The sequence below is a fragment of the Oncorhynchus tshawytscha genome, unplaced genomic scaffold (assembly GCF_018296145.1).
Source record: "Oncorhynchus tshawytscha isolate Ot180627B unplaced genomic scaffold, Otsh_v2.0 Un_contig_6405_pilon_pilon, whole genome shotgun sequence".
In the NCBI taxonomy this organism is placed as follows: domain Eukaryota; kingdom Metazoa; phylum Chordata; class Actinopteri; order Salmoniformes; family Salmonidae; genus Oncorhynchus; species Oncorhynchus tshawytscha.
The window spans coordinates 1-72,089 of NW_024609638.1; the positions used below are offsets into that span (position 1 = coordinate 1).

At 42.1% G+C, this 72,089-nt stretch overlaps 4 protein-coding genes and 2 long non-coding RNA genes across 6 annotated transcripts in view; all 6 read right to left on the bottom strand.

Annotated features, from left to right (window-relative positions):
* Positions 1-11,781: 11,781 nt before the first annotated feature.
* LOC121845354 lies at positions 11,782-17,909 on the bottom strand. The gene is made up of 3 exons (XR_006082522.1): positions 17,809-17,909; positions 12,123-12,200; positions 11,782-11,910 (listed from the first exon to the last, which is right to left on the bottom strand). It is a non-coding gene; the product is annotated as an uncharacterized LOC121845354 (long non-coding RNA).
* A 9,502-nt stretch (positions 17,910-27,411) lies between these two features.
* LOC121838639 (sialic acid-binding Ig-like lectin 12) lies at positions 27,412-29,347 on the bottom strand. Its single transcript, XM_042316548.1, has 5 exons — positions 29,167-29,347; positions 28,795-29,007; positions 28,221-28,562; positions 27,879-28,109; positions 27,412-27,549 (listed from the first exon to the last, which is right to left on the bottom strand). The coding sequence occupies exons 3-5, from the start codon at positions 28,540-28,542 to the stop codon at positions 27,419-27,421; spliced, it is 684 nt and encodes a 227-aa protein (XP_042172482.1). The 5' UTR covers positions 28,543-28,562; positions 28,795-29,007; positions 29,167-29,347; the 3' UTR covers positions 27,412-27,418.
* A 54-nt stretch (positions 29,348-29,401) lies between these two features.
* Positions 29,402-33,318, bottom strand: LOC121845355. Its single transcript, XR_006082523.1, has 3 exons — positions 33,259-33,318; positions 29,669-29,746; positions 29,402-29,501 (listed from the first exon to the last, which is right to left on the bottom strand). It is a non-coding gene; the product is annotated as an uncharacterized LOC121845355 (long non-coding RNA).
* A 4,759-nt stretch (positions 33,319-38,077) lies between these two features.
* LOC112242511 (sialoadhesin) lies at positions 38,078-60,520 on the bottom strand. Its single transcript, XM_042316547.1, has 11 exons — positions 60,490-60,520; positions 44,446-44,523; positions 44,036-44,353; positions 43,709-43,918; positions 43,194-43,526; positions 42,845-43,099; positions 42,164-42,427; positions 41,842-41,932; positions 41,614-41,668; positions 41,283-41,518; positions 38,078-38,230 (listed from the first exon to the last, which is right to left on the bottom strand). The coding sequence occupies exons 2-11, from the start codon at positions 44,498-44,500 to the stop codon at positions 38,149-38,151; spliced, it is 1,899 nt and encodes a 632-aa protein (XP_042172481.1). The 5' UTR covers positions 44,501-44,523; positions 60,490-60,520; the 3' UTR covers positions 38,078-38,148.
* On the bottom strand, positions 56,797-58,121 carry LOC121845353 (circumsporozoite protein-like). The gene is made up of 2 exons (XM_042316549.1): positions 57,693-58,121; positions 56,797-57,491 (listed from the first exon to the last, which is right to left on the bottom strand). Coding segments are annotated over exons 1-2 (477 nt in total). The 5' UTR covers positions 57,694-58,121; the 3' UTR covers positions 56,797-57,015.
* A 6,953-nt stretch (positions 60,521-67,473) lies between the features above and the next one.
* Positions 67,474-72,089, bottom strand: part of LOC112263383 (B-cell receptor CD22) — a 6,519-nt gene continuing 1,903 nt past the window's right edge. The window contains exons 5-11 of the mRNA XM_042316550.1: positions 71,725-71,991; positions 70,656-70,925; positions 70,276-70,539; positions 68,178-68,441; positions 67,913-68,003; positions 67,771-67,834; positions 67,474-67,668 (exon numbers count right to left, since the gene is read on the bottom strand). Coding sequence (XP_042172484.1) covers positions 67,480-67,668; positions 67,771-67,834; positions 67,913-68,003; positions 68,178-68,441; positions 70,276-70,539; positions 70,656-70,925; positions 71,725-71,991 — 1,409 coding nt within the window. The 3' untranslated portion in view covers positions 67,474-67,479. The remainder of the gene's footprint in view (positions 67,669-67,770; positions 67,835-67,912; positions 68,004-68,177; positions 68,442-70,275; positions 70,540-70,655; positions 70,926-71,724; positions 71,992-72,089) is intronic.

A 72,089-nucleotide genomic window follows, 5' to 3' on the forward strand; every position in this document is an offset into this window, starting at 1 on the left:
ACCCTAAACACAACCCACCATCACTGTGTCTCATGTTAATACTACTCCTAAACACAACCCACCATCACTGTGTCTCATGTTCATACTACTCCTAAACACAACCCACCATCACTGTGTCTCATGTTAATACTACTCCTAAACACAACCCACCATCACTGTCTCATGTTCACTGTGTCTCATGTTCATACTACTCCTAAACACAACCCACCATCACTGTCTCATGTTAATACTACTCCTAAACACAACCCACCATCACTGTGTCTCATGTTCATACTACTCCTAAACACAACCCACCATCACTGTCTCATGTTAATACTACTCCTAAACACAACCCACCATCACTGTGTCTCATGTTAATACTACTCCTAAACACAACCCACCATCACTGTCACTGTTAATACTACTCCTAAACACAACCCACCAACACTGTCTCATGTTAATACTACTCCTAAACACAACCCACCATCACTGTGTCTCTTGTTAATACTACTCCTAAACACAACCCACCATCACTGTCTCATGTTAATACTACTGTCTCTAAACACAACCCACCATCACTGTGTCTCATGTTAATACTACTCCTAAACACAACCCACCATCACTGTGTCTCATGTTAATACTATTTTCACTCCTAAACAACAAAAGTCTAAACACAGCCCACCATCACTGTCTCATGTTATTACTCTCAGAGGCCTAAACACAACCAACCATCACTGTCTCATGTTCATAACCACTCAACAAACCCACCATCACTGTCTCATGTTAATACTCACGTCTCATGTTACTACTCCTAAAACACAACCCACCATCACTGTTTTCTGCAAACACAACCCACCATCACTTAAAATACTACTCCTAAAACACAACCCACTGTCTCATCACTGTCACCATGTTCATAATATCTAAAACACAAAGCATACTGTCTCAGTATTCACATGTCTCAAACTCCTTATTTTCATCTCAAACAAAAAGTCTTTCAACATTATGTCTCTCAGAGGTTAAAATAGCATGAACAAACATTATGAAACCACATCATTAAACTCACCGAAGACGCTGCTGTCCGTGCTGTCACAAAATACAGTGTGTTTCTGCACTTAAAATGCATGTAAAATATTAACCCAAAACATGAAACAATCCAAATACTGTACGCATAGATTCACATGCAAAGCATAATTCATACTCACATTTTCTACATTATGTCTGTCGAGGTTAACAGGCAAACAAACTGTATGTAGGTCTACATTACACATGTCTGGGCTAACAGACAAACAAACTGTATGTAGGTCTACATTACACATGTCTAGGCTAACAGACAAACAAACTGTATGTAGGTCTACATTATGTATGTCTAGGTTAACAGAGAAACAAAACAGCAGTATAAAACATTGTTATGCCCGGCAGAAGCTGAAATTGTCATGCCTGGCAGAAGTTTGATGACTAGAAACAAGTAATAATGAAAAGATAGACATCATCAAGCGTACTTACAGCGTGGGGAGAGAGAGGGAGGTGAGCTTACTGTCCAAACAGAGAATGAAACAGAATGGTGTGAGTTCTGTGGTTGACAGCAACTAGATGTACTGAGGGGCTGAAAGGTGATGCAGAGCTGGCTTCCTGTCTTCATGATGCCTCTTCCTGGCAACCAACACGCCAGTGAAGGGCTTTAAGAAATGTGTGAACATCTTCAAGAGGAGAGAGAGGGACTTTACAAGAAATGTCTGTCTGATATGTCATAGGCTACTTGTATTTCTTCATTGGTGGCTACAATATGGAGAGTGGATAGATGGGTCCCTCCTGAGAGGTTTGAGAAACACTAGTTCTGGTGGGGGGTGGTGTTCATTCCCCAAACATGTTGCTAAAACTGTATTTGGGTTTTAGAACACCACTTTCTGAAAAATTACATTACATTAATAATGACACTACATCTGATTTGATTAAACTGTATTTTATTATGAATTAATACAACTGATTGACATAATAAAACACTAAGTCATTTGTACACTCAGCTCCCCCACATGCTGAGAGGATACAGACAGATTGTCTTTTTACATTGATGCTATCAATCAATCATTCTGTGCTCCTCATATTGTCACTTTAGTCAACTTGAATTGAATTAGTCCACTGAACATCATGTACAGTATAAAATCACTGAACTGAAGATACGGGCCTTGATCCAATATCCACAGTAGCACACTACTTGTTTCAGTTAAGGTGGTCTGGTGTGGATGTTAGAACACCGCATGGACACTGAGGGCGTTCCAGGCTGACTATATTGCAGTCAAGCTGTGCCTTGCAACCAATGGTTGTGTGCCACATCATGGATTGCGCAGTCAGGAAACGCAGGTTAACTGATATCTTTAACACAAACACCTATCCAGGCATTGTGAGATCTGGCAGGCGACTGTAATATAGTCTGCCTGGAACAGGCCCTATATTCATCTGCAATTCAATTCAAAATCAGCTCAGGCTGAGGGGGCGGGGAAAGGAAATCAGAGGAGCACTCCTCTTCACTTTGATTGACACTTCACACACTCATACTGTATGTCCAGTGTTCTGTCTGTGCTGTGTGTCAGAGGACTACAAAAGTGGTGGCACCCCCAACACCCCCATTCTGTCCAAGCTTCCTGTTCCCTTTTAAGGTAGGTACACGGTCCCTATTCCTCCACCTCAATCTTCATGTTCATTATTCTGTTCTTCCTCTTCCTCCTCTTCTTCTTCCCTCTGTTATATCCGGACGGTGCGTGGTGTTCAGGGTGGTCAGTGGGTCAGGGTGGTCAGGGTAGTCTGGGTGGTCAGGGTGGTCTGGGTGGTCAGGGTAGTCAGGGCAGTCTGGGTGTTCAGGGTGGTCAGGGTAGTCTGGGTGGTCAGGGTAGTCTGGGTGGTCTGGGTGGTCAGGGTGGTCAGGGTAGTCTGGGTGGTCAGGGTGGTCAGGGTAGTCTGGGTGGTCAGGGTAGTCTGCCATGGTTTCCTGTCTCTTCCTCTATGGTCAGGCTTGTGTTTGATGCAACATTTGTCACCATACAGGCAGCCAGTGGTCCTCCAGAAGAAACACTCATCACCATTGATGGGAGCCATCCTCCTGGGCCTGGGAGAGAGACACACAAACAGTATGAAAACACAAGCACCTGCACGCAAGTGCTCCCATCCCCACCTTCTGTCAGTTATCTGTCATTTTGTACAATTCATGGCCCATAGATTAGTAACAATTTAGAATACAACATTATAAATGCTTATATTTGTTTATAATATATAGTTGATGTTTTGACAGATAGTCGGATGTCCTTACCCTGTGGTGGCGTACTGGGAGGCTGAGGAGGTGCTGTCAAAATCCATACAACATCATCCACCGTCAAAATACATACAACATCATCCACTGTCAAAATACATACAACAGACATCCACAGTCAAAATACATACAACAGACATCCACTGTCAAAATACATACAACAGCAACCACTGTCAAAATACATACAACAGACCCCACAGTCAAAATACATACAACAGACCCCACAGTCAAAATACATACAACAGCAACCACTGTCAAAATACATACAACAGCAACCACTGTCAAAATACATACAACAGCAACCACTGTCAAAATACATACAACAGCAACCACTGTCAAAATACATACAACAGCAACCACTGTCAAAATACATACAACAGACCCCACAGTCAAAATACATACAACAGACCCCACAGTCAAAATACATACAACAGCAACCACTGTCAAAATACATACAACAGCAACCACTGTCAAAATACATACAACATCATCCACTGTCAAAATACATACAACAGACCCCACTGTCAAAATACATACAACATCATCCACTGTCAAAATACATACATCATCAGTGTTTGACTAAGACCATGAGGCTCTGGTAGAAAATAGTGCACTATGTAGGAATAGGGTGCTATTTTGGACAGTCTATAGAACCTATAGCTGTATGTATATACATTCACATTAAAGTATGTATAATTTAGATGTGGAATAACCAAACAACAGACTGGGTGTGATTTCAGTGAACGAAGCTGGTCTGTAATGATGAGATGACCTGGAGATTCATGTTAGCTAACAGGAGCTAATGTCTACACTTTAGCTCAGTGGGCTAGCATGGTCTAGAATCACAGTAACAACCCAGGTATGATAGCCAGAGTTAAACATACACACCCAGTAGAGTCCTGAGGGGAGGAGAGGTCCACCACTGGAGTCCTGAGGGGAGGAGAGGTACACCACTGGAGTCCTGAGGAGAAGAGGTCCACCACTGGAGTCCCGAAGGGAGGAGAGGTCCATCACTGGAGTCCTGAGGGGAGGAGAGGTCCAACACTGGAGTCCTGAGGGGAGAAGAGGTCCAACACTGGAGTCATGAGGGGAGGAGAGGTCCAACACTGGAGTCCAGAGGGGAGGAGAGGTCCACCACTGGAGTCCCGAGGGAAGGAGAGGTCCACCACTGGAGTCCCGAGGGAAGGAGAGATCCAACACTGGAGTCATGAGGGGAGGAGAGGTCCAACACTGGAGTCCTGAGTGGAGAAGAGGTCCAACACTGGAGTCATGAGGGGAGGAGAGGTCCAACACTGGAGTCCCGAGGGGAGGAGAGATCCACCACTAGAGTGCTGAGGGGAGGAGAGATCCATCACTGGAGTCCTGAGGAGAGGAGAGGTCCACCACTGGAGTCCTGAGGGGAGGAGAGGTCCACCACTGCAGTCCAAAGGGAAGGAGAGGTCCACTACTGGAGTCCCGAGGGAAGGAGAGGTCCAACACTGGAGTCATGAGGGGAGGAGAGGTCCACTACTGGAGTCCCGAGGGAAGGAGAGTTCCAACACTGGAGTCCCGAGGGGAGGAGGGGTCCACCACTGGAGTCATGAGGGGATGAGAGGTCCTCCACTGGAGTCCCGAGGGGAGGAGAGGTCCACCACTGAAGTCCTGAGGGGAGGAGAGGTCCACCACTGGAGTCATGAGGGGAGGAGAGGTCCACCACTGGAGTCCTGAGGGGAGGAAAGGTCCACCACTGGAGTCCTGAGGGGAGGAGAGGTCCACCACTGGAGTCATGAGGGGAGGAGAGGTACAACACTGGAGTCCTGAGGGGAGGAGAGGTCCACCACTGGAGTCCTGAGGGGAGGAGAGGTCCACCACTGGAGTCATGAGGGGAGGAGAGGTCCACCACTGGAGTCCTGCGGGGAGGAGAGGTCCACCACTGGAGTCCTGATGGGGAGGAGTGGTCCATCACTGGAGTCATGAGGGGAGGAGAGGTCCACCACTGGAGTCATGAGGGGAGGAGAGGTCCACTACTGGAGTCCTTAGAGGAAGGAGAGGTCCACCACTGGAGTCATGAGGGGAGCCGAGAGCTGTCTGCACAGTGGTAAACTTCTCCAGCAACAAACTGGGGGAGGGGAGAGAGAGAGGGGGGAGAGAGAGGGGGGGAGAGAGAGAGGTGGGGGGAGAGGGAGAGAGAGAGGGAGAGAGGGGGAGAGAGGAAGAGAGAGGGAGAGAGGGAGAGAGAGGTGATGAACAGTGCTTGGTGTTGATCTATGACAGTGTCTCCTGACAGTAATGTAGTATCCCTGACCTGCCTATAGCCTAGCTATGTGGTTCAATGGTTCCATCATGTGTCCAATAGGTAGAAATACAAGAAACGAGCAGATTGGATTTAGTTATGAATCAATGCATGTTAGTCAAACAATCAATTTATTTGTTGTCTATTTATTGTCTACATTTGAGCTTATTTACAACATGATGCTTATACTGTATTCAATGTATCTCAAATAAATGTACTAATGAATCATTAATAATTTGAAAATAAAACAAGCAATATCATAACACTGAACAATATGGTATTACATAATATAAAATATAAAATGACCAGTAATGACTGACAGCAATACAAAGTAAAACATATTTTAACACATCAGGAACTCCAGAGATACAAATATTTAAAAGCTCTTGTCAATATTATTCCTTTTTGTGTCATTAAGACAAACCAATACTTAATATGTTATTAAAAAAATTGGCAAAATTAGAAAAGGCAAAAATTCAGATAGGAAACAGATAGTACACAAGAAAAGACAGGAAGGAAAAGTGTCCAATACAATCATTCACCACCATCTTAGTCTATTAAATGACCGGGGATCTCACACTAGATACTCTGGCTTCTTGTCCTCCGTTGACTCTGCTGCTGCTACACAAGAACAGTAGGCCAGTTCACTCTGGCTTCTTGAAGGAAACCTGTCCTCTGTTGTGTCCAACTCTGGCTTCTTGTCCTCTGTTGAGAGACTAGTATCATTCACCACCATCTTATTCTGTGGTCTATTAACTGCTGCTGCTACTGTTACTCTACTCTGGCTTCTTGTCCTCCGTTGACTCTGCTGCTGCTACTGTTACTCTACTCTGGCTTCTGTCCTCTGTTGCTGCTGCTACTGTTACTCTACTCTGGCTTCTTGTCCTCTGTTGACTCTGCTGCTACTGCTACTCTGGCTTCTTGTCCTCTGTTGACTCTGCTGCTACTGTTACTCTACTCTGGCTTCTTGTCCTCTGTTGACTCTGCTGCTGCTACTGTTACTCTACTCTGGCTTCTTGTCCTCTGTTGACTCTGCTGCTACTGTTACTCTACTCTGGCTTCTTGTCCTCTGTTGACTCTGCTGCTGCTACTGTTACTCTACTCTGGCTTCTTGTCCTCCGTTGACTCTGCTGCTGCTACTGTTACTCTACTCTGGCTTCTTGTCCTCTGTTGACTCTGCTGCTGCTACTGTTACTCTACTCTGGCTTCTTGTCCTCTGTTGACTCTGCTGCTGCTACTGTTACTCTACTCTGGCTTCTTGTCCTCTGTTGACTCTGCTGCTGCTACTGTTACTCTACTCTGGCTTCTTGTCCTCTGTTGACTCTGCTGCTGCTACTGTTACTCTACTCTGGCTTCTTGTCCTCTGTTGACTCTGCTGCTGCTACTGTTACTCTACTCTGGCTTCTTGTCCTCTGTTGACTCCTCTGCTACTGACTCTGGCTTCTTGTCCTCTGCTGCTGCTACTGTTACTCTGACTGCTGGCTTCTTGTCCTCTGTTGACTCTGCTGCTGCTACTGTCTACTCTGGCTTCTTGTCCTCTGTTGACTCTGCTGCTACTGTTACTCTCTCTGGCTTCTTGTCCTCTGTTGACTCTCTGCTGCTACTGTTACTCTACTCTGGCTTCTTGTCCTCTGTTGACCTGCTGCTACTGTTACTCTACTCTGGCTTCTTGTCCTCTGTTGACTCTGCTGCTGCTACTGTTACTCTACTCTGGCTTCTTGTCCTCTGTTGACTCTGCTGCTGCTACTGTTACTCTACTGTTGCTGGCTTCTTGTCTTGTCCTCTGTTGACTGCTGCTACTGTTACTCTACTCTGGCTTCTTGTCCTCTGTTGACTCTGCTGCTGCTACTGTTACTCTACTCTGGCTTCTTGTCCTCTGTTGACTCTGCTGCTGCTACTGTTACTCTACTCTGGCTTCTTGTCCTCTGTTGACTCTGCTGCTGCTACTGTTACTCTACTCTGGCTTCTTCTGACTCTGCTACTGTTACTCTACTCTGGCTTCTTGTCCTCTGTTGACTCTGCTGCTGCTACTGTTACTCTACTCTGGCTTCTTGTCCTCTGTTGACTGCTGCTGCTACTGTTACTCTGGCTTCTTGTCCTCTGACTCTGCTACTGCTCTGGCTTCTTGTCCTCTGTTGACTCTGCTGCTGCTACTGTTACTCTACTCTGGCTTCTTGTCCTCTGTTGACTCTGCTGCTGCTACTGTTACTCTACTCTGGCTTGTCCTCTGTTGTCCTCTGCTACTGTTACTCTACTGGCTGTCCTCTGCTGCTACTGTTACTCTACTCTGGCTTGTCCTTGTCCTCTGTTGACTCTGGCTTCTTGTCCTCTGTTGCTGCTGCTACTGTTACTCTACTCTGGCTTCTTGTCCTCTGTTGACTCTGCTGCTACTGTTACTCTACTCTGGCTTGTCCTCTGTTCTGCTCTGCTACTGTTACTCTACTCTGGCTTCTTGTCCTCTGACTCTGCTGCTACTGTTACTCTACTCTGGCTTCTTGTCCTCTGTTGACTCTGCTGCTGCTACTGTTACTCTACTCTGGCTTCTTGTCCTCTGTTGACTCTGCTGCTGCTACTGTTACTCTACTCTGGCTTCTTGTCCTCTGCTGCTGCTACTGTTACTCTACTGCTGCTACTGTTACTCTACTCTGGCTTCTTGTCCTCTGTTGACTCTGCTGCTGCTACTGTTACTCTACTCTGGCTTCTTGTCTTGTCCTCTGTTGACTCTGCTGCTGTAACTAGATGTTTCTCACTATGCTGCTGATTTCTGATATCTATGTTTTCTTTGTACTCTGCTGCTGCTACTGTTAGTGTCCTCACTAGCTGTGTTTGAACCTCACCCTGTTGACATCGTTTCTCAATATGCTCATGTTACAATGTTTGGCTGCTGCAATGTTTGGGGGATGTGATTGATTGTGAGGATCAACCATGTTGCTGCTCTGTTGTCAGTCAATAGCCGGCTACAAGCTAGCTAAGTAGAAATAGCATCGAGAGTAACCTATCATACTGCCTACTTGTTTCTTCCCAATAACAGCTTTGAGCTGAGTCAGTGCGCTCCGTGAAACATCATGGAGAATTCTCCCTCATCCATACAAGGAGGAATTAGCCTCAACCATGTTGCTATACAGTGAGTGAGAAGCAATGTTTTCTGATCATGAGCAGGAGAGTAGCTCCTCCCACCACCCCAGCCTCCACCTGTTAGGTTCTGTGTTCCTGCTGGGGGATTGGTATAGTTTACTGCTACCCTGAAGGAGCAGAGCCTATATCGCCAAGACTCACACTATTCATTTGCTAATAAAGAGTTACAATTATTTCTATGTGAAATGTAATCAAATCTGGAAATGGCAAAATCTTATAGAAAAATAGCAGAAGCACAATCTATACCATTGATCATCTAGATACATACTGTATTGATCATCTATATACATACTGTATTGAGAATCTATTCACGTACTGTATTGATCATTTATCATCTATATACATACTGTATTAATCATCTAGACACATACTGTATTGATCATCTAGACACATACTGTATTTATCATTAGGAGAACAATCTAAATTCCAGCACTTACTCAGAAGTTAAAGCTCAGTGTCTCAAACCTTCTAGACTATAAAGCATTATGATAGTAAGAGAATAGCATTGTGAGGCCTAGCTTTGGTTTGATGCTGTTGCTCTTCAGTCCAGGTACTGTTTTGGTTCTCTTCAGTCCATGTTCTATGGTGGTTCTCTTTGGTCCAGGTTCTGTGGTGGTTCTCTTCAGTCCCGGTTCTTTTGTGGTTCTCATAATCGGAGGGCTCAGCATCTATCTGAGGGTCTGTGTCACTGTCCAGGTCCTGTGGTGGTTTGCTCCAGTTCTCATAATCGGAGGGCTCAGCATCTATCTGAGGGGCTGTGTCACTGGGAGAGTCTCTCACATTCTGAAAGAAGACACACTGAATGAGCACTTTACGAACCCCTCCCTCCAAAATTGTTACGTAAATTAATTTGCTTACTGTCAATGGTATTAGGATTGAAATAACTTTGGGTTGTTGACATTATTACCTGTGTGTCTGCAGTGGTATCACTTCCTCCTGTGGATCTCCTGTAATGAGGGACAGAGTGAGTTCTGCTCTCTACTGACCTCTAGTGGAAGTTGATATGTTACTAATACAGTATATGTAAATGAAGAGTCACCTCTTCAGAGTGCAGTAGATGGTGAGTAGCAGAGCTCCAGCAGTCAGGACAGCCCCCACCCCCAACACAGGAACCCAGGGAAACACTGCTGCAGGATCATGGGTTAATTAATGCATGATGTCAGAATGAAATCTGTAAAATGACAGAGCACCAAAAATAGACAGAATGTGTCATACTTACATATAACATTAATATGGACAGGGATAGTCTCTCTCCCTATAATGCTCAGAGCCTCACAGTAGTATCCCTCTCTGTCTTCAGAGCTGATGTTATGGATGGTGTATCTCTGTCCAAGATGTCTCATCGACCTGTTGTGTTTTGTCTTGTACCAGGTGTATTTGTCCACAGGTGGGTTGGCATCACTGCTGCAGGTCAGAGTCACTGAACTGCCCTCCACTATTTCACCAGAGGGACTGACTGACACTGAGGTGTTCTTTGGGCCGTCTGGATAACAGACAAAGTGAAAGTTAGTCTTCTCATTATGAAATGGTGTCAGTATTTAGAACTGTAAAATCAACCACCATTAATCTCAATGGAATACCATTAATCTAAATGGAATAGCTCTACCTCATGTCTGTTTCACTAAACATCAACAACCATTAATCTAAATGGAATAGTAGCTCTATCTCATGTCTGTTTCACTAAACATCAACCACCATTAATCTAAATGGAATAGTAGCTCTACCTCATGTCTGTTTCACTAAACATCAACCACCATTAATCTAAATGGAATAGTAGCTCTATCTCATGTCTGTTTCACTAAACATCAACCACCATTAATCTAAATGGAATAGTAGCTCTACCTCATGTCTGTTTCACTAAACATCAACAACCATTAATCTAAATGGAAATATCTCATGTCTGCTCTATCTCATGTCTGTTTCACTAAACATCAACAACCATTCATCTAAATGGAATAGTAGCTCTATCTCATGTCTGTTTCACTAAACATCAACAACCATTCATCTAAATGGAATAGTAGCTCTACCTCATGTCTGTTTCACTAAACATCAACCACCATTAATCTAAATGGAATAGTAGCTCTACCTCATGTCTGTTTCACTAAACATCAACAACCATTAATCTAAATGGAATAGTAGCTCTATCTCATGTCTGTTTCACTAAACATCAACCACCATTAATCTAAATGGAATAGTAGCTCTACCTCATGTCTGTTTCACTAAACATCAACCACCATTAATCTAAATGGAATAGTAGCTCTATCTCATGTCTGTTTCACTAAACATCAACAACCATTAATCTAAATGGAATAGTAGCTCTATCTCATGTCTGTTTCACTAAACATCAACCACCATTAATCTAAATGGAATAGTAGCTCTATCTCATGTCTGTTTCACTAAACATCAACACTGACCAGTGATGTATTGGATGATTTTGACAGACTTTAAAAGTGTATTAGTCACACTCACACACTGCAGGAGAATTGATGCCTTTTACAGCACAGTAGAAGCTGTCTTCAGTTTTAAAGTAGAATGTGTATGAGGGGGAGGAGAACTCTTGTACAATCTTACTGTTCCTGTACCAGATGTAGGTGGGGTTACCAGTCAGAGTACAGGTGGTGCTACAGGTCAGTGTCGTTGACCACCATGTAGTGGTCACCTTCACCTGCAGGTCTGGAGTAGATCACAACATTAAAACCCTCAATGACCTGTTGTCTAGTTCAAATGAGGCAGGAGTGGACGTTCTCAAATCATCAATTCAGACATTCCTATTAAATGCATACTTTCATATTTATATTATTTAAATGCAAATCAAGACAATTTTCCAGAACAAATTAAACAGATTAGCATTATATATATAATATCACTGTACCTGTAACAGACAAAGTGACTCCAGGGCTCCCAAAATATTTCCCTCCAGTCTGATTTGTTATAAATCTGAACTTGTACGTAGTTGAGTCACTCTCTCTCAGGTGTGTGATTGTCAGGGTGTGTCCATTCGTCTTATTGCTAAGGTACGCCAAACGACCTTTGTAGTCTGGGTCATCTCTCAGATTGACATAATCCCCTTCAGCATTTTTTTTTGTGAACCAGAAGGTTGTTGTGACTATATAACCACTGGGATATGTGTAAGAGCAGGTCAGCTCCACTGTTGACCCCTTCAAGGTACAGATACTCTGAGTGGTGTATGTAACACTCCAGCCATACTGACCCAGTACCACTGAAACACAGTTAGACATCACAAGGACGTTACATTAAGTTCAAGGTCTTGTGACTCACACTAACACTTTGTTCCATAGTTGCTGAGTTGAGACATAGATATTCTTTGGTTGAGTGTGAATGGAAACCACAGATAAGCTTCACTCAGTGAGGTGAGAAAGACAACTGTAGTTTGACAAACCGGGCAAATAAAAGATAAGAATGAGACCGTACCTGCTACAGACCAGAGAAAGACCACCAACACACTTCCTGCTGTTCTCAAGGCCATTGTTGCATCTCCCACCCTGCAGTCTTAGAAACATAAACAACAACTCACTCTATAGCTGGTGAATAACTCCACCTGATACATTGAAGTAGAAACTGTAAATGGGGTACAGGGCCTCATTACTGAAAATGAACCAGGCTCATATTGTGTTGTGTTGTATTGTGCTATATGGTTGTCTATGTGAATACTGTCTGTCTGTAAGTCTATTGCACTATGTATGTAATGTGTGTGATGTGTTGCATGTCTGTCTACATCTGTCTATTTAAACTGGCATTTTGTATGATGCAAAAATAATTTCCTAATATATAAAATAGTCATCATCATTAATCATCATTGTTATCATCATCAACAACAACTGACCACCAGGTTCGATGATAGCTTTTACCCCCAAGATGTGAGGCTAAACAGAAAGTGACTCACGAACACGCACACACTCACACAACAACCCCCCACAAACACACACACACACATACTGCCACACAGGCCTTCGCTTTGGCTCCCCTTCTGTCCTGCTGCTGGCAAACGCCCTTCACTCATCAACACCGGACTTGTTCGTCTTCATTACACAGACCTGGTTCCAATCCCCACTCTATCACTGTATTTATACTCCCTCTGTCATTTGTCTTTGTCGATCATTGTAAATGTTGCTTGTTGTCCTACTATTTCCTGAGTACTTTATTATATTAATACATTTCAGTAGTTCTAAACCTGCAACTGCCTCCTGACTCTGTACACTTGTCTCACACACACACACGCACACACACAGTCTCTTGAGGAGGGAATGGGTTTTGTCGTGCCCTCTTCACGACTGTGCTTGGTGTGCTTGGACCATGTTAGTTTGTTGGTGACACCAAGGAACTTGAAGCTCTCAGCCTGCTCCACCACAGCCCCGTCGATGAGAATGGGGGCGTGCTCGTTCCACCTTTTCCTGCAGTCCACAATCATCTCCTTATTCTTGATCACGTTTAGGGAGAAGTTGTTGTCCTTGCACCACATGGCCAGGTCTCTGACTTCCTCCCTATATGCTGTCTCGTTGTTGGTAATCAGGCCGACTGTTGTGGCCCACTGTTGTGTCATCAGCAAACTTAATGATGGTGTTAGAGTCGTGCCTGGCCGTGCAGTCATGAGTGAACATGGAGTACAGGAGGGGACTGAGCACGCAACCCTGAGGGGCCCCTGTGTTGAGGATCAGCGTGGCGGATTGGTTGTTACCTAGCCTTACCACCTGGGGGCGGCCCATCAGGAAGTCCAGGATCCAGTTGCAGAGGGAGGTGTTTAGTCCCAGGGTTCTTAACCTTTTATAACTAGGGGGCAGTATTTTCATTTTTGGATAAAAAACGTTCCCGTTTTAAACGGGATATTTTGTCATGACAAGATGCTCGACTATGCATATAATTGATAGCTTTGGATAGAAAACACTCTGATGTTTCCAAAACTGCAAAGATATTGTCTGTGAGTGCAACAGAACTGATGTTACAGGGAAACCCAGATAAAAATCCAACCAGGAAGTGCCCTATTTTTTGAAAGCCATGCATGCCAATGACTCCTTATATGGCTGTGAATGAGCTACGAATGAGCTTACGCTTTCTACGTATTCCCCAAGGTGTCTACAGCATTGTGACGTCTTTTTACGCATTTATGTTGAAGAATAGCCGTAAGGGACCACATTTAGCAAGTGGTCACATGACGGCTCCCGCAGAAAATCTTGCGTAAAGTACACAAGTAGCCATTTTTCCAATTGCTTTTTCCAATTGCAATTTCTGTTGATATTATGGAGCTAATTTGGAAAAAAGTTTGGCGTTGTAGTGACTGCATTTTCCGGTCGATTTCTTAGCCAAACGTGAAGAACAAACGGAGCTATTTCGCCTACAAAAATAATATTTTTGGAAAAAAGGAACATTTGCTATCTAACTGGGAAATTATTTAATTTGATTGATTTTCTTATTTTCGTGAAAATGTTGCCTGCTGGTAGCAGAGCCTAGCCATGGCATTATGCCATGATAAACTTACACAAATGCTTGTCTAGCGTTGGCTGTAAAGCATATTTTGAAAATCTGAGATGACAGTGTGATTAACAAAAGGCTAAGCTGTGTTCCAATATATTTCATTTGTGATTTTCATGAATAGGAAGATTTTCTAGGAAGATTTATGTCCGCTGCGTTATGCTAATTAGTTTGAGGCTACGTTACGCTCCGGCATGCGGGTTTGAGAGTCATGAGCTTAGTGATGAGCTTTGAGGGCACTATGGTGTTGAACACTGAACTGTAGTCAATGAATAGCATTCTCACATAAGTGTTCCTTTTGTCCAGGTGTGAAAGGGCAGTGTGGAGTGAAATAGAGATTGCATCATCTGTGGATCTGTTGGCAAGGTATGCAAATTGGAGTGGGTCTAGAGTTTCTGTGATAATGGTGTTGATGTGAGCCATGACCAGCCTTTCAAAGCACTTCATGGCTACAGATGTGAGTGCTACGGGTCGGTAGTCATTCAGGCAGGTTACCTTAGTGTTCTTGGGCACAGGGACTATGGTGGTCTGCTTGAAACATGTTGCTATTACAGACTCAGACATGGAGATGTTGAAAATGTCAGTGAAGACACTTGCCAGTTGGTCAGTGCATGCTCGGAGTACACCTCCTCATAATCCGTCTGGCCTTACGATCTTGTGAATGTTGACCTGTTTAAAAGTCTTACTCACATCGGCTGCGGAGTGCATGATCACACAGTCGTCCGGAACAGCTGATGCTCTCATGCATGTTTCAGTGTTACTAGCTTCGAAGCGAGTATATAAGGAATTTAGCTCAGCTGGTAGGCTCTTGTCGCCGGGCAACTCTCGGCTGTGCTTCACTTTGTAGTCTGTTATAGTTTGCAAGCCCTGCCACAAGTGTCGGAGCTGGTGTAGTATGATTCTATCTTAGTTCTGTATTGATGCTTTGCCTGTTTGATGGTTCGGGATTTCTTATATGCTTCCAGGTTAGAGTCCCGCTCCTTGAAAGCGGCAGCTCTAGCCTTTAGCCCAGTGCAGATGTTGCCTGTCATCCAATGCTGCTGGTTGGGGTATGTACATACAGTTACTGTGGGGTTGACGCCATCGATGCACTTATTGATGAAGCCAGTGACGACTGTGATGTACTGCTCAATGCCATCTGAAGAATCCCAGAATTACAGTCTGTGCTAGCAAAACAGTCTTGTAGCTTAGCATCTGCTTCATCTGACCACTTTTATATTGACATATCCAGGTGTTAGAATGGCCAAGTCAAAGTCCAGACCTGAATCCAATCGAGAATCTGTGGAAAGAACTGAAAACTGCTGTTCACAAATGCTCTCCATCCAACCTCACTGAGCTCGAGCTGTTTTGCAAGGAGGAATGGGAAAAAATTTCAGTCTCTCGATGTGCAAAACTGATATAGACATACCCCAAGCGACTTACAGCTGTAATCGCAGCAAAAGGTGGCGCTACAAAGTATTAAGTTAAGGGGGCTGAAGAATTTTGCACGCCCAATTTTTCAGTTTTTGATTTGTTAAAAAAGTTTGAAATATCCAATAAATGTCGTTCTACATCATGATTGTGTCCCACTTGTTGTTGATTCTTCACAAAAAAATACAGTTTATATCTTTATGTTTGAAGCCTGAAATGTGGCAAAAGTGTGGCTGTCGGTTTGAGCACAGTGTGTGCAACTCTGTAGAAGTCCTGTTTAAAACACCAAAAAAGACTGCCAGTTCTGACATGACCAAAAAAGATGTCCAAAAGATGTCGGCCTGTTCTTACGGGGGTGTTTTCTACCATGTCGACCTGTTCTTACGGGGGTGTTTTCTACCATGTCGACCTGTTCTTACGGGGGTGTATTCTACCATGTCGACCTGTTCTTACGGGGGTGTATTCTACCATGTCGACCTGTTCTTACGGGGTGTTTTCTACCATGTCAGCCTGTTCTTACGGGGGTGTTTTCTACCATGTCGGCCTGTTCTTACGGGGGTGTTTTCTACCTTGTCAACTTCTTCTTACGGGGGTTTTTTCTACCATGTCGACCTGTTCTTACGGGGGTGTACTCTACCATGTCGACCTGTTCTTACAGGGGTGTTTTCTACCATGTCGACCTGTTCTTTTGGGGGTGTATTCTACCATGTCGGCCTGTTCTTACGGGGTGTTTTCTACCATGTCGGCCTGTTCTTACGGGGGTGTTTTCTACCATGTCGGCCTGTTCTTACGGGGGTGTTTTCTACCATGTCGGCCTGTTCTTACTGTTCTAAGCTCTGAATATCAGACACCCAACTTCATCAGGAGGAGTTATCCTGAGCCTATTTCCAATGTGTTTACACAGCAACAAATCCAGAAATATTTTATTTTTTCGCTATTATCAGCCTTGTAAAAGAATTGAAGGATACAAACTTGAAACCACTGATCATGACAATTTAGCCAACAGGGTGAATCTCCTGGACAGCAGTGACTAGTCTGGTTATCCAGTCCATATTGTCTATTTTACTTAGACCTGTCCTGTTTTTAGAATATTTTAGGTATGGGTGGTCCTGGAAACCAAACTCATTACACTGCAGGTGCTCTACCAACTACTCTAACTAGCTCACAACCCACCATCACTGTGTCTCATGTTAGTACTACTCCTAAACACAACCCACCATCACTGTGTCTCATGTTAGTACTACTCCTAAACACAACCCACCATCACTGTGTCTCATGTTAATACTACTCCTAAACACAACCCACTATCCCTGTGTCTCATGTTAATACTACTCCTAAACACAACCCACCATCACTGTGTCTCATGTCAATACTACTCATAAACACAACCCACTATCCCTGTGTCTCATGTTAATACTACTCCTAAACACAACCCACTATCACTGTGTCTCATGTTAGTACTACTCCTAAACACAACCCACTATCCCTGTGTCTCATGTTAATACTACTCCTAAACACAACCCACCATCACTGTGTCTCATGTTTATACTACTCCTAAACACAACCCACCATCACTGTGTCTCATGTTAATACTACTCCTAAAGCTCTTAGGAAGCATTCATTCAATCACTCATAACTCTTACTTTAGGCCACTTTCAAAATGTCACACACACACACACACACACACACGCACACACACACACACACACACACACACACACACACACACACACACACACACACACACACACACACACACACACACACACACACACACACACACACACACACACACACACACACACACACACACACACACACACACACACACACACACACAGTTATACTTGACCCTGTTATACTTTGACAGTGAACATGACCCTATTTAATGGAGATCTGGGTATTACTGGTAAACTCTACTGATCATGTTTTAAACATGTGAATGAATAAACTGAACTAAACTAAACACATGAAAACACAGTCCAGGGTCAGTATTCACAAAGTGTATCAGAGTAGGAGAGCTGATCTGGGATCAGTTTAGCCTTTTAGATCATAATTATATGGACCACCTGAGACACTTTATGAATACAGGCCCTGATGTAACAACCAAAACACAGTTCAAAATAAACCAACAAGTACAAAGATACAGGAAGTCATGTGATGTTTGGATAAAAACATCAAAACTAAAACTATATTCCAAGATATCATCAAGTTTATTTACAGAGTGAAGTGAAGGGGAGAAGTCTTGTACAGTTAGTCAACTTACTGTGTGGAATCAAGAAGTGGTCAACTTACTGTCGCTGCATGGAAACAAGAAGTAATCTACTGTGAGTGTTAGTAGAAGCAGGCGAAGCCTAAGTGTGAGTTCTGTGGTTGACACATTTTAAAGAAGCCTAGTCAGGTCATTAACATGCAGGAACAACATGTCACATAAGGGATGTTACTGTATCTAAATAGAAAATGGTATAAAGTCAGAATACTGTAGTTACATTTCTTTATATGAGGAGTGGACCTACATGTTTTACAAGAGACAACATGTGACCCATTCCCATCTCCTCATCAGCTGGTACTGAAGGTTCCAGAACAGAACAGATGAATTACAGCAAGACCCCATACTTAGCTTGTGAGCAAGTTAGTTAGCTAAGATTTAGCTATCAACATTAGCTAGCTAGAAACAACAGACAAATCAAATCAAATCAAATTTATTTATATAGCCCTTCGTACATCAGCTGATATCTCAAAGTGCTGTACAGAAACCCAGCCTAAAACCCCAAACAGCAAGCAATGCAGGTGTAGAAGCACGGAGCTGTCATTATGCCAAGGCCAAGGCCAAGGCAAGCTGCTCTGTATTTCCACTGTGTTCTTGTGTGAAAGAGATGTCTTCAGCTCTCTGATCTTCAGAACAACAGACCCAAAGTGAACCCTGACATCCATATAACTAAGTCTGTGTGTCCTACTGTATTTGTGTCTGAGTGATGTGTGTTTGTTTTTTTAAATGACAATGAATAATCTTTCATGTAATTGTTTATTGCTGCTTCCTTATTGTTATTTTATTATCTGATCTTTTTTTGTAGCATTTTTATAATATATATTTTTATTATTTTCTGACATATGTATATACACACAAAAAATCTGACATAAAAACAACTGCATTGTTAGTTAAGGGCTTGTCATTAACCATTTTACACTAAGGTCTACTACATCTGTTGTATTCAGAGCATGTGACTAATACAATGTAATTTGATTTGTGTGTCTTGGTGCTGGACGTTGCTCCCTCTGACACTGGGTTTCTGAACCTCTAAAAGTCTAAGCCGTTTGGGGGGGTGTCACGTTCTGACTGTTTCCTTTGTTTTGTATTTATTTAGTATGGTCAGCGCGTGAGTTGGGGTGGGCAGGCTATGTTTGTTTTTCTATGATTTGGGGATTTGTATGTTTCGGTCTAGTATGGTTCTCAATCAGAGGCAGGTGTCATTAGTTGTCTCTGATTGAGAATCATACTTAGGTGGCCTGGGTTGCACTGTTTGTGGGTGATTGTCTATGTTAGTTGCTTGTGTCATCACAGTTCTCATTTATAGCTTCACGGTCGTTATTTGTTTATTGTTTTTGTATCGTTTGTATTCAGTGTTCAGTGCTTTCTTTTATTAAATACTCATCATGAACACATACCATGCCGCATGTTGGTCCTCCGATCCTTCTCGCCTCTCCTCTTCAGATGAAGAGGAGGACGACCGTGACAGAATCACCCACCAACCAAGGACCATGCGGCATGGTAAAAGACAGCGACGAAAGCAGCAGCAGCAGCAACAACAGCGGCCAGCATCACAGGACTCCTGGACATGGGAGGAAATATTGAACGGAGAGGGACCCTGGGCACAGGCTGGGGAATATCGCCGCCCCAAAGCAGAGCTGGAGGCAGCGAAAGCTGAGCGGCGGCGATATGTGGAGGCAGCACGGCAGCGCGACAGGTACGAGAGGCAGCCCCCAATTTTTTTTTGGGGGGGGGGGGCACACGAGGTGTGGGGCTAAGCCAGGTAGCAGACCTGAGCTCACTCTTCGTGCTTATTATAAGCAGCGCGTTACTGGTCAGGCACCGTGTTATGCGGTTAAGCGCACGGTGTCGCCAGTACGTGCCCATAGCCCGGTGCGCTATAGGGCAGCACCCCGAGAGTGCCATGCGAGTGTGGGCATCGAGCCAGGGCGTATGGTGCCTGTTCAGCGTGTCTGGTTGCCAGTACGCAGTTTTGGTCCAGGGTATCATGCGCCGGCTCTGCGTGCTGTGTCTCCGTGGCGCTGGGAGGGTGCAGTGCATCCTATGCCTGCGCTCCGCTCGTGCCGGGCAAATGTGGGAGTGGAGCCTAAGGGAGAGGTGCGCGTAGTAGGCACTAGATCTCCCGTGCTTACCCACAGCCCGGTTCAACCTGTGCCTGCACTCTGAAGGGTCCGGGCTAGAGTAGTGATCCAGCCTGGGGGAGTGGAGCCAAGGCTGCGCTCCAGTGCTCCCCCACAGCCCGGTCCTTCAGGTGCCTCCTCCTAACACCAAGCCTCCTGGAGGTCTCCCCAGCCTGGTGGGTCCAGTGGCAGCCCCACGCACCAGGCTGTCTCTCTGTCTCCTCCCTACAGGTGTTCCTGCCTGTCCGGCGCTGCCGGAGCCTCCCGCCTGTCCGGCGCTGCCGGAGCCCCTCAGCCCAGAGGCGCCGAGCTGCCCCTCTGCCCAGAGGCGCCCGAGCTGCCCAGAGGCGCCCGAGCTGCCCAGAGGCGCCCGAGCTGCCCAGAGGCGCCCGAGCTGCCCCTCTGTCCAGTGAGGTCATTTAGAAGGGTCGCCGTGGTTAGGAAGCCACGGAGGCGGACAATGAGGTGGACTAAGACTATGGTGAAGTGGGGTCCACGTCCCGCGCCAGGGCCGCCACCGCGGACACATGCCCACCCAGACCCTCCCCTATAGGTTAAGGTTTTGTGGCCGGAGTCCGCACCTTTGGGGGGGGGGGTACTGTCACGTTCTGACCTTTTTGTTTCCTTTGTTTTGTATGTATTTATTTAGTATGGTCAGGGCGTGAGTTGGGGTGGGCAGTCTGTTTGTTTTTCTGTGATTTGGGGATTTGTATGTTTCGGCCTAGTATGGTTCTCAATCAGAGGCAGGTGTCATTAGTTGTCTCTGATTGAGAATCATACTTAGGTGGCCTGGGTTGCACTGTTTGTTTGTGGGTGATTGTCTATGTTAGTTGCTTGTGTCAGCACAGGTCTCATTTATAGCTTCACGGTCGTTATTTGTTTATTGTTTTTGTATCGTTTGTATTCAGTGTTCAGTGCTTTCTTTTATTAAATACTCATCATGAACACATACCACGCCGTGTTTTGGTCCTCCGATCCATCTCGCCTCTCCTCTTCAGATGAAGAGGAGGACGACCGTGACAGGGGGGTTCTACTAGCTGACATATGGAATTGATAAAATTTGGTTTTAAGGTGGTCATACCATGGATCATTTATATATTTGATTTTGAATTATAGTACCCCTTTAGGTAAAAAAAATACAATTCTTAAAAATGATTTGATAAAATATTGAATTAGTCCTTTACTGCTACAGCCCATATAAACACATTGAGTAACACTTTCATAAATGGCAACAAAAACAGTGATGAAATGTCTAATAAGAACTAAGGTTCTACTGTCCTCTATCTAGGAGATGTAACAAAGTTCAGGACAATATGTATTCAAAAGTATGTGAACACCCCTTCAAATTAGTGTATTAGACCATAACTCACCCGTTGCTGACAGATGTATAAAATAGAGCTTCTCCATAAACAAACATTGGCAGTAGAATGGTCTTACTGAAGAGCTCAGTGACTTTCAACGTGGCACCTTCATAGGATGCCACGTTTCAGTTTGTCAAATGTCTGCCCTGCTAGAGCTGCCCTGGTCAACTGTAGGAGCTGTTATTATAAAGTGGTAACGTCTAGGAACATCAGCACAATAACTGTTTGTTGGGAGCTTCATGAAATGTGATTCCATTGCCAAGCAGACGCACACAAGCATCAGATCACCATGTGCAATGCCAAGCATCCATCTGGCAGTCAGATGGATGAATCTGGGTTTTGCGGGGCTCTTTTTCATGGTTCGGGCTAGACCCCTTAGTTCCAGTGAAGAGAAATCTTAATGCTACAGCATACAATGACATTCTATACGATTCTGTGCTTCCAACTTTGTGGCAACAGTCTGGGGAAGACACTTTCCTGTTTCAGCATGACAACTCCCCAATGTACAAAGCATGGTCCATACAGAAATGTTTTGTCGAGATCGGTGTGGAAGAACTTGAATGACCTGAACAGAACCCAGACCTCAACCCCATCAAAAACCCTTGGGATGAATTGGAACACCGACTGCAAGCCAGGCCTAATCGCCCAACATCACTGCCCAACCTCACTAATGCTCTTGTGGCTGAATGGAAGCAAGTCCCCACAGCAATGTTCCAACATCTAGTGGAAAGCCTTCCCAGAAGAGTGGAGGTTGTTATAGTAGCAATGTACAACACACCAGCTGTATGTGACCAGGCGGAAAAAAACCTTTCCAAGCCAAACCACTACACACACTCTATATCGTTGCCACCATATTAGCTAAAGTAACGTCATAGTCAGCATAGCTAATAGAACTAAAGTGTTAGTAAACCAGCAAAAATCATGAGGTAAAGTTACTGTGAACAGTCAGTAAGCAGTTTAGCACTTACACAGGCGAGCCCTGGAGGCAATAAATTAGTAAAACCAAAAGCTTCCCTTGACTTGGAAGACTTCCAGTGTTGTGTTGGATCATCATAGCCAGCTAGCTAATATAGCATCCCTCTGTTTCAGCAGGGTGTTTGAGTAGGCTAAACTAGATAGCTGCATTTGATAGCTAAGTAAGGGAAAGTGAAAAAAAATATTTATATCTCTCCTGCTGTAAGTGAAAGCGAAAGTGAAAAAAAATCGAAAAATCTCTTTCTATCTCTCTCTTGCTTCTCCCTCATTTTGGAAGTACTGTGTTTGTTCAAAACTTGTTTTTCTCTCTCTTTGAGTCAACTACTCACCATATTGTATGCACTGCAGTGCTATCTACCTGTACCTTATGCTTTCAGTACTAGATTCATTCTCTGATCCTTTGATTGGGAGGACAACATGTCAGTTCATGCTGCAAGAGCTATGATAGGTTGGAGGACATCGTCCGGAAGTTGTCATAATTACTGTGTAAGTCTATGGAAGGGGTAGGAACCATGAGCCTCCTAGGTTTTGTATTGAAATCAATGTACCCAGAGGAGGATGGAAGCTAGCTGTCCTCCAGCTACACCATGGTGCTACCGTACAGAATGCTGTTAAGGCTACTGTAGACCTTCATTGCAAAATAGTATGTATAAAAATGTAGTTGATGACATTTTATCTTAAAAGGATAACTTTTTAAATGTTAAAACATTTTATTTTTATGAAATTCACTAAGGAGTATGGTTCTCCCCTTCCTCCTCTGAGGAGCCTCCACTTTGTTCCATGACCCTGTCTGCCTCACCATACCGCTGGAGAGAAGAGGGGAGGTGGGAGGGAGGGGGGAGAGAGATCGAGAGAGAGAGTCAGATGAGATTCTCAACTGTTAGTGAGACTCTTCTTCACCTGAAATGAGACAACTCAGTTAACACCGCCCCTGTGTGTGTGTGTGTGTGTGTGTGATTGGTGATTGGTGATTCATTGTTAGTGCACACTTTTAGAAGGGTGGAGTACAGTGACGCAGACAGAAAGGGTAGAGGCCAGGGGCAGAGAGAAACAGGCAAAGCCTAAATCGTTTTCCTAGATACGGTCTGTTTTGCCAGGGTAGAGGGATTCACATCTTTCATCAATTACATTTTTTTTCTTTAATTGAACTCGACAATAAATATACACCACGTGGCAGTGGATAAAGATACAGATAAAAATTACATTTAATAATGAAACTTCATATGATTTGATAAAACTGTATTTAATTAGGAATTAATACAACTGATTGACATAATAAAACAATAAGTCATTTGTACACCCAGCTCCCCCACATGCTGAGAGGATACAGACAAGATTGTCATTTTACATTGATATTAACACTGCCTGTGTGTGTGTGTGTGTGTGTGTGTGTGTGTGTGTGTGTGTGTGTGTGTGTGTGTGTGTTGAACAGTGCTGGGTGTTGATCAGTATGACAGTTTATCTCCTGACAGTAATGTATTAGGCCAGACTAGCCCACAGCCGAGCCACTAATTGGCTATGTGGTTCAATGGCGCCATCATGTGTCCAATAGGCAGAAATAACATCAAATTGGAAATAGTCATGAATCAATGTATTAATAATTCATTAATGTCTTTATTGTCAATTTGTTTTATTATTTACAACATGATGCTGATGTTTATCCTGTATTGACACTGAAGCACACTGTAAAAACTGCAAATGTAAAACATCTTTAATGTATCTAAATATGTAATAATGATTTCTAAAAGAATAAAACAAGCAATATCATGACACTGAACAATATGGTATTATGTAATATAACATGTGGAATAATGTCTGACAGCAATACAAAGTAAATCATCATCAAACACATCAGGAAAAACTTGGTCCAGGCTTCCCGAGTGGTGCAGTGGTCTAAGGCACTGCATCACAGTTACTAGTTGTGCCACTAGAGATCCTGGTTTGAGTCCAGCGTCTGTCGCAGCCGGACGTGACCGGGAGACCCATCGGGTAGCGGATAACTGGCGTCTTCTGGGTTAGGGGAGGGTTTGGTAGCCAGGGATGTCCTTGTTCCATTGCGTTCTAGTGAATCCTGTGGCTACATTAACCTTCCAATAGGACAAGGACCCTAAGCACACAGCCAAGACAGAGCAGGAGTTGCTTCGGGAGAAATCTCAATGTCCTTGAGTGGCCCATCCAGAGCCCGGACTTGAACCTGTTCGAACATCCCTGGAGAGACCTGAAAATATCTGTTCAGCGACACTCCCCATCCACCACAACCAAGCTTGAGAGGATCTGGAGATAAGAATGGGAGAAATTCCCCAAATACAGGTGTGCCTAGCTTGTAGCGTCATACCCAAGAAGACTCGAGGCTGTAATCTCTGCCAAAGACTGGAACGAATTGCAAAAATCGCTGAAGTTGGAGACTTTTATCGCCCTCACCAACTTCAAACATCTGCTATCTGAGCAGCTAACCGATCCCTGCAGCTGTACATAGTCTATCGGTAAATAGCCCACCCAATTTTACCTACCTCATCCCCATACTGTTTATATTTATTTACTTTTCTGCTCTTTTGCACACCAATATCTCTACCTGTACATGACCATCTGATCATTTATCACTCCAGTGTTAATCTGCAAAATTGTAATTATTCGCCTACCTCCTCATGCCTTTTGCACACATTGTATATAGACTCTCTTTTTTTTCTACTGTGTTATTGACTTGTTAAATGTTTACTCCATGTGTAACTCTGTGTTGTCTGTTCACACTGCTATGCTTTATCTTGGCCAGGTCACAGTTGTAAATGAGAACTTGTTCTCAACTATCCTACCTGGTTAAATAAAGGTGAAATATAAAATAAAAAAGGTGCTTTGACAAAGTACTGATTAAAGGGTCTGAATACTTATGTAAGTTTTTGCAGTTTTTTTGAATTTATACATTTGCAAAATTGTCTAAAAACCTTTTTTTGCTTCAGCATTATGGGTGTGTAGGTTGATAAGGAGAGAATTATTTCATCAATTTGAGAAAAAGTTTGAAACATCACAAAATGTGGAAAAAGTCAAGGGGTCTGAATACTTTCTGAATGCTCTGTAAGATATAACTGGAACTCAAGGTTTCCTACGTCAGGAATACAACATTTTTCAACGTAAAAATATGTATAAAAAATGTTAAGGTCCCTTTCATATTCATCATTGTTTCAAAGTCATAACTGACCCTAGATCAGAACTCCTACTCTAAGTGTGAATAGAGTCGTCCTGTGGCTCAGTTGGTACAGCATGGAGCATGGGTTCCATTCCTGCTGGGACTTCCCATACGAAAAATGTTTTCAAACATGACTGTAATGACTGCGTGAATTTGGATAAAAGTGTCTACTAGATGGCATATATTATTAAATACTATTATAAACTAGGTAGTTTTGGCCCTGGATGCTGATTGACTGAAACAGCATTTCAGAAGTCTATACTGTATATCAGACAATATACCACGGGTATGAAGTAAAAATACTTGTTTACTGTTCTATTTATGTTGTTAACCAGTTTAAAATAAGCTGTGGAACAGTATGTTGGTCATATACCACAAACCCCTGAAGTACCTTGTTGCCATTATAAACTTAAGCAATAAGGCTCGAGGAGGTGTGGTATATGGCCAATATACTACCGCTAAGGGCTGTTCTTATGCACAATCAGCTAATCAGCATTCAGGGCTCAAACCACCCAGTTTTTAATGGTCAATATTCCACACCTCCACAGGCATTATATCACTTAGTTTAAATATACAGGTCCTGAGTCACAAGGTTATTGTCAAACTTCTTCTGTTCAGGTCTTTTTGGTTCTGGGTTTGTTGCGTTCAGGTCTTCTTGGTTCTGGGTTTGTTGATTTCGGGTCTTCTTGGTTCTGGGTTTGTAGTGTTCAGGTCTTCTTGGTTCTGGGTTTGTTGATTTCAGGTCTTCTTGGTTCTGGGTTTGTTGGGGTCGGGTCTTCTTGGTTCTGGGTTTGTTGCGTTCGGGTCTTCTTGGTTCTGGGTTTGTTGCGTTCGGGTCTTCTTGGTTCTGGGTTTGTTGTGTTCAGATCTTCTTGGTTCAGGGTTTGTTGCGTTCAGGTCTTCTTGGTTCAGGGTTTGTTGACTGTACTGTAGAGAACAGAGCAGTCCTCCTCTCCTGCTTGTGCTGCTGCGGGTCTGAAGAGAGAAACAAAAATGAAACAAATACAGTGTCCCAAATGGTGGCATCCTATAGGGCTCTGTATAAAGTAGTGCACTAAATAGGGAATAGGGTGCCATTTGGAACAGAAGAACAGTTCCTCAAAACTATCACCACATCACTCCCTCATTATAGACATGTCATATTAACTGTCCTGAGATGTCCATTGTTGGGTTCATAGTTTGGGTTCATAGTGGTCACAAAGGGTCAACTGTTTTGCTTATTCATGACATCTCCTACAATAAACAGCAGCATATGAATGACCTTAATGCAGAATATGCTCACCAGGTGGCAGCACTGGGGAGGTTGAATTTCACAGCAGCGTACTGGACATCCTCATCCTCTTTCTGGGGTTGAGGCACTTGGACGGTGGAGTACAGAGACACTTCCTGGTTTTTGGGACGAGAGTAGTGGACGCTGGCGTAGTGAACATCATCCTGGTTGTCTGTGGACTCTGTCTGTGCTGCAGTAGATTTCATTGCCATGCCTGAGATGTTGTCATACACTGGACTAGAGTCTCCCTGATGGAGAGAGAGGACAGACAACATGAGGAGTGGAGTGTCCCACTAAGCATACACAGTCATCACAGTCACCTTCTGATTCCAACAGACTCACCTCTCCATCGTCTGCTGTGTCTCTTGTGACAGAGGGGGATTTGGAGGCCCTCTTCCTGTTTTATGAATGAATGAATGGATTCATTAATGAATTAATCTTCTAAAGTGAAATAAAAACAACAAAAAAACTCACCTGAACCACATGAGTCCAGAGAAACAGAGGATGAGAACCAGAACCACAATGATTCCTACAGCTGCAGTCAGAACTGAGGTCTGTTTCCCTAAAATAAAATATGGATGATATGAGAACACAGCATGTTCTAATGAACTGAATATTATTATGATAATAAAACAGAATATCAATGTAATACTTGTTAATACTTGGGGATTTTATAAACAAACCTGTAGTTATTAACAGAAGAGAAATAATCCAAAGTATAATTATTAAGATTTATCTTGAAAAGTAATTTTGTATTGACTGACACTGAGGGGTTCTTTGGAGCATCTAGTAAAGGAGAATATGTCAGAGGGTCAGGGCTTGTAGTATACTACCTCAAATGACGTCATGCCAAAAATAAATCATATCTAGTCAGAGAACTAACTATCACTTACACAAAACATGAACAATAATACATTTGGAGATACTTTAGGACTTGAGTGTCTCTACTAAACTATTCTTCAAGTGTCTGAGGTACTGAACATTCTAACTATAGACATGCAAACATCTATGACATTGTCTGTAATTTCTATGTAATTATGAATATTTATAGATAAAGTTTTGACCTTAAATGTTTTATATTTTCTAAGTAGAATAGTAGTTTAATTCATACTCACACACTGCAGGAGAGTGGAGGTCCTCATGGTGTTCTACAGCACAGGAGTAACTGTCCACAGAATGACCCAACACTACTAGGGTATTACTAGAGTATTGTTGGGAAGTGGGCTCATCTAGACGTTGTCCGTTCTTGTACCAGATGTAGGTGGGGTTGTCAGTCAGAGTACAGGTGGTGCTACAGGTCAGTGTCTTCTGTCCCTCTGCAGCAGGAGTCACCTTCACCTGCAGACCTGAAACAATATGTATAAAACCACATACACCTCTGTGTTAACAGGATCGTTAATATATTTTCTCCTGTATTTCAATATTAGTTATAGTTGTATCATACAGTGTAGTATTACCTGTGACAGACAGAGTTGTTCCAGGGAAGCTGTACCCCCATCTTGCCTTACCAGATGTAAATCTGAACTTGTACTCAGTTGAGTCACTTTCTCTCAAGTCTGTGATTCTCAGGGTGGAGTCCTTTTCTGTTTGTCGATGGTATTCCACACGATCTGCATACTCTGGGTTCAGGCTCAGGTCTTTAGTGACACCAGACTCCCATTTGTTGAACCAGGACACTTCTGTGACGTTATGCCAACTGGGATGTGTGTAAAAGCAGGATATGTCCACTGTTGACCCTTTCAAAGCACAGATACTCTGATGGGTGTAAGTCACATTCATACAGCTCTCACCCACAACACCTGAAACAAAATGTAACTGATCAATTCCTGAAACCATAATAAGACTAGTGTCTTAGATGTATTGGACAGTTTCATTTTTGAATAAAAATAAATACATGTACATACATCTATAAAACTGTTTATCAGTTTATCATTCCAATGTATATTGTTAAGAATACTGATAGAGAAAGTAATACCATTCTTATTGGTTCTAAATGATACTACATAAAATACTAGTTTCATTCATACTCACACACTGCAGGAGAGTGGTGATCCTCATGGCCTTTTACAGCACAGGAGTAACTGGCTGAAAAATAATTATTGACAGAGTATTGATGGGAAGTGGGCTTATTTATATGTTGTCCGTTCTTGTACCAGATGTAGGTGGGGTTGTCAGTCAGAGTACAGGTGGTGCTACAGGTCAGTGTCTTATCCTGATGTCCACCAGTCACCTTCACCTGAAGACCTGGAGAAAAAACAATATCACTGTAAATCCCTTTATCACTGACTTATCACTCTAATACAAAGATGGAAGAAATCCTACGTTATACAGACTATTGTACATACACACCACAACAATTTTCAGAACTAATTGTAATTGAACATAAAAACACCTTTACTATACCTGTGACAGACAAAGGTACTCCAAGTTTGCCAGTAAATGTCCCTCCTTCCTGATCTGTTAATAATCTGAACTTGTATATAGCTGAGTCTCTCTCTCTCAGGTCTGTGATTCTCAGGGTACAGTCTTTCTTCTTATCTCCATTATACACCAGACGACCTGCATACTCTGGGTTCTGACCTAGATCTTCAGTCTCCATTTTAGTGAACCAGAAGGTTGATGTGACTTTTGACCTCTGGGATATCTGAAAGAGCAGGTCAGCTCCACTGTTGACCCCTTCAAGGCACAGATACTCTGAGTGGTGTAAGTCACACTCCATCCATCCTGACCCAGTACCACTGAAACACACAGTCACACAACACAACATTTATTAAATGAAAATTAATGCAAAAATACATAAAGTGAAGTAGATGCCAAACAGAACAACATTATGACTCTTAACCTTTTAGACATGTTTATAAATTGTAACACAGGGCAACTAAAACAGTTATGAAAGGGATCATACCTGCTAAAGACCAGAGAAAGACCATCAACACACTTCCTGCTGTTCTCAAGGACATTGTTGCATCTCCCACCCTGCAGTCTTAAGAACATAAACAACAACTCACTAGCTGGTGAAATACAACATACATCATCATCTTTACAACAACAACAACAACAACAACTTTTTGAACAGGTCTGTATTACTGTAAACACATATTTCTACATGGATTATTCTGAACCTGTTTTATTCTCAGAACCCCAAATATAGGAGGATAAATGTTCAATCCTCTACGGTCCGTCAAGCTGTACAGCAGCCTAAAGACTGACCACCAGGTTCAATGATAGCACCTATCCCCAAGCCGTGAGGCTAAACAGCAAGTCACACACACACACACACACACACACACACACACACACACACACACACACACACACACACACACACACACACACACACACACACACACACACACACACACACACACACACACACACACACACACACACACACACACAGAGAGATCATCTGTATTGAAGGCCCATAAGGCCCATGGAGTCTGTATCAAAGTCTAGAGAGCTGGTTGTTATGGATGTAGAAAAGTTAGAACACACTTCTTACACAGTATAGATGTCAACCCTCCTCCCTATCAGTCTGGTCCTAAAGGGCCCTCAGATAAATCCACTGTGTAACACACACACTTACCCACACCGGGGGAGACACTTTATGAATACTGGCCCTGACCAAAACACAGCTCATAACATAACAACAAGTAAAATGATACATTACCCTCAAGAATATGACAAAAACAAATAACCAGAAACTATATTTCAAGATATTGTCAAGAGTAGTTCCAGAGTGAAGTGAAGAGGAGAGGTCTTGTACAGTGAGTCAACTGTCTGGCAGTGAGTGAAAACAAGAAGTAAGTGTTGAAACCTTATAAAAGCAGTCAGAACACAAGTAGTGGATGCAGAACTGTCCTTCCTGTTTAGTAAAGACATTAACATCCACGACAACCAGACCAACACGCCAGAAAAGGGCTGTTACTGTAATAGAACAGAAATTGTGTAAAAGACAAGTCTGGGCATATATATATATATTTTTTTAAATGTGTCAATTTTCACTGTGGTCTTTTATACTACATACAGAACCATGTAAACAATGTGTTGACTAAACTATTTATAACATTAACATTTTAATGACCTACCTTGCCCTTCTGAGTTCTGTATATACAGGTCAAAGTTCCATGATGTTATTCAATTAGAACCCATTCAATTTAAACACCCATGACCATCACTCCTAATTAGCTGCATCAAAGTGGTACTGAAGGTTCCAGTGTTCTAGACTAGAACTCTCCCTACTGGCATCTCAACATTACTGCAGCCTCCAGTCCTCATGATGTCCTCATTCATTTGGGAAGTAATGGGAATAAAATGAATGATGTTCCTGTCATTCCAGCCATTATAATGAGCCCATCCTCCTGTATACCAGCCTCCTCTGTTGTACAGTACTGGTAGAAGCTGTATCTAGGAGAGGCAGGAATGAACATCACCACAGCCTGCTGTACTGACTGTGTGGTCTATTGTAGTCTGCTGTCCATAAATATTGCCATTTACTTATCAAAAGCAATGTACAGTCTTTGTGCATATATTTGACCTATGGGTGGTCCCGGGAATCAAACCCATAACGTTGTAGGTGCCATGTTCTACCAACTGAGCCACAGAGGAACATATTCTGAATAGTGTAATGGGCATATATAGATTTCTGATATGATTCAGGAGGTCTGTGAGAGGACAGACAGGAAAGTAGAACAGGGAAGTGACACTGAGTGTGTGCATCTAAACCAACAAAACCACAACCCACCATCACTGTGTCTCATGTTAATACTACTCCTACACACAACCCACCATCACTGTGTCTCATGTTAATACTACTCCTAAACACAACCCACCATCACTGTGTCTCATGTTAATACTACTCCTACACACAACCCACCATCACTGTGTCTCACTGTCCTAAACACAACCCACCATCACTGTGTCTCATGTTAATACTACTCCTACACACAACCCACCATCAATCTGTCTCATGTTAATACTACTCCTAAACACAACCCACCATCAATGTGTCTCATGTTAATACTACTCCTAAACACAACCCACCATCACTGTGTCTCATGTTAATACTACACCTAAACACAACCCACCATCAATCTGTCTCATGTTAGTACTACTCCTAAACACATCCCACCATCACTGTGTCTCATGTTAATACTACTCCTAAACACAACCCACCATCACTGTGTCTCATGTTAATACTACTCCTAAACACAACCCACCATCACTGTGTCTCATGTTAATAAACACAACCCACCATCACTGTGTCTCATGTTAATACTACTCCTAAACACAACCCACCATCACTGTGTCTCATGTTAATACTACTCCTAAACACAACCCACCATCACTGTGTCTCATGTTAATACCATCACTGTGTCTCTAAACACAACCCACCATCACTGTGTCTCATGTTAATACTACTCCTAAACACAACCCACCATCACTGTGTCTCATGTTAATACTACTCCTAAACACAACCCACCATCACTGTGTCTCATGTTAATACTACTCCTAAACACAACCCACCATCACTGTGTCTCATGTTAATACTACTCCTAAACACAACCCACCATCACTGTGTCTCATGTTAATACTACTCCTAAACACAACCCACCATCACTGTGTCTCATGTTAATACTACTCCTAAACACAACCCACCATCACTGTGTCTCATGTTAATACTACTCCTAAACACAACCCACCATCACTGTGTCTCATATTAATTATACTCCTAAACCTTTCACGAAACATTCACTCAATCACTCTTACTCTTACTGTCACTCTTACTTTAGGTCATTTTCAAAAAGTCCCCACTATAATGTACTCTTCTCAAACCGACACGTGTATGTGAGAATCTTACCTTAGTGGGCTCACATTTTGCAGGCAAAAATATTACTGAATAAGCAACATGTACAGGATATATCTCTCAATCAAATGTTCAAAAAAAGTATCCACTATAATCTACCACTGTCTGAGCCCTTAAAATAACATGCAAACCTCTCCACCACCACAGTCTACTCACAATAACATGCAAACCTCTCCACCACAGTCTACTCTCTCAGAACCCTCACAATAACATGCAAACCTACTCCACCACAGTCTACTACTCTTAGAACCCTCACAAGAACATGCAAACCTCTCCACCACAGTCTACTACTCTCAGAACCCTCACAATAACATGCAAAACCCAGTCTACTACTCTTAGAACCCTCACAAGAACATGCAAACCTCTCCACCACAGTCTACTACTCTCAGAACCCTAACATGCAAACCTCTCCACCACAGTCTACTGCTCTCAGAACCCTCACAATAACATGCAAACCTCTCCACCACAGTCTACTACTCTCAGAACCCTCACAAGAACATGCAAAGTCATCCACCCCAGAACCCTCACAATAACATGCAAAAGTCATGCCCATAACAGAGGATTATGGTTCATGGCTATAGACAAATAATAAATTATACATATTTTAAGATATTGTCAAGCATACTTACAGAGTGAAGGGGAGAGAGGTGTTGTAATGAACTATCTGTCAGTCTGAAGAAACAGACACTGACTGTGAGGTATATGAGGTCTGTGGTTGACACAACTTTGAAGTTGTGAAAGACCATAGAGTTGGATAAAAGGCACACTAGCTACAAAGGCTGTTTAAGCATGGGCATAACATTGTTTGCATCCTTTCAGTTTGTTTATCGACTGTCATTAAAATCATGGAGGTTGAAGAAGAAGAAATGTACTACTTTAAAATAGAGAGAGCCGTCAGTTGAGCTGCCGATATTGTCACAGAACCCATCATGAAAAGATGCAAAGCCGTGCCCTCTATCCAACTCTATGTCAGGGACCAAGATGCTGATTCAGAGAGAGCTTCCTTCCTCATTCACACAACGCTGTGTTCAAGAGCATCAAAACTGTGACGTGTGACGGGTACATTCTGACTGACTGACTGATCTACAAATCGGCTTGCATGATAAATAATTACCTTAGATTACTCGTTAGGTCAGTCAGTCTGGCCTCGTCTTTAAAGTCGGCTGTAATGTCGAACGTGGCCACATTTACATGCTTGACAGCCATTATGTCATACAATATTATAATAACTGTGGAATACATTTAAAATCTTTTTCTTATTTTTAAGAATGACAAGCTAAACTGTAATATAAAAAAAAACGTTTTGAATGAATTGTCTTAAACTTTGAGCTTATTTACAACATAATGCATAAATTACCCTGAATCATACTTTATCTAAAGTAGGTAGAAATTCATAATTTTATGTAAAAAAAAGTGTGATTACGGTATTAATATTCCTTCTCATTAATGCCATTGCTCAATAATGTCTGACAGCAACACAAGTACATCATTTCAACACATCAAGATAAACTTGGTCCGAGACTTTACACATTAAAAAGCTGTTGTCAATGTTATCAGTATCAGTCACTGAGAATAGCACATTATGTAATAAAAAAATATCTAAATGTCAAAACCGCACAGAAAAAGAGCAGAAGCATAATATATTTATCATCAATTTACATAATTATCAATACAAGGAAAGTTAATGCAACTGAACAACTGAACTCAAATGTTAAAACTATGGAAAACATTCTGGATATGGTAACAATATGATAGCATGAGAATAAAGGTGTGAGGCCTAGCTTTGGTTTGATACTGTAGCTCTTCAGTCCAAGTTCTGTTTTGGTTCTCTTCAGTCCAGGTTCTGTGGTGGGTTTCTTCAGTCCAGGTTCTGTGGTGGTTTTCTTCAGTCCAATTTTGGTTGTGGTTTTGTTCAGTCCAGGATGTCTTCAGTTCTCATAATTGGAGGGTTGAGCCTCTCTCTGAGGGTCTGTATCACTGGGGATGTCACGACTCCCGCAGAAGACGGCCCCTCTCCTTGTTCGGGGCGCGGAGTTGTTGACGCTCACCAAGGCGTGAGGTCTTCTAGCCATCGCCTGACCTTATTTCAGCGTGCGTAATGAAGGCGTCTTGGCTAGCCAGTGGGGCCTAAACACCTTATTTCAAATCTGGATGGACCACCCACCACGGTAAAGGAGGTGCAGCGGTTTCTAGGGTTTCCAATTACTACCGGAGGTTTATCTGTGGTTTTGGTCAGGTAGCGACTCCCATTACCTCACTGCTGAAATGGGTACGTTTGCAGTGGTTGGCTGAGGCGGACAGGGCTTTTGGTCACCTAAGGGCTCTGTTTACCTCGGCTCCCGTGCTGGCCCATCCGGATCCCTCTTTGGCATTCACAATGGAGGTGGACGAGTCTGAGGCTGGTGTAGGAGCCATGCTCTCTCAGCGCTCGGGTACGCCACCTAAGCTCCGCCCCTGTGCCTTCTTCTCGAGGAAGCTCAGTCCGGCGGAGCAAAACTATGATGTGGGGTACCGGGAGTTGTTGGCTGTTGTCAAGGCGTTGAAGGCGTGGAGACCTTGGCTTGAGGGGGCTAAACACCCTTTTCAAATCTGGACGGACCACTGCACCATGGAGTTCATCCGGGCAGCGAGGAGACTGAATCCTCGTCAGGCAAGGTGGGCCATGTTTTCACCCGTTTTGTTTTCACCCTTTCCTACAGACCAGGTTCCCAGAATGTGAAGGCAGACGCATCCTCCCGGCTGTATGACACAGAGGAGCGGCCCATGGATCCTACCACCATACTCCTGGCCTCATGCCTGGTGGCTCCGGTAGTATGGGATCTGGACGCGGACATTGAACAGGCGTTACGTGCATAGCCCGCTCCCCTCCAGTGTCCCGCTGGGCGTCTGTACATTCCGTCTGCTGTCCGTGACCGGTTGATCTACTGGGCCTCCTACCCTCCTCTGGTCATCCAGGCATCGGTCAGACGGTGCGCTGTTTGAGTGGGAAGTACTGGTGGCCTACCTTGGCCAATGACGTGAGGGTTTATGTTTCCTCCTGCTCGGTGCACCCAGTGTAAGGCTCCTAGGCACCTGCCCAGAGGTAAGCTACACCCCTAAAGCAGCAAAGGGGGGATCAACTCCATATTAATGCCCATGATTTTGGAATTAAATGTTCTGTGAGCAGGTATCCACATACTTTTGTTCATGTTGTGTGTATATACTGAGTGTACAAAACATTAAGGACACCTTCCTAATAATGAGTTGCACCCCCCACTTTTGCCCTCAGAACAGCCTCAGTTTGTCAGGGCATGGACTTACAAGGTGCCAAAAGGGTTCCACAGGGATGCTGGCCCATGTTGACTCCAATGCTTCCCACAGTTGTCCTTTGGGTGGTGGACCATTCTTGATACACACAGCGCTTGATGGGTGGCTACTTTGAAGAATCTCAAATATTAAATATATTTTGATTTGTTTAACACTTTTTTGGTTACTACATGATTCCATATGTGTTAGTCTTCACTATTATTCTACAATGTAAAACTAGTACAAATAAAGAAAAACCCTGGAATGAGTAAGTGTGTCCAAACTTTTGAATGGTACTGTATATAGTGTATAATGTGTATATGTATGGTGTATTATACAGGGCACATTTGAAAAAGAGACCTAGTTCTCAATATGTACTCCATGTTAAAATAAATGTTAAATAAAATAAACAAACATTATTTGGGAATGAGTATGATAAAAGGTACCTCTCCATGGGATCTCCATTCTCCCTTCTAAACCTCTATGTCCCCAAAGAGAGACACCTACCTTGGAAGGTCAGTGAACAGTTAGGGGTCAAGAGCCACGCCATGTTGGAGACCATAGCACTCATTCTATATGACATCCCATTCTCACTAAACAATGATGTATTATTCTCACTAAACAATGATGTATTATATTCTCTATCTACTAGTTGGACAAAATGGTGGACTGTTATTCTTCGAAGAACAAAAGCCTTTAAACCATCAATAACCTCACTGCTGGGTCTGAATTTCTTAACTGTGAGATGTATTATTATCAATGACAGAACATTCCAGAATGTTCCATCTCTGTGTTCTGGAATGGAATGCCCTCGCTGACTGAATTACCCTCCACACTCCAAACATCCATGTTATGTCATATTGTGTCTGTGTGTTTTAAAAATGACAATGAATAATATTTCATGTAACTGGTTGTGTGTCTAGGTGCGGATATATATTTTTTTACCTTTATTTAACTATGCATGTCAGTTTAGAACAAATTCTTAGTTTCAATGACAGCCTAGGAACAGTGGGTTAACTGCCTTATCAGGGGTAGAACGTCAGATTTTTATCTTGTCAGCTCAGGGATTTGATCTTTCAACCTCTTGGTTACTTGTCCAATGCTCTAACCACTAGGCTACCTGCCACCTATTGCTCCTTCTGAAAGTGTCTGTATATTTTGTGCATGATGATGGTGATGAAGGTGAATGAACCACTATTGCTCTCCAAACCAATGTACATGTCTTATTTGTAGTGACTGTATGTACTGTACAGTAGAAGAGGTGTGATGTTGAACGCTTTCCCTTTTGTCTCCATTGAAGATGATGTTATAACGAGGTGAAAACAATGATGAGGTTTATTCATTAAAGTCACACTTCACACACTAGCTTCAAAAACAACAACATTTGATAAAAGCGATAAGAAACCTTGCATCAAGCAGAACTCTTTCCTGGACATAAAAACAAAAAAATATACCAAACTTAAACTACGTGTATCATCTAATAGTACCATGTGAAGTAATACAATATAATAGAAGCAGATATAATGACTTTCTGGTTCTAAGCTTCATACAGCATATAGTCTCACAAGTCTGATTGTTTCAGAAATATAACATACAAACATATATAGTTATATAAAATACAACTGTACCTTGAGGTTGTCTACTTCAGAAATATAACATACAAACATATATAGTTATATAAAATACAACTGGACCTTGAGGTTGCCTACTTCAGAAATATAACATACAATCATATATAGTTATATAAAATACAACTGGACCTTGAGGTTGCCTTCTTCAGAAATATAACATACAAACATATATAGTTATATAAAATACAACTGGACCTTGAGGTTGCCTACTTCAGAAATATAACATACAAACATATATAGTTATATAAAATACAACTTATGTTCAGGTCTTCTTGGTTCTGGGTTTGTTGTGTTCAGGTCTTCTTGGTTCTGGGTTTGTTATGTTCATGTCTTCTTGGTTCTGGGTTTGTTGTGTTCATGTCTTCTTGGTTCTGGGTTTGTTGTGTTCAGGTCTTCTTGGTTCTGGGTTTGTTATGTTCAAGTCTTCTTGGTTCTGGGTTTATTATGTTCAGGTCTTCTTGGTTCTGGGTTTGTTGTGTTCAGGTCTTCTTGGTTCTGGGTTTGTTATGTTCATGTCTTCTTGGTTCTGGGTTTGTTGTGTTCATGTCTTCTTGGTTCTGGGTTTGTTGTGTTCAGGTCTTCTTGGTTCTGGGTTTGTTATGTTCAAGTCTTCTTGGTTCTGGGTTTATTGACTGTACTGTAGATCTCAGAGGCATCCACCTCAGCTGCTTGTGCTGCTGCTGGTCTGAGGAGAGAGAAACAGAAATGAAACAAAGGAACCCTAAAAACCAAAAAACCAAACCAAAAAAATCACTCTCGGAGAATGACTGGTAAGTAGTCGCTCATAGACATGTAAGTCAGGTCGGGGGCATAGCTGCTAGCTGACATTTCTATTGCAGTAACATTGAAGGGGTCTGGTTAATATTACTTACACGGAACCCAAACCAGCTTTGCGCCATCGTGCGCTCTCGTGCATACATTTATTTTGATGACCCCCCCACACCAAACGCGATCACGACACGCAGGTTAAAATATCAAAACAAACTCTGAACAAATGACATTAATTTGGGGACAGGTCGAAAAGCATTAAACTTGGATGGCAATTTAGCTAGTTAGCTTGCACTTGCTAGCTAATTTGTCCTATTTAGCTAGCTTGCTGTTGCTAGCTAATTTGTCCTGGGATATAAACATTGTGTTGTTATTTTTCCTGAAATGCACAAGGTCCTCTACTCCGACAATTAATCCACACATAAACGGCCAACTGAATCGTTTCTAGTCATCTCTCCTCCTTCCAGGGTTTTTCATCTTTGAACTTAAATGGTGATTGCATCTAAACTTTCATATTATTGAAAGTGTAACCGGCAAAACAGTTAGTCTTTCAATCAATTTTGTATTGAGGTATAACCAATGAGATGGCATGTGGGTACCTGCTTCTATAAACCAATGAGGAGATGTGAGAGGCAGGACTTTCAGTGCGATCTGCGTCAGAAATAGAAAGGACTTCTATTTTAGCCCTTGGCATGGCAGACGCTCCTTGGCGCGGGGGAGCAGTGTGGGAGCAGTGTGGGTGCTATAATTTAATAACATGGATTTCTAAATGTATTTTGTGACGCTCGCACACACACGATATATTCCCTATATAGCTATATATATATAAAGATATGTTTCAATACAATATGAACACCTCCACAGGGATCTTCCCTGTAGTTCTACATTATAATACTATCAACATGCAAACAATACAGTGCTTGAAATGTCATATGTCTTTGTTTCTTCTCTGATTAGTGTGTCAGTGTGAATCATTTACCATATTTCCTCCCTTTCAGGTGTATAACATTACAACTGTATTGCTAATAGGTTATGTGATGGTAGATGGACTGAGGTGAAATAATCCTCAGCAGCCAAGGTGATAATGGACTGAGGTAAGATAACCCTCAGCAGCCAAGGTGATAATGGACTGAGGTGAAATAACCCTCAGCAGCCAAGGTGATAATGGACTGAGGTGAGATAACCCACAGCAGCCAAGGTGATAATGGACTGAGGTGAGATAACCCTCAGCAGCCAAGGTGATAATGGACTGAGGTGAGATAACCTCCAGCAGCCAAGGTGATAATGGACTGAGGTGAGATAACCTCCAGCAGCCAAGGTGATAATGGACTGAGGTGAAATAACCCTCAGCAGCCAAGGTGATAATGGACTGAGGTGAAATAACCCTCAGCAGCCAAGGTGAATGGACTGAGGTGAGATAACCCTCAGCAGCCAAGGTGATAATGGACTGAGGTGAGATAACCTCCAGCAGCCAAGGTGATAATGGACTGAGGTGAAATAACCCTCAGCAGCCAAGGTGATAATGGACTGAGGTGAGATAACCCTCAGCAGCCAAGGTGATAATGGACTGAGGTGAGATAACCTCCAGCAGCCAAGGTGATAATGGACTGAGGTGAAATAATCCTCAGTAGCCAAGGTGATAATGGACTTAGGTGAGATAACCTCCAGCAGCCAAGGTGATAATGGACTGAGGTGAGATAAATCTCAGCAGCCAAGGTGATAATGGACTGAGGTGAAATAATCCTCAGCAGTCAAGGTGATAATGGACTGAGGTGAAATAACCCTCAGCAGCCAAGGTGATAATGGACTGAGGTGAGATAACCCTCAGCAGCCAAGGTGATAATGGACTGAGGTGAAATAATCCTCAGTAGCCAAGGTGATAATGGACTGAGGTGAAATAACCCTCAGCAGCCAAGGTGATAATGGACTGAGGTGAAATAACCCTCAGCAGCCAAGGTGATAATGGACTGAGGTGAATAACCCCAGCAGCCAAGGTGATAATGGACTGAGGTGAAATAATCCTCAGCAGCCAAGGTGATAATGGACTGAGGTGAAATAACCCTCAGCAGCCAAGGTGATAATGGACTGAGGTGAAATAATCCTCAGCAGCCAAGGTGATAATGGACTGAGGTGAGATAACCCTCAGCAGCCAAGGTGATAATGGACTGAGGTGAAATAATCCTCAGCAGCCAAGGTGATAATGGACTGAGGTGAAATAATCCTCAGCAGCCAAGGTGATAATGGACTGAGGTGAGATAACCCTCAGCAGCCAAGGTGATAATGGACTGAGGTGAAATAATCCTCAGCAGCCAAGGTGATAATGGACTGAGGTGAAATAATCCTCAGCAGCCAAGGTGATAATGGACTGAGGTGAAATAATCCTCAGCAGCCAAGGTGATAATGGACTGAGGTGAGATTACCCTCAGCAGCCAAGGTAATAATGGACTGAGGTGAGATAACCCTCAGCAGCCAAGGTGATAATGGACTGAGGTGAGATAACCCTCAGCAGCCAAGGTGATAATGGACTGAGGTGAAATAACCCTCAGCAGCCAAGGTGATAATGGACTGAGGTGAAATAACCCTCAGCAGCCAAGGTGATAATGGACTGAGGTGAAATAACCCTCAGCAGCCAAGGTGATAATGGACTGAGGTGAAATAACCCTCAGCAGCCAAGGTGATAATGGACTGAGGTGAAATAACCCTCAGCAGCCAAGGTGATAATGGACTGAGGTGAAATAACCCTCAGCAGCCAAGGTGATAACGGCTGGGGTCATTTTTGCTTGTTTTTTTCTGTTTTCCAAATACCATTTAAAAGTGTTTTAATTGTGTAGAAATGCAGTAAATGAGATTCAACTTTCCACCCCCCCATCCAGATTAGGTTGTAAACAAGCAAACTTCTCCTTTAATGCTGTGTGTTCCCAATGTTCTAGTATTGACTCTATGTTGCTGTAATGGCAGAATATGCTCACTGGGTGGCAGAACTGGGGAGGTTGAATTTCACAGCAGCGTATTGGACATCTTGGTCCTGTTTCTGTGGTTGATGCAGCTGGACGGTGGAGTACAGAGGCACTTCCTGGTTTTTGGAGTGAGAGAAGTGGACGCTGGCGTAGTGAACATCATCCTGGTCGTCTGTGGACTCTGTCTGTGCTGCAGTAGGGGTCATGTCCATGTTTGAGATGTTGTCATACACTGGACTAGAGTCTCCCTGATGGAGAGAGAGGACAGACAACATGAGGAGTGGAAATGTTCCACAAAGAATACACAGTCATCACAGTCACCTTCTGATTCCAACAGACTCACCTGTCCATCATCTGCTGTGTCTCTTGTGTTGGAGGTGGATGTGGAGTTCTTCTTCCTGTTTTGTACATGAATGAATGTATGAAGATATCAATCAATCAATTAATAAATTAAGTTACTTTTATTTATTTTTATTGAACCGTTATTTAACTAGGCAAGTCAGTTAAGAACAAATTCAAATTTACAATGACTAAAGTGAAATTATATAAAAATATATGCAATATCACTCACCTGAACCACATGAGTCCAGAGAGACAGAGGATGAGAACCAGAACAACAACAATGATTCCTACAGCTGCAGTCTGAACTGATATTTGTTTCCCTATAATAAAATATGGATGATATGAGGACATGGCATGTTCTTATAATCTAAAATCTAACACATTATAGAATATCAACACAATACGTGTTAATACTTTGGGATCTTATAAAACTTGTGACATCATAAGCCAACACATAATTATAAACCAAAGTGTAATCAGTCAAAACACAATGATTAAGATCAGCTTGAAACCTGTCAATTTGTATTGAAGTATTGAAGATGTAACTTTACCTGCTACAATGATCATCAGAGCTGTAGAGTTCATAGATCCTCTTCCATTCTGGGCCTCACAGTAATATTCTCCTCTGTCCTCAGAGATGATGTTAGTGATGCTGTAACTCTGTCCTGATGCTTTTGGTGAGGTTACGTTCTTCTTGTACCAGGTGTATTTGTCCACAGGTGGGTTGGCATCACTGCTGCAGGTCAGAGTCACTGAACTGCCCTCCACTATTTCACCAGAGGGACTGACTGACACTGAGGTGTTCTTTGGGCCATCTGGTGTTGAAGATGACTGAACAAATAAGAACTCATATACCATGTAAGGAAGCAAGAGATTATGTAAATTAGTATAGATTAGTATATTACACTGACATGTAGAACCATGTAAGGAAGCAAGAGATTATGTAAATTAGTATAGATTAGTATATTACACTGACATGTAGAACCATGTATTACAGAGATGATGTACATTAGTAGAGATTAGTATATTACACTGACATGTAGAACCATGTATTGCAGAGATGATGTAAATTAGTAGAGATTAGTATATTACACTGACATGTAGAACCATGTATTGCAGAGATGATGTAAATTAGTAGAGATTAGTATATTACACTGACATGTAGAACCACGTATTGCAGAGATGATATCAATGACTTTCACTGTAGATATATCAACACCCCATGTACTCACATCTGACAGTGAGAGTCTCTTCTGGAGAGAGGATTCTCTCTAAGCCTTCTACAGCACAGGAGTAGTTCCCTGCATCCTCACTGCTGACTGGGTCTAGGATCAGGCTGTTATAACTGGTGATTGTGTTGGTTAGACGTTGTCCGTTCTTGTACCAGATGTAGGTGGGGTTGAGACCGACTGTACATTGGGTTCTACATCTCAGTGTGACTCTCTCCCCCTCTGACACAGACGTAGGATCCATCTCCAACAGGATATCTAAGAGGAAACATCAGTCATATTTGACTCCAGACAGGCTTGTCATGTGATTAGACTTGTCCTATTACAGTAATAACTGTAGGTGTAGTATTACCTGTGACAGTCAACATCACACCAGGAAGACCAGAAAATCTCCCCTTATTTGTTGTTATTAATCTGAATTTGTATTCAGCCGAGTCCTTCTCTGTCAGGTGTGTTATTGTCATGGTGTGGTGGTTCTCTGTGTTCCTATTGTACTCCACATGACCTGCAGACTCTGGATATGACCTGACATCTACAGGGTGTTTCTGTGTAAACCAGAATGAACCTTGTTCTATATAACTAGTGGGATGAGTGTAAGAGCAGGATATGTCCACTGTGGAGCCCTTCAAGACACAGATTCTCCTCTTGGTGTAAGTCACCCTCCAGCAGTTGTGACCCTGAACACCTGAAACATAAAGAGGCTCTCTGTTAATAACTTTAACTTTTCATGTCTTGTTTCTTTTGGTGCAAAGTAAAGAAGTAAACTGTTCATTTCAAGTCATTTCAGTATGAATCATAGCCATTTGAGCTGTTGGTATTGCTAGAGTGAAACACTGTGTTTGAATCAACACTTTTTTCCCCACTTACACACTGCAGGAGAGGGGAGATCCTCATGGCCTTTTACAGCACAGGAGTAACTATCGTCATAGTTACTGGAGACTGAGTATTTGTACTGGGGGGAGGTGCTCTCATCTAGATGTTGTCCGTTCTTGTACCAGATGTATGTGGGGTTACCAGTCAGAGTACAGGTGGTGCTACAGGTCAGTGTGTTGTCATATATCCTCTCCACCTTTAGATCTGAAGGGAGAGGTTATGAAACAATAATGGAGGAAGTCTGTCAGTCACCACCATGTCACTGTTCTCATAGAACATGTAATAAATAACTTGACTTGTACTGTAATATTTATACAGTACCTGTGAGACTGAGAGTGAATCCATATGAATGTTTCCATTCTGAATACTGGTTTGTTTTATAGAAGAATTGATATGTTGTTATGTCACTCTGTCTCAGGTCTGTGATTCTCAGGATACAGTCCTTCTCTGTAGTTCCACTGTACTCCACACGCCCATCATACTTAGGGTCCCATCTCAGATCATACAGCTTACCATTCAACTGTGTGCTATACCAGACTATCTCTGTGACTTGGGTCACACTGGGAACAGGACAGCGAATGTCCACTGAACTCCCCTTTAAGGCACAGACACTCCTCACAGTATTTTGTCCCAGAACACCTGAAACACAGTGTCACAGGACTCAACCTTGAAAGAACTTAATTTGTGACGTCATAAACAGGGAAACTAAAACATTATGAATGATAACATACCTGCTACAGACCAGAGAAAGACCACCAACACACTTCCTGCTGTTCTCAAGGCCATTGTTGCATCTCCCACCCTGCAGTCTTAGAAACATAAACAACAACTCACTCTATAGCTGGTGAATAACTCCACCTGATACATTGAAGTATAAACTGTAAATGGGGTACAGGACCTCATTACTGAAGATGAACCAAGCTCATATTGTATTGTGTTGTATTGTGCTATATGGTTCTCTATGTGAATACTGTCTGTCTGTAAGTCTATTGCACTATGTATGTAATGTGTGTGATGTGTTGCACGTCTGTCTATTTAAGATGACATGATGTATGATGCAAAAAAATATTTCTTTATGGATATCATCATTATCATAAACAACATCACCATCATCATCAGTATCGTCATCGTCATCACCATCATCACCATCATTATAAACAACAACAACAGATATTTCTACATTGATTCTACCATGACACACACACACACACAAACACACACACACCATCTGTAGTGAAGACCCATAAGGCCCATGGAGTCTGTATCAAAGTCTAGAGAGCTGGTTGTTATGGATGTAGAAAAGTTAAAACACACATCCTACACAGTAGAGATGTCAACTCTACTCCCTATTAGTCTGGTCCTGAAGGGCCCTCAGATAAATTAACTGTGTCAATCACACCCACACACACAGGCCAGCACAATCACACACACACACACACACACACACACACACACACACACACACACACACACACACACACACACACACGTACACTGAGCAGGGATTCAGTTGTTTACATGTCTTTTTTACCCTGGTTAATCATCTTATCACTATTTAGATCAACACTCCTACACTGAGACACTTTATGAATACTGACCCTGATGTAACAACCAAAACACAGCTCATAACAACAAGTAAAATGATACATTACCCTCAATAATATGACTTGACTAAAAACAGATAACCAGAAACTATATTTCCAGATATTGTCAAGAGGACTTACAGAGTGAAGTGAAGGGGAGAGGTCTTGTACAGTGAGTCAACTGACTGGTAGTGTGTGGCAACTGTTACTAAGTGTCATTTATGTGGTTGACACATATTTAAAGTAGTCAGGACAAAAGTAGCTGAAAAAGAGGAAGAAAAGGACAGTTCTAAGAAGGGAGATTACTGTATTCAAATGGGCCCTACATTTCTAAAATGGACAAAATGTCCCCCATATCCACTTTTATTTAGATACAGAACCATGTTAAAACCTCTTGAGGATTGGGCTGAATACTGCCCCCTTTGGAGGAAGTGCGTGCCCATAGTAAACAGAAAGAATTTTTGTCCAAAATTTCTAATATATGCATATAATAATTATTATTGAATAGAAAACACTCTAAAGTTTCTAAAACCGTTTAAATTATGTCTGTATGTAAAGCAGAACTCTCAGGGCAGCCATTCTCCCAAACTCTCTCTTGGCAACAGAGAAGTTGGGACACCTTTGACGTCATCGCCCCCACCCTTCCCAACCAGCTACGGATCCAGGAACAGTTTCTATGTGTTCAGCGCGATGTCTGCTTTCAAATGGGGCGTTCATTGTGAGAATCTCGCGCACCCTCGTCCTTTGGCGGGCTAAAACGTTCGGGTCACGCGAAAATACATGCACTCTATTGCGCTCGTCTGAATTGGAGCTCTCTCTTTTTCCATGAAACACCAATTGATGTCGGTTTGTCTGTTCTCGCTGATTATTGTTTTACACGTTTAAAAGATCCTAAAGCTTAATTCTGCACTTAGTTTGACCAGTTTAGTCGACATATAATATGTAATTTTGAAGTTTTGATGCGCAAGAGTGCGGGACCAGAAGTCTTTTTGGGTGCATTTCAGCTGAAGCTGTTAGCATATGCTAATACAGAGACACACAACTTGAAACCAAACGATGTATTGGGTAAATATAACTCCTTCCTCGTCTTCTGATCGAAGAACATCAAAGGTAAGGGAATATTTATGTGGTTAATTTTGGGTTTCTGTGCTCTCCAAACGTAGAGGAGACATACTGCTAATATCTGAGCGCCGCCTCATATTATAGCCTAGTGAACGAATTCTGTAACGTTAAAAATAAATGTAACACAGCAGTTGCATTAAGAAGAAGTGTATCTTTGTAACTATATGTAGAACATGTATATTTAGTCATGTGTATTGCTTGTTATCTGACGTTATCTGTTGGAGCTATATCATTTCTCCGGACATTTGAGTAGCATTTTTGAAAATGTCGTCATTGTAAACAGAGATTTATGGATATAAATGGCATATTATTGAAAAAAAACATAAATGTACTGTGTAACATGTCCTATTACTGTCATCTGATGAAGATTTTCAAAAGGTTAGTGAATGATTTATTTTTTAATCCTGCTTTTATAATTTTATATTTTCTGGGACAAAATGGCTGCCTCTTGTCTTTGTTTCGGTGGTGGTCTAATATAAATGTGTGGTGTGTTTTCGCCGTAAAACATTTTAGAAATCTGACTTGCTGGGTAGATGAACAAGGTGTTTATCTTTCATTTGAGCTATTGGACTTGTTAATGTGTGGAGGTTAAATATTTCTAAGAATTTTTTGCATTTTGCGTTATGGTAATGAGCTTGAGCCTGTAGTCACGATCCCGGATCCGGGATGGGTAGCATCAAGAGGTTTTAACAATATGTTGACTATTCTATTTTGAATGTTTATAATATCTTAGAATGTGTTGCCTTGTCCCTCTGAGTTCTACATGGAACAGGTCAAAGTTCCATTTACATTTGGTCAGTTCCATGATGTCATTCATTCTATTCTACAAACACATTCAATTTACTCTCCTCATCAGCTGTATCAAAGTGGTACTGAATGTTCCAGTGTTCTATACTAGAGTTCTCCCTACTGGCATCACAACATTACTGCACCATCCTAATAATAATGACCTTAATACTGTTGGGCTAATATCAACATTACAAACTGACAATACATCAGATAGAATGGAGAAACACAACACCGACTACTTGATAAAGTCACATTTAAACACAAAAACACTGATGTCTGTAGTACAACATGCCTCTATCATATTATGTTACACTGTTTGACCCTTGTGTACAGTACTGGTAGTAGCATTAGTTAGCAGAGACATCAGTATCATCATCACCATAGTCTGCTGTGTTGACTGCTGCTGTCCATATACTGTATAGTCTAATGTAGCCTGTTATCCATATATAGTCTAATGTAGCCTGTTATACATATATAGTCTAATGTAGCCTGTTATACATATATAGTCTAATGTAGCCTGATATCCATATATAGTCTAATGTAGCCTGTTATCCATCAATAGTCTAATGTAGCCTGTTATCCATATATAGTCTAATGTAGCCTGTTATCCATATATAGTCTAATGTAGCCTGTTATTATCTAATAGCCTGTTATCCATCAGGTATAGTCTAATGTAGCCTGTTATCCATATATAGTCTAATGTAGCCTGTTATCCATATATAGTCTAATGTAGCCTGTTATCCATATATAGTCTAATGTAGCCTGTTATCATATATATTCTAATGTAGCCTGTTCTCCATATATAGTCTAATGTAGCCTGTTATACATATATAGTCTAATGTAGCCTGATATCCATATATAGTCTAATGTAGCCTGTTATCCATCAATAGTCTAATGTAGCCTGTTATCCATCAATAGTCTAATGTAGCCTGTTATACATATATAGTCTAATGTAGCCTGTTATCCATATATAGTCTAATGTAGCCTGTTATCCATATATGAGCTAGACTTGTTAATGTGTGGAGGTTAAATATTTTTAAGTCTAATGTAGCCTGTTATCATATATATATAGTCTAATGTAGCCTGTTATCCATATATAGTCTAATGTAGCCTGTTATCCATATATAGTCTAATGTAGCCTGTTATCCATCAATAGTCTAATGTAGCCTGTTATCCATATATAGTCTAATGTAGCCTGTTATCCATATATAGTCTAATGTAGCCTGTTATCCATATATAGTCTAATGTAGCCTGATATCCCATGTATAGTCTAATGTAGCCTGTTATCCATATATAGTCTAATGTAGCCTGATATCCATATATAGTCTAATGTAGCCTGTTATCCATATATAGTCTAATGTAGCCTGATATCCATATATAGTCTAATGTAGCCTGTTATCCATATATAGTCTAATGTAGCCTGTTATCCATATATAGTCTAATGTAGCCTGTTATCCATATATAGTCTAATGTAGCCTGTTATCCATATATAGTCTAATGTAGCCTGTTATCCATATATAGTCTAATGTAGCCTGTTATCCATATCCATATATAGTCTAATGTAGCCTGTTATCCATATATAGTCTAATGTAGCCTGTTATCCATATATAGTCTAATGTAGCCTGTTATCCATATATAGTCTAATGTAGCCTGTTATCCATATATAGTCTAATGTAGCCTGTTATCCATATATAGTCTAATGTAGCCTGATATCCATATATAGTCTAATGTAGCCTGATATCCATATATAGTCTAATGTAGCCTGTTATCCATATATAGTCTAATGTAGCCTGATATCCATATATAGTCTAATGTAGCCTGTTATCCATATATAGTCTAATGTAGCCTGTTATCCATCAATAGTCTAATGTAGCCTGTTATCCATCATATATAGTCTAATGTAGCCTGTTATCCATATATAGTCTAATGTAGCCTGTTATCCATATATAGTCTAATGTAGCCTGTTATCCATATATAGTCTAATGTAGCCTGTTATCCATATATAGTCTAATGTATCCAGTTATCCATATATAGTCTAATGTAGCCTGTTATCCATATATAGTCTAATGTAGCCTGTTCTCCATATATAGTCTAATGTAGCCTGTTATCTATACATATTCTAATGTAGCCTGTTATCCATATATAGTCTAATGTAGCCTGTTATCCATATATAGTCTAATGTAGCCTGTTATCCATATATAGTCTAATGTAGCCTGTTATCCATATATAGTCTAATGTAGCCTGTTCTCCATATATAGTTTAATGTTGTGGTGAAATCCTGCACAGAGCCTTCACCGTGCGCTGCCACTTTGAGAGCACATCTGGCTCTCTGTGTGGAGCTGTTGGTTGGTGCACAGTGTGTGCAACTCTGTAGAAGTTCTGTTTATTTTCAGCGTGCTTAGTTGTAAGTGTTAAGTTGATCGCCGGTGTTACCTCTCTAGGTTGTGGTTTTAAAATAATTATTTTTCCAGACGTTGAAGTTAGTTTCACTTTAGGTTCTGAATGAAAGATGAAAAGAGGTGATTTATAGATGTCTGTGTTTGGGCCAAATGAAAGCTGGTCCAGACCGGGCAAAATCTCAAACAAACACAGACGACTTTGATTGGTTCAGATTTGGTCCAGACCAGACCCAAAACCAACGTTCGTGAACGTGGAAATCAGGGCCGGTCCAGAATGCAAAAAAAACAAAAACATCCAGAAAGTGTCAGTGTTGGACGTTGCTTACTGAGGTAAAGCCTACAGTGTTGTCTGAAATGTAATTTTAGGAATGCCCATCTATGCACATATATTTCCAAGATGGCGTAGCAGTAAGTCGTCCTGTCGTGTCGTGTCCCTTGTGTATATCGTTTCTTTTTCGTTTTTTACATATTTTTCTTCGCATGTCTCTTTAAAAACATTTTGCTAAACCTAAGCTTCAAATACTCTCCTGCAACCCGCCTCACCCAATGTAGCTATTTTTCCCAAAGTATTTATATTTACTTCGGAAAACGGAACCCCTCAACTGAAGCTAGCCAGCTAACCACCAGCTATGCTAGCGGTCTTCAGCTAACCGGTCATCAGCTAACCTTTAGCTCGGAAAGCTCTCGCCAGTTCGAACAACGCGACTCTAACCAGAGCATAACGGACCTATTTATTTTTCATCCCCGGATTCCCACCGCAAACAGAACATTTTTCAGCTGGATCTTCACAACTAGCTATCTAGCTAAACCGCAACCCCGGATGATTACTCCTGGCTAGCGTTTCCACCCACTTAGCTTGAAGCTAGCCCGGCCAGCGCACCTGTGCTACCACCGTAGCATACTCCTGGGCTACAATACCCGGGCCCACGACCGGTCTATCGATGTCACCGCATGAAGAGGAATAAACAGACTCACCCCATCGCGACGTCCCCCAAAGGCTAACTCTCTAGCCCTCGCTAACTCCCTGCTTGCTAATTCGGCCTGCTAACTGCTACCTTGTTTAGCCCGGGCCTACAAACGGGCCTGCTAACCGTCTGAATCGCAGCGTCCCAAACACTCACTGTACCCATATTTACTTTCTATCTCTTTTTGATTTTTAATTTGTTTATACCTTCCGGAAACCTGCCTCACCCAATGTGATACGGAATCGCTATTATTTTTAATTTTTAGAACACACTCAAGAACCTCCAGAAGCTAACCAGCTAACTAGCTACAAGCTATTTAGTCATTGTTAGTTTTTTAACCTGGATAACACTCGCCAGTCCAGCTTCCCTGCCCCATCCACCGCTGCCCCCTGGACACTGATCTCTTGGCTACATAGCTGATGCACGCTGGACTGTCCATTAATCACGGTACTCCATTCTGCTTGTTTGTTTTATCTGTTGGCCCCGTTGCCTAGTCAACGCCATTTTACCTGCTGTTGTTGTGCTAGCTGATTAGCTGTTGTCTCACCTACTGTTTTAGCTAGCTTTCCCAATTCAACACCTGTGATTACTGTATGCCTCGCTGTATGTCTCTCTCAAATGTCAATATGCCTTGTATACTGTTGTTCAGGTTAGTTATCATTGTTTTAGTTCACAATGGAGCCCCTAGTTCCACTCTTCATACCCCTGATAACTCCTTTGTCCCACCTCCCACACATGCGGTGACCTCACCCATTACAACCAGCATGTCCAGAGATACAACCTCTCTCATCATCACCCAGTGCCTGGGCTTACCTCCGCTGTACCCGCACCCCACCATACCCCTGTCTGCGCATTATGCCCTGAATATATTCTACCATGCCCAGAAACCTGCTCCTCTTATTCTCTGTCCCCAACGCTCTAGGCGACCAGTTTTGATAGCCTTTAGCCGCACCCTCATACTACTCCTTCTCTGTTCCGCGGGTGATGTGGAGGTAAACCCAGGCCCTGCATGTCCCCAGGCACCCTCATTTGTTGACTTCTGTGATCGAAAAAGCCTTGGTTTCATGCATGTCAACATCAGAAGCCTCCTCCCTAAGTTTGTTTTACTCACTGCTTTAGCACACTCTGCTAACCCTGATGTCCTTGCTGTGTCTGAATCCTGGCTCAGGAAGGCCACCAAAAATTCAGAGATTTCCATACCCAACTATAACATTTTCCGTCAAGATAGAACTGCCAAAGGGGGAGGAGTTGCAGTCTACTGCAGAGAGAGCCTGCAAAGTAATGTCATACTTTCCAGGTCCATACCCAAACAGTTCGAACTACTAATTTTGAAAATTACTCTCTCCAGAAATAAGTCTCTCACTGTTGCCGCCTGCTACCGACCCCCCTCAGCTCCCAGCTGTGCCCTGGACACCATTTCTGAATTGATCGCCCCCCATCTAGCTTCAGAGTTTGTTCTGTTAGGTGACCTAAACTGGGACATGCTTAACACCCCGCCAGTCCTACAATCTAATCTAGATGCCCTCAATCTCACACAAATCATCAAGGAACCCACCAGGTACAACCCTAACTCTGTAAACAAGGGCACCCTCATAGACATCATCCTGACCAACTGGCCCTCCAAATACACCTCCGCTGTCTTCAACCAGGATCTCAGCGATCACTGCCTCATTGCCTGTATCCGCTACGGAGCCGCAGTCAAACGACCACCCCTCATCACTGTCAAACGCTCCCTAAAACACTTCTGTGAGCAGGCCTTTCTAATCGACCTGGCCCGGGTATCCTGGAAGGACATTGACCTCATCCCGTCAGTTGAGGATGCCTGGTCATTCTTTAAAAGTAACTTCCTCACCATTTTAGATAAGCATGCTCCGTTCAAAAAATGCAGAACTAAGAACAGATACAGCCCTTGGTTCACCCCAGACCTGACTGCCCTCGACCAGCACAAAAACATCCTGTGGCGGACTGCAATAGCATCGAATAGTCCCCGTGATATGCAACTGTTCAGGGAAGTCCGGAACCAATACACGCAGTCAGTCAGGAAAGCTAAGGCCAGCTTCTTCAGGCAGAAGTTTGCATCCTGTAGCTCCAACTCCAAAAAGTTCTGGGACACTGTGAAGTCCATGGAGAACAAGAGCACCTCCTCCCAGCTGCCCACTGCACTGAGGCTAGGTAACACAGTCACCACCGATAAATCCATGATTATCGATAACTTCAATAAGCATTTCTCAACGGCTGGCCATGCCTTCCGCCTGGCTACTCCAACCTCGGCCAACAGCTCCGCCCCCCCGGCAGCTCCTCGCCCAAGCCTCTCCAGGTTCTCCTTTACCCAAATCCAGATAGCAGATGTTCTGAAAGAGCTGCAAAACCTGGACCCGTACAAATCAGCTGGGCTTGACAATCTGGACCCTCTATTTCTGAAACTATCCGCCGCCATTGTCGCAACCCCTATTACCAGCCTGTTCAACCTCTCTTTCATATCGTCTGAGATCCCCGAGGATTGGAAAGCTGCCGCAGTCATCCCCCTCTTCAAAGGGGGAGACACCCTGGACCCAAACTGTTACAGACCTATATCCATCCTGCCCTGCCTATCTAAGGTCTTCGAAAGCCAAGCCAACAAACAGGTCACTGACCATCTCGAATCCCACCGTACCTTCTCCGCTGTGCAATCTGGTTTCCGAGCCGGTCACGGGTGCACCTCAGCCACACTCAAGGTACTAAACAATATCATAACCGCCATCGATAAAAGACAGTACTGTGCAGCCGTCTTCATCGACCTTGCCAAGGCCTTCGACTCTGTCAATCACCATATTCTTATCGGCAGACTCAGTAGCCTCGGTTTTTCGGATGACTGCCTTGCCTGGTTGACCAATTACTTTGCAGACAGAGTTCAGTGTGTCAAATCGGAGGGCATGCTGTCCGGTCCTCTGGCAGTTTTTCTTTATGGGGGTGCTCACACCAATTTCTACCGGGTACATGACCATCTGATCATTTTCACTCAGTGTTAATATCAAAATGATGTTGCCTACCTCCTCATGCCTTTTGCACACATTGTATATAGACTCCCCCTTTGTTTTCTACTGTGTTATTGACTTGTTAATTGTTTACTCCATGTGTAACTCTGTGTTGTCTGCTCACACTGCTATGCTTTATCTTGGCCAGGTCGCAGTTGCAAATGAGAACTTGTTCTCAACTACTAGCCTACCTGGTTAAATAAAGGTGAAATAAATAAAAATAAATAAAAAAGGTCTACCATTTGTAAAACACAAAAAAAAATGTCCAGTTCGGACCTGACCAAAAAAGATGTCCAAAAGATGTCGGCCTGTTCTTACGGGGGTGTTTTCTACCATGTCGACCTGTTCTTACGGGGGTGTTTTCTACAATGTCGACCTGTTCTTACGGGGGTGTTTTCTACCATGTCAGCCTGTTCTAACGGGGGTGTTTTCTACCATGTCGGCCTGTTCTTACGGGGGTGTTTTCTACCATGTCGGTCCACAATGGAATGTTATGAATGCCCATCCATTTGGTAGGTCCACCGTTTGTAAAACAGGCCGTTGTATCAACTTAATTAGTCCTGATTCATGTGACTAATCAATGTGGCTAATTAAGCTCTGAATATCAGCCACCCAACTTTATCAGGAGGAGTTATCCTGAGCCTATTTCCAATGTGTTTACACAGCTACAAATCCAGAAATATTCTATTTTCGCTATGATCAGCTTAGTAAAACAATTGAAGGATACAAACTTGAAACCACTGATCATGACAATTTAGCCAACGGGATGAATCTCCTGGACAGCAGTGACTAGCCTGGTTATCCAGTCCATATTGTCCATTTTACTTTGACCTGTCCTGTATTTAGAATATGTTGTTTGTTCAGTGTCAGCACATTTTTTATGTGATTTGTTTAGGCTATTTGATCGGAGAAAGCTGAAGTAAAACGTTTCCTGAAAAGGACACATACTCTTTCTTCCTTTTTCTTTTTTACAGAATGTTGGTGGAGCTCAGCAGTGATGCGTCTCTCCAACAGCACCCTGGAGAGGAGCGCTGCAGTGATGAGACTCTCCAACAGCACCCTGGAGAGGAGCGCTGCAGTGATGAGACTCTCCAACAGCACCCTGGAGAGGAGCTCAGCAGTGATGAGACTCTCCAACAGCACCCTGGAGAGGAGCGCTGCAGTGATGAGACTCTCCAACGGCACCCTGGAGAGGAGCGCTGCAGTGATGAGACTCTCCAACAGCACCCTGGAGAGGAGCGCTGCAGTGATGCGTCTCTCCAACAGCACCCTGGAGAGGAGCGCTGCAGTGATGCGTCTCTCCAACAGCACCCTGGAGAGGAGCACTGCAGTGATGAGACTCTCCAACAGCACCCTGGAGAGGAGCGCTGGGAACGGAAATGTTTTGCATCCCTGCCACTGACAAAGTGGTTACTGCTTATTATCACAGGGTGGAATCAGTGCTCACCTAAAACTGGTTGAAAGAAATTGTCATTGATTTTAGGCAGAATTATGTGAGGATTTCTGTGTTGTTGGAGGGGGGTCTTGGTCAGTTTAGCTCAGAAAATGCTGCCCTCGTCAATGTGCCACCATAGACCTAATCCTATGCAGGCCGGCCTTGTGTTTCATGTTAATACTACTCCTAAACACATCCCACCATCACTGTGTCTCATGTTAATACTACTCCTAAACACAACCCACCATCACTGTGTCTCATGTTAATACTACTCCTAAACACAACCCACCATCACTGTGTCTCATGTTAATACTACTCCTAAACACAACCCACCATCACTGTGTTTCATGTTAATACTACTCCTAAACACATCCCACCATCACTGTGTCTCATGTTAATACTACTCCTAAACACAACCCACCATCACTGTGTTTCATGTTAATACTACTCCTAAACACATCCCACCATCACTGTGTTAATACTACTCCTAAACACAACCCACCATCACTGTGTCTCATGTTAATACTACTCCTAAACACAACCCACCATCACTGTGTCTCATGTTAAACACAACCCACCAATACTACTCCTACACACAACCCACCATCACTGTGTCTCATGTTAATACTACTCCTAAACACAACCCACCATCACTGTGTCTCATGTTAATACTACTCCTAAACACAACCCACCATCACTGTGTCTCATGTTAATACTACTCCTAAACACAACCCACCATCACTGTGTCTTAGGTTAATACTACTCCTAAACACAACCCACCATCACTGTGTCTCAAGTTAATATTACTCCTAAAGCTCTTACGAAGCATACACCTAATCACTGTTACTCTCAATCTTACTTTAGGTCATTTTCAAACAAGTCTCCACAACAATCTATTGCTTTGAGAGTCCTTAAAATACCATGCAAAAATATTATATGTGTAACCCCATGTACAATACTGTATCAGATTACTAGGCAGAAATACATCTACAGAGTATACTGTACATAACAGAAAAACTAAACATACATTACAACAGCATCACCATGCACATAACAGGATACAGAAGTTCATGGAAACAAACAAATGATAAAATAAACATATTTTAAGATATCCTCAAGCATACTTACAGAGTGAAGGGGAGATGTGTTGTAAGTTAACTTACTGGAAGTCTATATAAATAGACACTGAGTGTGAGGTTTGAAGTCTGTGGTTGACACAACATTGAAGCAGTCAGGGACAATAGAGTTGAGTAGAGGGCGTACTTGCTTCAAAGCCTGTTTTAGCCTGGCTAAGCCATTGAATACACCATTTCAGTTGGTATAAAGACTGTTATTAAACTTATGGAAGTTGAAGATATTAACTACTATGGAAATAGCCCTCAATGGTGCTGCTCATTCTGTCACAGAAGACATCATGACAAAGATGTCAAGATGTACCTTCTATCCAACTCTATGTCAGGGACCAAGAAGCTTATGCAGAGAAGGCTTCCTTCAGCAGTCACACAGACAGTGTTCGAGAGCATCAAAACTGATGTATCATGGGTACATTGTGACTGACTGAATGATCTATAAATAATATTGAGTAGTTATTCATCATGCAAGGTGATTTGTAGATCTCGACTTGCCTATAAAGTCGGTTACAATGTCGAACACTCCCACATTTACAAAAATCCCATTCAAGTCACGGGATTGATATTAAGATTTCACAAATTAACATTCTCTCATGTTCAAATCATCTGGAAGTGACTTTGTTGAGCTTCACAACGCATTTAAAAAAACTTTTGATTGATTTTGAAATGATGTGCGAGAAATGCCTCTTATCAGTCACATGACGAATGGGATTTGTGCCACGAATGCTAAAACGTTAGCAAGTGGAAACAGTGTCAGGGGAAACTAAACCAAAGCAGGGACTGATGTCACACCATGTTCATAGACTGCTAAAAGGGAAGGGAAACCAATGTGTCATTTTGTAATTTGGGTGAAACTTCAAGATATTATAACAATATATTAGCAAGAGAATAGAGTGTAAGGACTAGCTTTGGTTTGGAGCCATAGCTCTTTAGTCCATGTTCTGTGGTGGTTCTCTTCAGTCCATGTTCTGTGGTGGTTCTCTTCAGTCCATGTTCTGTGGTGGTTCTCTTCAGTCCAGGTTCTGTGGTGGTTCTCTTCAGTCCAGGTTCTGTGGTGGTTCTCTTCAGTCCAGGTTCTGTGGTGGTTCTCTTCAGTCCAGGTTCTGTGGTGGTTCTCTTCAGTCCAGGTTCTGTGGTGGTTCTCTTCCCTCCAGGTTCTGTGGTGGTTCTCTTCCCTCCAGGTTCTGTGGTGGTTCTCTTCCCTCCAGGTTCTGTGGTGGTTCTCTTCCCTCCAGGTTCTGTGGTGGTTCTTTCCCTCCAGGTTCTGTGGTGGTTTTCTCCCCTGGATGGTCTGATATACGGAGTGCTGAGCGTCTCTCTGAAGAGATGTGAACGTGTCACTGTGGGGGATTTTCACACTCAGAGAGACAGCGACACAGGAAACACAGTATGAGCACTTTACACACTGCTCTATAGCATTCTCTCTCACTTCTACTTTTTGTGTTCATCTCTCTCCGTCTCACTCTCACCCACTCACACAAACAAACACAAATACTATATACAAAATAAACACATTAATAAATATGTTATAACATACTTACTGCCAGAGTGTCTGGTCCTTGTTTGTCAGTGGTGTGTGTGTCCCAGTTAGGTCAGGATGGACACTCTGTGGAGAGAGAGCTGTGTCAAGGTACAGGGAAAATAGTAGAAAGACTAAAGAAAAAGCAGTAACTTATCAACAGGAAGTGTGTTGATAGAATGACCATCTGTAGAGCATCTATCCAGACTATCCAAATAAAGTGTGACTAAAAAACAATATCACTGTAAATCCCTTTATCACTGGGTTTTCCCTCTAAGACACAGATGGAAGAAATCCTATTCTATACAGATATAAACACAAACCAAGACAAATGCCCAGAACAAAATGGAATTCAACAGTTTAGCTTTATTGAATGTAACTGTACCTGTGACAGACAGAGTGACTACAGGATCACCAGCATATTTCCGTACGGTCTGATCTATATCAGTCTGATCTATATCCTTCCAATTTAGCCCTGTGTCCTCTCTCTAATTCTCTCTTTCTTTCTCTCTCTCGGAGGACCTGAGCCCTAGGACCATGCCTCAGGACTACCTGACATGATGACTCCTTGCTGTCCCCAGTCCACCTGGCCGTGCTGCTGCTCCAGTTTCAACTGTTCTGCCTTATTATTATTTGACCATGCTGGTCATTTATGAACATTTGAACATCTTGGCCATGTTCTGTTATAATCTCCACCCGGCACAGCCAGAAGAGGACTGGCCACCCCACATAGCCTGGTTCCTCTCTAGGTTTCTTCCTAGGTTTTGGCCTTTCTAGGGAGTTTTTCCTAGCCACCGTGCTTCTACACCTGCATTGGTTGCTGTTTGGGGTTTTAGGCTGGGTTTCAAATCAAATCAAATTTTATTTGTCACATACACATTTGAGATATCAGCTGATGTACGAAGGGCTATATAAATCAATTTGATTTGATTTGATCTGTTATAAATCAAAAAAAACTTGTCATAGCTGTGTTGCTGTAAAGAATCAGGTCTCTGATTGTCAGAATGGGGCCATTCTTCTTGAGCAGCATAGGCACAGAACCTTTGTAGTGTTCAGAGTCACTATATAAAGTTTGGTAAACCAGAAAGTTGTTGTGACTGAATAACCTCTGTGATATTTGTAAGAGCAGGACAGCTCCACTGATATGACAGTTCAAGGGTGATGATACTCTGAGTGGTGTAGGGTCACAGTAACAGTAACACTAGCACGCAATCAAATGTTAGTGATATATTTACATCATTTCCCATCGATTCCCATTTAACTTTGTGGCTCTACTTGCTGAGTGTCAGTGTCATTGACAGTGTGTTGGCAGTAGACCTAAGTGTTACTCAGTGAGGTGTGAAAGACCACTATTCCAGAAAAGAAGAAGTTTAACAGTCTGATGTCACTGAACACACAGAATAACATTAAGATAACATTACTAAAACATTATGAATGAGACCATACCTGCCTTCAGACCAGAGAAAGACCCCAACACACTTCCTGCTGATCTAGGACCAGTTTATGGCCTTTTAGATCATTATTAAATGGAGGGCAGGTAGGACCTGATCCTACATCAGCACTCCTTCTCTGAGACAATTAATGAATACAGGCCCTGATGTAGTTGCCAAAACACAGGTCAAAAATGTAAGTAAAAGTAAAATTATACAGTACATCTGTATAAGTATATGATTTATGGTGACAACCAAAAAATAATAATAAACATCCTGATATTTAATGATCGCTGCTGCAACCTTCCTCACGATGCTGTCTGTGTGAGTGGACCAATTCAGTTTGTCTGTGATGTGTATGCCGAGGAACTTAAAACTTGCTACCCTCTCCACTACTGTAGTCGATGTGGAGGGGGGGGTGTTCCTCTGCTGTTTCCTGAAGTCCACAATCATCTCCTTAGTTTTGTTGACGTTGAAAGCCTAGTCAGGATTTAAGACAATCACATGCATCAACAGCATGTCAGAAAGGGATGTACTGGATGTGCTGCTAAAAGACTGCATAGCTATTTACATTTCTTCATTTGAGGCGTGGGCCTACATGTTTTAAAGGGGCTAAATGCAGCCCAATTTCAACATAGTCTTTTCTTTAAATACAGATCCACAACAAAGTGTTGACTGTTCTATATGGTTTCTTAATGTGTTGCCTACCCTCACAAGATGTGACCCATCCCCTCATCATCTCCATCACCCAACGTCAACAAAACTAAGGGATGATTGTGGACTTGGAGGGAAACAGGCTGGGTTTCTGTACAGCACTTTGAGATATCAGCTGATGTACGAAGGGCTATATAAATAAATTTGATTTGATTTGATCTGTTATAAATCTAAACTTGTACGTAGCTGAGTCGCTGTCTCTCAGGTCTCTGATTGTCAGAGTGGGGCCATTCTTCTTGTCGCAGCGGTACGTCACACGACCTTTGTAGTGTTCAGAGTCACTGTATAAAGTTTGGTAAACCAGAAAGTTGTTGTGACTGAATAACCTCTGTGATATTTGTAAGAGCAGGACAGCTCCACTGTTGACCCCTTCAAGGTTGAGATACTCTGAGTGGTGTATGTCACCTCCCAGTAACACTGCAACGCAATCACACATGATAGTGATTATACATTACAGACCCATTTTCTCACACTAACAGCGTTTGTCCACACTTTGTTGCCAGTACTCTACTTGCTGAGTGTGAATGAAAACCAGAGAAAGGACCAGGAAGTGTTACTCAGTGAGGTGTGAAAGACAACTATTCAGAAAAGAAGAACCCCCTAACAGACAATGTCACTGAACACACAGAATAACTTTAAGATAACATTACTAAAACATTATGAATGAAACCATACCTGCTACAGACCAGACAAAGACCCCCAACACACTTCCTGCTGATCTAGGACCAGTTTAGCCTTTTAGATCACTGACAATGGACACTGACTGATCCTACCAGCCACTTTAATAATGGGAATTGATGAAAATGATGTAAATATATCACTAGCCACTTTAAAAATGCTACCTTATATAATGTTAATTATACATTATTCATCTCATATGCATATGATTTACTGTACCTATATCATCAAAATAATAAACACTATATATATTTAATGTATCACTCAGCCACTTTAACTATGCCACTTTGTTTACATACTCATCTCATATGTATATAAAGAAGAAGTATCATTCTACTGATCTGCACATTGCTGAAAGTAGCCAGTCACTCATTTAAGACAATCACATGCATCAACAGCATGTCAGAAAGGGATGTACTGGATGTACTGCTAAAGACATAGTATTTACATTTTTGGAATTTGTTAGTTAGATTACTTGTTTTGGTTATTACTGCATTTCGGAACTAGAAGTCACTTTAAATACAGATCCACAACAAAGCATTAACATCTGCTAACCATGTGTATGTGACAAATAAAATTTGATTTGATTTGATTTGATCAAAGTGCTACTGAAGGTTCCAGTGTTATAGACTAGAGCTCCCCCTACTGGCATCTCAACATTACTCTAGCCTCCTTTAACACAATCATGTCCTCATCCACTTGGATCAATAACAGAATAACAAATTGGTAATAAGGTGCCTAAGGCTGAGATCCCGGTTCTCAACCTTTTTCCAAGAGTGCAAGTTCACACTTTCCGTCATGGATTTAAAAATATGGAATTGGTGTGAACATTGGAGTTTCCATATTTGTATGCTGAATCCATGCCAGAGGAACAGGCAAAGACCTTTGCCCTATACACAGTCTATGTTTTTGCCAGGGGTCATGGAAACGGGCGAGGGATTCACATTTGTGACTGACCGGCTCAAATCGGACTTATGTAGCATAACTTGAAATTGTGTACTTTACATTGGATAAAAGTAGAGACTCAAAGCTACAAAATGATATATCATACAGTACAGTTAAGGAACAATGGGAAAGTAATTTGGTCTTTGAATGTTTTGGTACTACTATTGGAGAGCCTTTCTTTGTCTACATCCATTCAGCATCGTTCACACCCTCTTAAGCTTTAGCCCCACCCATCTCTTTAAGGGTTGTTCCAAGCGTTCTGTATTAACTTGCTAGCTACTTTCAGACATCTAAGTGAGAGAGAACAGCCTACTGAACATTACTCGCCCTAGCAGAGCTGGTTAGGCTGTTATGTTATCTGTTGGTGACTGCAACTGTGCTGTCCTATTGTCCATTCATAAACTCTGAGCATTTCACGTTCAGAACACACACGGGATGCTCTGGCCGATGAGTCGCGTTGATCCGAATGTTCTGACCTCACAATGGCAGGCAAGCACCCAAGCTAATTAGCTAGCTTGTTAGCTACTTCCAGACACATAATAAGAGAAGACCCTACTCTGACCATTTTACTCACCCTAGCAGAGCTGATTCGGCTATTTTCATTTTATCCAGAGTGTTAGTGACTGTATCTGTGCTGCTGGCAACAATTTAATTAAGCTTTTTAACAACGTTTACTGACACGGCCATATTCAAATGGTGTTGAGCGTTGGTAAATCCATCAGTTATTCTGCGCTCTGGCACACTAAGAAGAGACTATTTTGTTATGACATGTAGCTAGCTACCTAGGCAAACAATGAACCATAATCCCAACTCATGACTTTACTACCCTGTATGAATCTGCAGGTCGCTAGCCAACCAGGTTCAATGTTAGCTAGCTAACATTAGACTAAAACTAGTGGTTCTGAGATATGAATTAAGATCATACACATTAGTTAGCAAGCCAGCCAGCTAACATTAGCTAGCTAGCTATCAGTACACTTTAACAACTTCTTATGGCTGGGGGGCAGTACTGAGTAGCTTGTATGGATAAGGTGCCCAGAGTAAACTGCCTGCTACTCAGGCCCAGAAGCTAAGATATGCATAATATGTCTGTGAGTATAACAGAACTCATATGTAAGGCAAAAACCTGAGAAAAAATCCAACCAGGAAGTGGGAAATCTGAGGTTTGTAGTTTTTCAACTCATTGCTTATCGAATATACAGTGTCTATGGGGTTCTATTGCACTTCCTAAGACTTCCACTAGATGTCAACAGTCTTTAGAACCTCAGGCTTCTGCTATGAAGGAGGAGGGAATGAGAGCTCTTTCAATCAGGTGTCTGGCATGAGCTGATCACATGTGCTCGTGTGAGAGCGACCTGCATTCCATTGCATTTCTGAAGACAAAGGAATTCTCCGGTTGGAACATTATTGAAGATTTATGTTAAAAATATCCTAAAGATTGATTCTATACATCGTTTGACATGTTTCAAAGGACTGTAATGGAACTTTTTTACTTTTCGTCTGGACCTAGTGACCGCGCCTCATGAATTTGGATTTCTGAACAAAATGCGCAAACAACAAGGAGGTATTTGGACATAAACAAACATTTATTGAGGAACTGGGATTCCTGGGAGTGCATTCTGATGAAGATCATCAAAGGTAAGTGAATATTTATAATGCTTCTGTTGACTATCTGTATGGCTTGTTTTTGTGTCTGAGCGCTGTATTCAGATTATTTCATGGTGTGCTTTTTCTGTAAAGGTTTTTTTTAATCTGACACAGCGGTTGCATTACGGAGAAGTGGATCTATAATTCCATGTGTAACACTTGTATCTTTTATCAATGTTTATTATGAGTATTTCTGTAAATTGATGTGGCTCTGCAAAATCAGCAGATGTTTTGGAACTACTGAACATAACGTGCCAATGTAAAATTAGATGTTTGGATGTAAATATGAACTTTATCGAACAAAACATACATGTATTGTGTAACATGAAGTCCTATGAGTGTCATCTGATAAAGATCATCAAAGGTTAGTGATTAATTTTATGTCTTTATGCTTTTTGTGATCCCTCTCTTTGGCTGGAAAAATGGCTGTGTTTTTCTGTGACTAGGCACTCACCTAATATAATCGATTGGTGTGCTTTCGTCGTAAGGCCTTTTTGAAATCGGACACTGTGGTGGGATTAACAACAAGTTTATCTTTAAAATGGTGTAAAATACTTGGATGTTTGAGGAATTCTGTTGTTTGAATTTTAATTGGCCTGGTAGCAAATGAAAAGACTATGTCAAATTTAGAAACGTGTCATATCTGAAAATGTAGCTAGCTAGAATCTCTTACCCTTATACATCACGGTTGGACGCGTCTCCTGATGATTTGGTTGCCCTTAGTTTGAAGATGTAATCCGGAGACTAGAATTCCACTGATTTCAAAACTCGGTCCTCCAGAAAGTGGAGAGCTAGTGTTAGCTAGCTAATAGTTAATAGTACACTTTAGTACACTAGCTAATAGTACACTAGCTAATAGTACACTTTAACTTGACATTAGGTTTACGTAGTTTTACTACACAATAAAAAAATAAAAGCCGCATTAGACAGGATTACCTAGATTTACTGACCAGCTCAAATAGACAGAAGTCTGCTTATGGCAGACCAATCTGAACTCATCTTTCGGCATATCCATCCCACTCATTATCTCAGCCAATCATGGCTAGCGGGAAGGTTGCTGACTTTTTCTCTGGTTAAACCAACTAGGCTCGTAATTTAACAATTGTATTTGTATTTACAGATGGAATACAAGTTTGTTGTTAAGCCACATGAAAGTTCACATGTTCAAGAAGGCATTTTGATTCAAATGCATTTTGATTTTTTTTTTAAAGTTTACGTTCTAATGGCTCTCCTGTGAAGTAGTGACCTGCGACACACGACTAGTTTCCTGAAAAAGGTCACATTTTCTCAAAATATCTTTCATCAATGTTTTTTTTCCCGGGATTGACACTTAACTAGCGAATTCAGACAATCCAATCTGAGATCGAAATATGTGAATCTACGATGCTCACAAGGTCTTTTTTGATAATGGCTAATCAAGAAAGAAGTGGGCAGAGTCAGGGGAAACCAGCAGAGGATTTTAATTGAACCTTTATTTAACTTCGCAAGTCAGTTAAGAACAACTTCTTATTTACAATGATAGCCTACTGGGTTAACTGCCTTGTTTAGGGGCAGAATGACAGATTTTTACCTTGGGGATTTGATCCAGCAACCTTTCTGTTACTGGCCCAACACTCTCACCACTAGGCTACCTGCCTAACCAAACACGATTCAAACAGAAGATGGCAGTAGATAGAGATACCAATGAATTTACACAAAATTGAAGGTAAAATAATATTTAAAAATAAATAGTAAACCATCCATGTAAAAATATTGTGTTATTAAGAGTTGACATGGGAGTGGCTTATGAATTTAGTGAACTAGCTATCTCCGCCAGCTTGTTAGCTACATAAAGCAGACATTGTTCAGCGATACCGAAAGTCTGAACGGCCATTTTGTGTGAAAGAGTCTTCAGCTGACTGATCTGAGTATTTGGCCAAATTATATTTTTTTAGACCTGCCATGCATACAAGTCTGTCTGTCTGTCTCGGTTTATTGAGTCATATTGTGTCTGCATTTAAAAAAAATGACAATAAATAATATTTTATGTAACTGGTTGTGTGTCTAGGAGCTGGACTTTGCTTCTTCTGAAAGTGTGTGTGTACATTTTGTATGGAAATAATGATTATGAAGGTGAATAAACCACTATTGCTCTACAAACTAATGTAAATGTATTATTTGTAGTTACTGTATGTACAGTACAAGATTGTGATTTTAAAAGCTTTTAATTTTCTCTCCAATGAAAATACTGTCATAACAAGGTAAAAACAATGACAATGAAGTTTGATAGATTGACACTTCACACATTAGTAAAAAAAAAAAAAATGATAAAATTAATAAGAAACATTGAATCAAGAAGAACTATTTCCTTAAATTTAAATTTGAGTCAAAACAATAAAAACAATGAAACAAATATATTTTTAAAAATCTAGCAAACTTATATGAAGTGTATATAAATTAATTGAATTTATTTGCGAAACAGACATATGAAACAAAATGTACTTGCTGTAAAAAAATGTATAACCTTGTAGCATCATACCCAAGAACACTCGAGGCTGTAATCAACCAAGGTCTGAATACTTATGTAAATGTATATTTCAGTTGTTTAGTTTTTTGCAAACATTTCTTAAAAACAGTTTGTTGTGTTCAGGTCTTCTTGGTTCTTGGTTTTGTTGTGTTCAGGTGGTCTTGGTTCTGGGTTTGTTGACTGTTCTATAGATCTCAGAGGTGTCCTCCTCAGCTGCTTGTGCCGCCGTGGGTCTGAGGAGAGAGAAACAGAAATTATGCAAATCTTTGTCCCAAATACCCTATACCCTTTATAGTGCACTACCTTTGACCAGAGCCTATAGGGCTCAGTAGTGCACTAAAGAAGGAATAGGGTACCATTTGGAACGCACTGAGAACAGTTCCTCAAACTCATCATCACATCCCTCCGTCATTATAGACAGGTCATAGCAATGACCTTGTCCATTATTGGGTTGGTAGTTTACAATATTATGGGATATCCCCCTTTTTTTTAAAATTTTGCCTAAATGACATACCCAAATCTAACTGCCTGTAGCTCAGGCCCTGAAGCAAGGATATGCATATTCTTGGTACCATTTGAAAGGAAACACTCTGAAGTTTGTGGAAATGTGAATTGAATGTAGGAGAATATAACATAATAGATCTGGTAGAAGAAAATACAAAGAAAACACCAACCAGTGTTTTTTTTACCACAATCTTTGAAATGCAAGAGAAACGTCACTGTTAAATCCATCACTCTGGTTGTAATTCCGATAGAGTCCACAAGATGGCAGCAGTGTATGTGCAAAGTTTCAGATGGATAACTTGGAGTATGACTGATCCTCAAGACTTTTAGTGTGAAGTCCCCAGGTACATTTGAGCAAATCGTGAAGGAGACATTCGCATTCATATTCCATTTTTCTGCAAAGAATATCGGCAAATCTGAATCCTTGGACTTTGATTTAGCTTTCCAAGTATTAGTAGCCATATTATAAGTTCAGCATCTGCAAAACAACCAGTTTTCATAACATCATAACTCTGAATATCCTTAATTTTTGTCCAAAATTAAAAGGCATGCTGTCGTACAAGGTTAGAAGATACATTTTACAACATATATATGGTTTTTGGATACTCCCGTAAAGCCCAGCTCGTTGGCTATATAGCTAGATTTTTTTGACCCTGATTGGTTCTTATTTAACAAACGTACAGTTGTTCAAGTGATGTCCACCCACGTGACCAAATATGGTGTCCTATAGGATATACTAGACCCCTAATGAAATAGTAAAATCTTATTACCTTCTAGGATCTCTGAGGAATATTTACGAACGTGATTTTACTCATTCAAACAACGTTTAGGGTGAGATGTTCACAGATTTTTTTCTTTACAAATTGAACAAGTGGAAATAAAATAAAATACATCGATATTGTGTGCTATGTGGACCTTTTTAGGATATGAAAAAGGATTTTATCTAACAAAATGACACTTCATGTTACTTCTGGGACCCTTGGGATCTTAAATCAGAGCAAGATTTCAGAATGTAAGTACACATTTCACCTTCAGAGGTGAATTTATAAAACCCATCACGTTGAAAAAAGGGTTTAGTTGTTAGGAGCTCTCCTCAATAAATTGGACAGTGCAGTTATATTAACAAGAATGAAGGCTTTCACTCGATATAAGACACTTCTATGTACCGACATTTGTTGTTACTCTAAAATCTGTGATCTTGATATAATGCGCTGCATGATTTACAATTGTCCCATTGACGGAACACCGATCCTTAAGAAGTTGGAAATGACATCACTAGAGGTCACTGTTTTGGTTATTGATGACATCTACTACAATAAGCCGCAGCATATGAATGACCTTAATGCAGAATATGCTCACCGGGTGGTAGCACAGGGGGTTGAATTTCACAGCAGTGTACTGGACATCTCTGTCCTGTTTCTGGGGTTGAGGCAGTTGGACGATGGAGCACAAAGCTCTTCCTGGTTTTTGGAGGGAGAGACGTGGACGCTGGTGTAGTGAACGTCATCCTGACTCGACGGTGACTGCTGTCTCTGCTGCATGGCTATGTTGTCATAAAGGAGAGTAGAGTCTCCCTGATGGGGAAAGAGTATAGACAACAGGAGTAGAAAAAGAATACACAGTTCCACAAAGAATACACAGTCATCACAGTCATCTTCTGATTCCAACGGACTCACCTGTCCCTCGTCTGCTGTGTCTCTGGTTTCTATTGTGCCAGAGGTGGATTTGGATGCCTTCTTCCTGTTTTGGACATTCATTTATTAATGATTAATGAAGTTAGTTACAAATCAGAGTGATAAAAGCTAAATGTTCACTCACCTGAACCACATGAAGCCAGAGAGACAGAGTATGAGAACCAGAACAACAATTATGATTCCTACAGCTGCAGTCTTAATTGAGGTATGTTTCCCTATAATAAAATATGAATGATATGAGTACATGGTATGTTGTAAACTGAAAAGAAAATCACATTAAAGGCTTGGGAATCGTATAAGCCAACACAAAAGTAAAGTGTAATAAGCCAAATTTAGATTAGATTGAAACATGTAATTGTGTATTTTGCGTATTGAAGATGAACCTTTACCTGCTACAATGATCCTCAGAGCTGTGGAATTCTCAGATGCTATTTTATTCCTGGCCTCACAATAGTAATGTCCACTGTCCTCAGAGCTGATGTTAGTGATGTTGTAATTCTGTCCTGACAATACTGGTGAGGTTACATTCTTCTTGTACCAGGTGTAATTCTGCACAGGTGGGTTGGCATCACTGCTGCAGGTCAGAGTCACTGAACTGCCCTCCACTATTTCACCAGAGGGACTGACTGACACTGAGGTGTTCTTTGGGCCATCTGGTGGACAGTATGAACCAATACAGTGTTTTAAAACAGTGTTTTACATTAGGAGAATTATGGAACTTGGAGGTAAACTCAGCAAAAAAGAAACGTCCGCTCACTGTCAACTGCATTTATTTTCAGCAAACCTAACGTAAAATTATTTGTATGAGCATAAGATTCAACAACTGAGATTGATAAACTGAACATGTTCCACAGACATGTGACTAACATAAAGGGAATAATGTGTCCCTGAACAAAGGGGGGTCAAACTCAAAAGTAGTAGTCAGGATCTGGTAACACCAGCTGTACTAGGTACTGCAGTGCATCTCCTCCACATGGGCTGCACCAGATTTGCCAGTTCTTGCTGTGAGATGTTACCCCACTCTTCCACCAAGGCACCTGCAAATTCCCGGACATTTCTGGGGAGAAGGACCCTAGCCCTCACCCTCTGATCCAACAGGTCCCAGATGTGCTCAATGGGATTGAGATCCGGGCTCTTCGCTGGCCATGGCAGAGCATTGACATTCCGGTCTTTCAGGAAATCACGCACAGAACGAGCAGTATGGCTGGAGGCATTGTCATGATGGAGGGTCAGGTCAGGATGAGCCTGCAGGAAGGGTACCACATGAAGGAGGAGGATGACTTTCCTGTAACGCACAGCGTTAAGATTGCCTGTAATGACCACAAGCTCAGTCCGATGATGCAGTGACACACTGCCCCAGACCATGACGGACCCTCCACCTCCAAATCGATCCCACTCCAGAGTACCTGCCTCGGTGTAACGCTGATTCCTTTGACGATAAAAGTGAATCTGACCATCACCCCTGGTGACACAAAACCGCGACTCATCAGTGAAGAGCACTTTTTGACAGTCCTGTCTGGTCCAGCGACAGTGGGTTTGTGCCCACAGGCGACGTTGTTGCCGGTGATGTCAGGTGAGGACATGCCTTTACAACAGGCCTACAAGCCCTCAGTCCAGCCTCTCTCAGCCTATTGCGTACAGTCTGAGCACTAATGGAGGGATTGTGCGTTCCTGGTGTAACTCAGGCAGTTGTTATTGCCATTCTGTACCTGTCCCGCAGGTGGGATGTTCGGATGTACCGATCCTGTGCAGGTGTTGTTACACGTGGTCTGCCACTGCGAGGACGATCAGCTGTCCGTCCTGTCTCCCTGTAGCACTGTCTTGGGCGTCTCACAGTACGGATATTGCAATTTATTGCCCTGGCCACATCTGCAGTCCTCATGCCTCCTTGCAGCATGCCTAAGGCATGTTCACGCAGATGAGCAGGGACCCTGGCATCTTTCTTTTGGTGTTTTTCAGAGTCAGTAGAAAGGCCTCTTTAGTGTCCTAAGTTTTCAGAACTGTGACCTTAATTGCCTACCGTCTGTAAGCTGTTAGTGTCTTAACGACCATTCCACAGGTGCATGTTCATTAATTGTTTGTGGTTCATTGGGGTGGCAGGGTAGCCTAGTGGTTAGAGCGTTGGACTAGTAACCGGAAGAGTTGCAAGTTCAAACCCCCGACCTGACAAGGTACAAAATCTGTCGTTCTGCCCCTGAACAGGCAGTTAACCCACTGTTCAGGGGCAGAACAGTGGGTTAACAGTAGGCTGTCATTGAAAATAAGAATTTGTTCTTAACTGATTTGCCTAGTTAAATAAAATTGAACAAGCATGGGAAACAGTGTTTAAACCCTTTACAGTGAAGTTATTTGGATTTTTACGAATTATCTTTGAAAGACAGAGTCCTGAAAAAGGGACGTTTCTTTTTTTGCTGAGTTTATTCTATGAGTGAAATATAAGGATGTGTGATTCTCTCATCAAAAGATGAGATGGTTAGGTGTACTTACACTGAACATCTACAGAAATTGTAGAAGAGTTGAGACCTCCATATTCATTCTCAGCCTCACAGTAGTATTCTCCACTGTCCTCAGAGTTAATGTTGGTGATGAGGAAGGTGTTTTCAGATCCTTTCGGTGAAGCTCCATTCTTCTTGTACCAGGTGTATTTGTCCACAGGTGGGTTGGCATCACTGCTGCAGGTCAGAGTCACTGAACTGCCCTCCACTATTTCACCAGAGGGACTGACTGACACGGAGGTGGTCTTTGGTTTACCTGATAGAAAGATGAATGTCCCAAAGTGGTACTGTCACAATACTTTCATTTTGAGTTTTTAAAATATATCTGTTAAACCACACGAGTACAAGATGGAGAGGATCTGCAATACTTACACAAAACCTTTAGAGGAACAAGCTTTGATCTTTTGCATCCAACTTCATTCACTGCCAGACAGTAGTATTCTCCTCTGTCCTCAGGGCTGATGTTAGTGATCCTGTAACTCCATCCAGAATGTCTCATTGAGGTTTCAGCTCCATTCGTCTTGTACCAGATGTAAATCTGCACAGGTGGGTTGGCATCACTGCTGCAGGTCAGAGTCACTGGACTGCCCTCCGTTATTTCAACAGAGGGACTGACTGACACTGAGGTGTTCTTTGGACCATCTAGTAAATCATTTTTAAAAAATACATTAAGGCCTAGATTCTATGACATCTGCGATAGCCGACACCTGCATTGCGGTTGTTTTGGCGGTGTCGTAGTTGGAACTGCATTAGAGCTGTCAAATCCACAAGTAAATCCGGGCACTATACCTCAAGAGCACATTGTCATTGGCTGCACAGAGTCGCATTAAGGGAAATCCCATGCAGTTTTGTTTACAAGTTGGAACACTGGAATATGAGATGTAATCTACACCTCAATTAGGCTGATAGAAATTATCATTATTTTAATTCATGATTTTAATTTGAGCATCATTATTTCTATATTGCCATTCTCGTTGTGAACTTCTAATGGGAGTGGGATGGGTATGTCTTCATGATAATGATCAAGATCAGCTGGGATGGGTATGTCTTCATGATAATGATCAAGACCAGCTGGGATGGGTATGTCTTCATGATAATGATCAAGACCAGCTGGGATGGGTATGTCTTCATGATAATGATCAAGACCAGCTGGGATGGGTATGTCTTCATGATAATGATCAAGACCAGCTGGGATGGGTATGTCTTCATGATAATGATCAAGAGCAGCTGCTCACCAATTAGACAGCTACAACGCAGTTACACCTCCAACACCGCCAAAACACCAGCTATGTGAGTGTCGGCTGTCGCCGATTAACACTGATTGAATCTAGGACTAACATGTGCCTTATGCTCTGCTTTAGGACCAATGCCGTTCAAATGGTTGATACATTTTAGATGTTAGTTTCTCCAATATTCCAACACTGATCTCTACTTTACTCACATTTCACATCAATGTCGATATACTCAGACCTCCCTGTCTTCATCCCATTCCAGGCCTCACAGTAGTACTCTCCAGTGTCAGATGACTTGATTTGGTTGAAGACATGCTGTGGTCCTATCATACTCTGATTGCCACCTCCATTCTTCTTGTACCAGGTGTAACTCTGCACAGGTGGGTTGGCATCACTGCTGCAGGTCAGAGTCACTGAACTGCCCTCCACTATTTCACCAGAGGGACTGATTGACACTGAAGTGTTCCTTGGGCCATCTGGTGTAAAAAGAAACACGAGTTCAGTCAGAGAACTATCCAAAAGATTATTCACTTACATAAAACAGTCAAATAAAGAGATTTGGGCTTTGATATGG

Bases quoted from the DNA above. Each gene is read 5' to 3' on its own strand.
- LOC121838639 (XM_042316548.1), bottom strand. From the start codon at position 28,542: ATGAATGTGACTTACACCCATCAGAGTATCTGTGCTTTGAAAGGGTCA. The intron at 28,110-28,220 runs GTAATACTACAC...ATATTGTTTCAG, and splicing joins AACAACTCTGTCTGTCACAG to GTCTGCAGGTGAAGGTGACT. The intron at 27,550-27,878 runs GTGAGTATGAAT...CTCCTTTACTAG, and splicing joins CCTCCACTCTCCTGCAGTGT to ATGCTCCAAAGAACCCCTCA.
- LOC112242511 (XM_042316547.1), bottom strand. From the start codon at position 44,500: ATGGCCTTGAGAACAGCAGGAAGTGTGTTGGTGGTCTTTCTCTGGTCT. The intron at 43,100-43,193 runs GTAATACTACAC...GTTTCCTCTTAG, and splicing joins TGTGATGTTGACTGTCACAG to ATATCCTGTTGGAGATGGAT. The intron at 41,519-41,613 runs GTGAGTCTGTTG...TCTCTCCATCAG, and splicing joins ACACAGCAGATGATGGACAG to GGAGACTCTAGTCCAGTGTA.